The sequence below is a fragment of the Dryas octopetala genome, chromosome 3, assembly GCF_963921425.1.
Source record: "Dryas octopetala chromosome 3, drDryOcto1.1, whole genome shotgun sequence".
Lineage (NCBI taxonomy): Eukaryota > Viridiplantae > Streptophyta > Magnoliopsida > Rosales > Rosaceae > Dryas > Dryas octopetala.
Window position 1 is genome coordinate 24,589,120 of NC_141368.1, and position 72,089 is coordinate 24,661,208.

Below are 72,089 nucleotides of genomic sequence, written 5' to 3' on the forward strand. Positions count from 1 at the left end.
GACATTCAGGCTTGATTTTCAATTTTCTAATTTGAACTACAGGGCTGTAATTTATTTTTAAATTATGGAAAAAAAATTGGAAATTATATAGCAAAATATATGGACTAAATGTGTAATTTGACATTTACATTTTAACATTTTTCTACTCTTTTTCTCTCTTTGGGCCACGACACTAACCCTCCATGCTATATGTAAGTTATGTAACTAAAATATGTATTTGCATGTTTTAAATTTATGATATTTTAAAAATAAAATTTTGAATTTATGATATTTTAAAAAAGAATTTATGATATTTAATATATACATCCATCAAAACAATTTTTCTGAATTAATTGAATTATGTATATAATTGTATCTTGTTCACATATACTTTAAACTAGCAGGTACAATGCTTTTTGACATAATGCTTTGGATTCATAAATATTTGTCTTAAAAACTATTCATATATATATATATATATATATATATATATACACACACGTTCACTTGCTTGCATATGTGATTACATATTGGAATAACTCCTAAGGATCAAATGACTTCAAGTGCGGCAAATGTCAGTGAATCAAAAAAGCTAGTGTCAATGGCGGGATAAATGGATTTTCCAACTTAGACAGCGCTCAAATGGAAAATATGATAAGGTAATTCATTTGGCCCACGTACCTTGGATTATTGAAGTATAATATAAATTATGCTCTAAATTTGGATCTCAAATGATATATAGGTAGTATTCCATATATTTACATATGTGTCGACCTTGAGGTTTATTTATTGACAAGTAAACCACTGATACATATACTGCCATATCATTTGAGATCTAAATTTGCAACACAAGTTTAGATTGAAAAAAAGGAACTTATAGGATAAGACAAATTTGTCAAATGTATCAAGACATATGTTAACATTTGTGCCCAATTAAGAGCCCTTTATGTGTTGGAGTTGTCACATATTAAAACACAACTATTTGTGTCTATTAAAAAGTTTAAAAGTATAATCACTATTCTTGCTTATAATGAAATGATAGGAGAATTCTAGACATAACACAATATAAATAGGATACAATTGTAGGGACGCACACCATCATATGTGCCACAAAAGTGAAGAACACGTAATTACTTATATCTGTGCTCAATAATAAACATGTTGTCACAAAACTAGATTTGTGTCTACTTATTGCTTGTGCCTTATGAGCCTTTTTCTTGTAGTGCTATCCCCTAGCATTACCATTAGCTTCTTAATTAATGGTTATAGTTTTAGATAACTATTACATTGATATATGTACAAATACTAATTAAAAACAGTTTGGTTGCAGTACTATTACCACAAGGAAACAAACCTTATGTGCAGTTGTTGAAGTAGATAATTTTGAATTGAATGGGATTCTTCCGCCACATGCACGAAGAGGAAAGAACAAAAAAAGTTCAGCAGCAAACAAATTTATGGCAAGCACAACCCATGTCTACAAAGAAGAACCTCCGCAGTCAGTTGAAAAGTGGGGTTGTCATAGATAGATGTCAGATTCAAACACGAATATTTGTGCCTGTTAAAAAGTTTAAAGTATAATCACTATTCTTGCTTACATTGAAATGACAGGAGCAATATTCTAGGCATAACACAATATAAATTGGACACAATTGTAGTGACACTATCATATGTGCCATAAAACTGAAGAACACGTAATTACTTATATTTGTGCTCAATAATAAACATATATGTCACAAAACTATATTTGTGTCTTATTGCTTGTGCCTTATGAGCCTTTTTCTTGTAGTGATATTCCCAAGCATTACCATTAAATTCTTAATTAATGGTTATAGTTCTAGATAACTAGTACATTGATATATGTACAAATATTGATTAGAAACGGTTTGGTTGCAGTACTATTACCACAAGGAAACAAACCTCATGTGCCGTTCACTTGTTGAAGTAGATAAGTTCGAATTGAATGAGATTCTTCCACCACATGCACGAAGAGGAAAGAACAAAAAAAGTTCAGCAGCAAACGAATTTATGGCAAGCACAACCCATGTCTACAAAGAAGAACCTGTGCAGTCAGTTGAAAAGTTTTATCAAGATTTCTATAATAACCTCGTCAATGGCTCTAATTCAAATATGAATGAATCAAAAGAAGGTACATCACATGGCTGTATATACACTATATAAGCCTAATGTATAAGATACATTCATATATAGAGGTAGGACATATGCATATATGCTATATATTATTTATTTTTGTTTATATCAACCTAGCAAAATATATATATATATATATATTGTCTAGCAACTCATTAATTAATCAATAGTGTAATACTAGTGGTACTACATCTTTGGTACTATATGTACGTATATACTTAATAGATTGCTACACATGCATGTAGTGCAAACGAGTGTAGTATTCCTAGCATTTTTGTATCAATTTGAATTAATAATATTTTATTTCTCTTATATGATGATTTTGATGTGTGAAGGAAATAATGAGAAGAAGACTGTGAAGGAAAGCTCCAAACAAAGAGTAGAGAGTTCTGCTGCTGGCTTAGCTAACCAAAACAACCCTTCTGTGTGATCTGCGCACAACGGTTGAAATAAGAGGATTATGAAATTGTTAATTAAGGATATCTAACCTCTCTTGGTTAAGGTTGAGATGAACCCCCACAACTTGAGTGAATTGCTTGTTTGATTTTTTATCTGAATAAAATTCTTAATGTTTAAACAGCTTGTTTCTCTAATTTCTAATGAACAAAATTTTACCATATATGTTTTGCATTTGCTACTAGATTATTTTTATTAGTCAAGGTATATTATAAATTATCTGATAAAATTAAATCTTTCATTCTGCCTTGAAAAGACATGCATTGCTTTGGATATATTTAAACTTTTGTATTGAGTTCTTTGATGCTTCTTTTCTCATTATTATATGGTGTTGTGTTCTAAATATAGCAGACGCGGTTAGACAGATTCTAGTTTTGGTCTAGTTATTGTTTTGTCGTTGTGGACATCTACATGATAATATTTTTAAAGGGAAAGCAAAAGATCTTCAATGCCACCTGAAAATTTTGAGTATATATCATAAATCAATGTTACATTCCTGCAATGGTTTTGGACTTTTGGTGGTTCATTCAATGCCTTAATGCATACTTGAAATACTATTTTTCTGTATATGTTTAAGCATGTAACTGCTTTAGTTAATTTTATATGAGTCAATAGGGAGAGCCTTTAAACTTTTACGTTGTGTAAAGCTGGCTTCTATTTGGGTTGTGGTTGGAGAGGAAAACATATTTGAGGATCCAGAAGAGGAGTTGAATTTTTTAAAAGAATTAGATTTCTTGATTCCTTGTGGGTGTCTTGATCTAAGCACTTTCGGGATGTCCTGTTAGAATAATTCATCTTAATTTGTCTGGAGTTTTGTGTTCAGTCGGGCTTTGTTTATTTCGTGTTTTTAGTTGCTGTTGCCTTGGTGGACTGCTTGTCCATCTCCCTGTATCTATAGTCATTTTACCAATAAGTTTTGTTTCCTATAGGAAAAATATAAGCGCAATATTAGGTTTTTAAACGGGTGGAGCATTCTCTGTTTGAGATCAAAACCCATGTTCAAAGACTAATTTTTGTAGATGTTTAGCTTTACCCCCATGTCTTCTATGTTTGAATTTTACAGATTTTGGTTTTACATTTTTAATCTTTGTATACACTCCTTGTGCATAATGAGTTGCACCCTGTTGATGCTTTCTAATCAAATTTTTCTTATGCACTCCATATATATCGATCGGAGAAAAATTTAATCAGGAATTCAGGATATACACTCTTACTCCATATATAAGAAAAATCTTATCCACTCCATATATATATTGACGGGAGAAAAATTTGATTGTAATCAGGATATACACTCTTACTCCATATATAGGAAAAATCTTATCCACTCTATATATATATATATATATATATATCGATTGGAGAAAAATTTGGTTGTAATCAGGATATACACTCTTACTCTCACAATAAGTGGTCATATGAGACTAAGGGTGTAGAAACTAGTTACACTACTTGGCCAAAAAAAAAAAAAACTAGTTACACTAAGGGTGACAAATTTTGACGCGACACGATAACACGACTCGAACCCGACACAAAGTTAGCGGGTTTGGGTTGACCATTTCATGACACGAACACGAATAGTATACCAGTTAAGTTAGTGTAAAGTAGTGTAACACGATTGTAACAAGTTAAACATGTTTAACTAGTATTATACGAAGAAAAATAATAATTTTTCTCAATTTTTAATATGTATTATATGATCGATCTATTGTTGAATTATGACTAAATATGTTTATTATTATGATTAAATATGTTTTTTATGTTTTAAAGGTAATGCATGAGTAACTACTTTAGTTTAAAGTACAAGAAATTAAGTTTAAGTTTTAGTTCATAAGATATATGGGTCAACCCGATTGATAAGATTATAAACGGATTGCGTCATTCAACATAACTAATTAAACTTGTCAGATTAGTGTTGACTAGTATTTAACATTAATACGAATAATAAGATGTAGACTCGATTACAAGGAGATTCGCAGACAAAAGATTCATAAGCGAACTTGGACCCTTTTCTAACCACATCAATAGATCCCCCCTTGGAAGAGCAACATGGGCCAATTCATGAGAAACCCGGTTAACTTCTCGAGGGCAAAAAACAATCCGAGGATCGAAAATGTAAGTAAGAAAGCATACATTTGACATCTTCAACAATATTACCCAAATCAGCCAAACACACATCTGAGTCCTTAAGTAAGCGGCAAGCTTCGAAAGAGTCGGATTCAACCTCAGGAGGAAAAAGCCCAGCGTCCCATGCAAGCACCCAAATGTCACCTACAGAGTGCTTGGCAAGGGCCCCCATTAATTCAGCTTCTTCATTCCTAATAATGGAACCCACACCTCGATGACCCGAAGCAAGGTCACAGGCACCATCTACATTCATTTGATAATAGCCATGAGAAGGTTTTACCCAAGTTACTTGGAACGATCCACTACAATTCTAGGGACAGTCAACACCGATGTTTACCTTTACTGGCTTTACCTTTCCTGGCGGATGTGTAAGACACTATATTACTCTGTTTTGGCTATTTATCTTTCCCGGCGGATGTGTACGATACTTATTTTATTTTGGCGGATATATGTGACATTATTATATTTATTTTGGCAAATTTGTGTGACAATATTATATTTATTCTAACAGATAATTATTATTTTAAATTTAATGTGAATTTTATTAGTTTATTTTATATTTATATAAATTATTTCAAATATAATTTTTTTCAAATATTATATGATTATGGCAGTTATATCTACTAGGAATGAGAATTTTCAGATATTTTATTACTTTTTATGTAGATTCTGTCTGACACAAATAGTAAATGCGCTAGGGTTTATTCGACGCGAGAACTTTTCCTATTGGATTTAAATCCAGGACGTATTTAATTTCCTAACGGATTTAGTGACTTATCCGCCATGAATAGTTTTTTCCCTGCACTTTCAAACCCGTCGGACACCCTTTCAGCCAAGCTAAACAATCCTGGCAGATTTTGCAAATTTTTTGCGAGGAACCCCATTTTATTGACAAATTGGGACCACCGTAAATGAGTTATAATTCAATTCGATCCGTTCGTCTTAGTGCGATAAAATACAGTAGCATACAACAATACTAAGCATAATACAGTATATTACAATTCTGTATAGTCCAATACATTCTGATTGACATAAGACTAGGGCTGGGTCGGGTTGACCGAAAAACCGAGGCCGAGCCCGAAACCGGCTCAACCGATACCAAAAAAAACCATACCGAAATAAAACCGTACCAGAAGTTCGGTTTGACTACCGAACCGGGAGGTTTGGACTCGGATTCGGTTCCCATATCCTTAAACCGTCGGTAAACCGAACCGAACCGAATATACTTAACAAATCATTTACATAATTCATTTTTATACATTTCTAATACAATTCTTATACATTTCTAATAAATAATTTATAATTTTATATAATACATTTCTATAATTTATATAAAACATATATAAATTTATAAACCCCTATAATTTTAATTTATATGTTTTTAAATATATATATATAAACTAATTAAAAATACCCTAAACCATAATATTAATATATTATACTAAATTAGTGAATGGAGTCAAGGCCCAAAAATGTGGCCCAAAACATGGCCCAACATGTGTTCAGTCTAGGCCCATGACCGAGCCGAGCCGACCGGATTCTTCGGTTGACCAGACATCGATTTACCAGCTTGCCGGTCTCGATCTCGGTTGCCATGGAGGCTTACCGGAGGGGTTCAGTTCGGTCTTTGGTTTAGGGGTTTCGGTTCAGTTACCGATCCGAACCCAACCCTACATAAGACAGTCCCCTCCAGCATACCAAACAAGCCCTTAAACTTGCAACGCGCCAACACTCAATTATCGCTCTTTAATCAAATACAAAGATACAAAACTACAGTTTTGCTTTTGCAGACCCAGTTAAGGTGCTAGGTTCCTTTTTGTTTCTGGTCTGGTTATTAAAATTGTAGTTTACTTGCTGTACATCAGAAGCACAATTAAGGACTAAAATAAATAAAGGGAGAATATCATTCTAAACAAGTATTATTAGTTGACACATATTATGCCATGACCGTGGACCCAAGCTATTCCACTATTAACAAGTTATTTTTCATTAATCCCTCGCCAACTGTAGGAAATTCTGGTGAAAGCTTCCATTCTCCATCCACCAAGAACTTGATTTCATACCTTCAAATACAAAAATATGGGTAAGACTGAAGAAAGGGGAGAAGAAGAAGAGGAATAGCTGAGTGACTAGGTACCTTCCGGGTCTCAGCATTAATGTTGTCGAGAATGTAGTGAAAGAACTACTATACTCCGGTGATAAATGCTCTCCTTGACTCCAACCATCAAATGTGCCCATAACTTGCACACTCTGATACCATAACAAAGGCACATTCTTTTAAAAATATATGCCTCAAAATCTCATCTATAGAACTAAAACTTTAAAATTTCATTACAGAACTGTAATGTGCCTGATTTTCCCATTTTAGATCAGCCCAACAAGGACTAGATATTGGCACCATTCCATGATCATCAGAGTCGAATCACGAGCCTATCGGTAAAAAGTCACTTGCTATGACAATGGCAAAAAGTCACTTGCTATTACCACACCAAAAGGATTGACATAATGTAAGGTTGCATGTTTACCTCGGCCATGCCACACCAAAAAAGGGGAACCTCCTTGGATTGTGCAGCAACAACATCCTTTATCTGTTCCTTCAATTTTTCATGTACAGCTACACATACAGACACACACATGCAATAGTATTATTTGTTAGCACATGAAAATCTTAAAAACCTGGGAAACCAAATATTATCCCAACAACAACTTTCAGAAATTCCATAAGATGAGAAAACCCATGTATTTTCAAGGACATCATAAAGAACCTCTTGGCTCTCTCAACTCGAGAAAAGTAAAACACAACCTCTTCTCTACTCACCTTTTCCTAACTTCTACTACTGGATCCCCAAAGGATAACTCACTTGGCCGGATTGTCTCCGATGGAACACCTAAGTACCTCAAAGGCCACACACCTATCTCACATCCCAGGTCTCTAGCTAAAGACTCTAACCTCTTGATGAGCATATTATATCGAAATTATGTTTAGTCCTTTTTTTAATATTTTTTCTTCAAATAAAATGCTCTGAAGAACGAATTCAATTTTTAATCAATGCAATGATATTTTTATTATTATTATTATTATTATTTTTTTGAGAGGTTGAGGGGGGAAGAGGAATTTTCAGTTGAGAAATAAATTCACATCTCACAGCAGATACTTAAAATGTAACGGCTCAAAAATTAATCAACTGCAGGATATGCAAGGTTTAAATTTTGATTAACATACAACTTGGGCAGCCACTTCATTGATGAGGAGCATAGTGCCTATAGGAGAAAACTGTGAGATTAGAGAACTTTCGGTGTTGGGCCCACAACATTCATTATTAGAAGAGAGAGTAAATTGGCAAAATAAGAATGGTGTGGACCAATTTGGTTAAATTTCTGTCTGCAGCTAAAGGCTTAGTTCGTTGTGAAAGGACTTCTTGAGAGCAATTTAAAAAGAACCGGCATTTTGGGGGATGAAAATAGAAAATAAAAAATAAAAGTAAAATGGCATGAGCTAAGAGAAGGGAAACTGCATCAGCTAAAAAACGAAAAATTAGTAGAAGAGGACTTCGTGGAAGCTGCACCTTAGGAGGACCATCATGCTATAAAAAGAGATGAAATAACAGAATGGGAGGAATTGTGGAGACGAGAGCATTTCTGGGGAAGATTGAAGAAGCAATGTAAAGGAAAGGAAGAAAATTTGCTGCATAGTCAAAGGGACTTTCATTGTTATTATTTCTCTTTATTTTCTAATTTTTTATATTTTTTTTCTAATGTTGGGCTTTACTTTCGGTTATGAGATTGTTAATTAAGGATCTCTAAGCTCTCTTGGTTAAGGTTGAGATGAAGCCCCAAAACTTGAGTGAATTGTCTATTTGATTTTTTATCTGAATGAAATTCTTAATGTTTAAACAGCTTGTTTCTCTAATTTCTAATGAACAAAATTTTTACCTTACATGTTTTTGCATATGCAGGTAGCTTGATTATTTTTATTAGTCAAGGTATATTAATTATTTGTTAATATTAAATCTTTCATTTTGCCTTGTAAAGACATGCAATGCTCTGGATTTAACCTTTTGTACTGAGTTCTTTGATGTTTCTTATCTCATTATTATATGGTGAATTGTGTTCAAGATATAGCAGATGCTGTTAGATAGATTCTAGTTTTGGTCTGGTTATTGTTGTTTTGTGGTAGTGGACATCTTGTCCACAGATTGTATGTAGTCTATGGTTTATTCGCAATAAAAGTTGCGTTTTCTGTTCGACAAAGAAAAGGGAAAGCAAAAGATTTTCAGTGCCAGCTGAAAATTTTGAATGTAGATCATAAATCAATGTTACATTCCTGCAATGGTTTTGGTGGTGCATTCAATGCCTTAATGCATACTTGAAATTCTATTTTTCTCTATATGTTTAAGCATGTAACTGCTTTAGTTAAGTTTAGTTTTATTTAAATTCAATCAAGTGTAACTCGAAAATAGCGGTGAATTGACTGAAACATCTTACATTCTTCGTTCTCTTCACATTTCAGGTGTGAGTTGTTGCATTTATTTGGTTTGTAGTGGTTGTTCCAGGAGGCTGCTATTTTTTGTTGACTCAGGTCTTTCTAGGGGGTGGGAGTCAATAGGAGAGCCTTTAAACTTTGACATTGTGTAAAGCTGGCTTCTATTTGGGTTGTGGTTGGAGAGGAAAACATATTTGAGGATCCAGAAGAGGAGTTGAATTTTTTAAAAGAATTAGATTTCTTGCTTCCTTATAGGTGTCTTGATCTAAGCACTTTCGGGATGTTCCTTTTAGATTAATTCATCTTAATTAGTCTGGAGTTTTGTGTTCAGTGGGGCTTTGTTTATTGTGTTTTTAGTTGCTGTTACCTAGGTGGACTGCTTGTCCATCTCCCTGTTTCTGTAGTTATTTTACCAATAAAGTTTTGTTTCCTAAAGGAAAAATATAAGAGGAATATTAGGTTTTTGAACGGGTGGAGCATTCTCTGTTTGAGATCAAAACCCATGTTCAAAGACTAATTTTTGTAGATGTCTAGCTTTACCCCCATGTCTTCTATGTTTTAATTTTACAGATTTTGCTTGTACATTTTTAATCTTTGTATACTCTCCTTGTGCATAATCAGTTGCACCCCGTAGATGCTTTCTAATCAAATTTTTCTTACATCAGAAAGAGAAACAATTTTAGCAGCAGAAATTGACACGACTCAAAGAGGAATAAATAAGTCATTCTATAGCAAGTTACCTTCTATACGGGAAAGAAGGTGAGATTGAATGTATTTCCCATTAATCTTTCTTGAACCTTCTGGAATGACAGATTTAGTATTTTCTTCTGCCAATTTCACCAAAGCCTGCCCATTAGAACAACTAAAGGAATCATGACATCACAAGTCTTGGACCTTATTGAATAACGTGATGCATGAAAAAATAACCTTTAACATGAGTCATTTTCTCTAGAATGCATTTTATATGCAGGGGCATAAATTTAGTTTTTTGCAATCCCTCCACAATGTTTTACAATGAAAATCTTCGGGGAGTCAAACTTAGTCCTTCTGGGTCTATTTGGTTGACAAAAAAGGAAAGTGAAATATGGGAATGTAGGCCGACTTTGCAGATGCTGTGTCATTCTCACAACTTCCCTACAATATTTTTGTAAGTTGGTTTACCAAAAAGTTGTGGGACCACAGGGAAAGAGTCTTCAAACTTTCTTACAAATCTCATCCTCCAAATTAGACAGTACTGGTGGGACTGGAATAATCCAGAATCCTTGTAACTAACAAGAACTATGAAAATAAAAAATTATACACGTAACTAGTCAATAACTTCCCGGCATCTTTCTAGCTAACCAAACTACCCAGTTTAAAAATTTCAGGATTCCTTTTCCTTCTATCCAAACACAACCAAGAAAATTAATCTCCACTTCTTTTCTTATCATTCACATTTCTTAAGAAACATATCTTATCATAGCTTTCTAGACAACCAAGCACAGCCTATGTGTATATTAAGTTGTTATCATGATATAAAAAATTAAAAAATTCTTAAGAAATATTTCATCTGGTAACTTTTTATATTATGTTATTTGGTAGATGACAGTTATGCTCCTAGTTTTCTTTTTAAATAGTCATGTGTGAGTTTTTAAGTATTTCTGAAGGGCTAAGAAAAAACAGATATCAATTAAAGAAATCAAGAGCTAGAATACTAATAAGTACTCTCTTAAGAGACTTTGTATACACTCTTTGCAGAAACAATCAGATTGGAGAGTTTCTCATGGGTCTTGTCTAGAACTCACTTATTACATTCCAAAATTCATCCTATTGCTTTCTATCTCATTTTTTCTGTTGGTTTATTGTTGGACATCTCTTTTCTACTGTGCATTGCTACAGAAACCAGACAGCAGCTTAAACTTCTCTCCTACACTGCTTTAATACCTAAACACCTTTTCTCCATCAAACCAAATCATGGAACCTTCAGAATTTCTAATCCTAGCATGCCAAATAAGCTAACTTAAGCAACTTTCAAGCCTGTCCAGCATCTCTAAGCAGAGTTGCAGTGAGAGAAATAATCTGGTGCTGATGATAGAGGACACCTAGCATTCTTGTACTGTAATGGAAATGGAATGCTATTAGTAAATATTCGCTTCACCATACAAAAAATGGAATGGTATTAGTAGAGCAATGTAAATAGTGGGTAATTATTTATAATATATATATAGAGTCTACATTTGGAATTTTTTTTTTAAAAAAAATCCATTACTATTTTGGCAGAATCTAAGAAGGTTGGCTCTTGAAATCAAGCAATTATAGACATCTAACCAAATGTACTTGGCATAGGATATGAGTCCAACAATATATCAAAATCAAGACAGGAATTCTCCGCTCCTTCCAAAATGGTACTTAAACTACAGCCTACAAAAGGATTTTGTAGACATGTTAAAGAGGCCAAATATGGAAGCAAGAATGTCGATCTCTTGGGACTTACACTAGTCACGTGATAACAATGTTGATCTCTGGGGACTTAAATTAGTCACTTGTGATAACATTATGCTCATGCAAGAAGTGCAGACAACAACCAGTTGTAAAAAGTGTAACCTGAATTTCAAGTTCCATGACAGCAAGTTCACTTTTGAAGTTAACCAACGCATCCTCCTTTATCTGCAACTGTCCAGATAAGGGACCAAAATATGATGTCAGTCTGTAAACTTAATTCTAAATAATAAATATCCATAATGACTCTGCTGCTTAAAGCATATTCATTTTATCCTTGAAAATGAATAAATGCACCCTTTACTGTGCGTTTGGATGAAGTACAGTAGTTTGAAACTACTAAGAAATTTACAAATGATGGAATTTAAAATGAAGTGATTTAAAATTCTAGACTGTTTAAAATCTTTTGTTTGGCAAACATATAAACATAATGGAATTTAAATACGAAATTATACTAGTTTTATTTTTTGATGCATCAATTATAAATTAGTGATGGTGATGGTGGTAGGGATGATGGGCCACAAGCAGTGAGAAAAATGGTGGCAGCGAAAATTGGGGTGACAGCAACAGCGGTGGTAGCGATGGTGGTGGCGGCGGCGAAAATTGGGGTGACGGCAATAGCGGTGGTGGAGATGGTGGTGGCGGCGGCGGCAGTGGTGGAGATGGTGGTGGTGGCGGCGACAGCGACAATAGTGGTGGTGATGGTGGCGGCGACGGCGACAATGGTGGTGGTGATGGTGGTGGCAGCGGTGATGATAGTGGTGAGTGGTGGCGGCCGCGGCGACAGCATGGTGGTAGTGGTGGTTGTATTGTGATTAATTGGCAAGGTTATGGGTGGACACGACTTATTTTTCTTTCGTAAAAATTGGAATTTTGAAAATGACACTAATTTAAGTGAAATTTATAGCCCTCAAATCCCAAGTTTTTTTCCTCATAGAATTTAAAAATTCTGTGTTTATGGACCCAAACAAGAAAATTAGAACATGTAAATTCTTAGATGAAAAAATTCCAAATTTTTTTCTCCATTCAAACACACCATTAGTATCCTATAAGTTCCCCCATAGAAGTTTGACTTTGGCCTTATTAGACACAAAAAATTAAGAGTTCGTTAGACTGTCGGGTTCGACAAAAATTGTTGGTCTAAAGGACAACCAACCAAGTAAGTTGAGCTAAATGCCAAAATTCAAATAAGGGTCAACCCAATGCATTTGAAGAAGAAAAAAAAAATCAGTGCATCTGCAAAAATACAACAAGTGCATATGCGAAGTCAATGCATCTGCGCAAAAAAGACAGTGCATTTGTAAAAATACAATAAGTGCATCTGCGAAATCAATGCACCAATAAAAAAGCCAGTGCATCTGTAAAAAAATCAGAAACTATTCTTTACACCAACTTTAATAAGTTAAGGTTCTTTACACCAAGTTTATTAGTGGTTTGGTACTTGGAGCTAATTTACTAAAAAAATAATGTAGGGAGTAAAATGGGACAAATTAGAGTTCAGGTACTGAATTGTGATGTAGGTCAAAATTCAAGGACCAAAAGTGGGGAAAAAAAAAAGCCTTATATAATTGATATACTAAGGTGCTAAACAAGCCAACAAGCCAATTTGAATATTAATGCTTCGTCTCTCAGTTATGATTACTTTTCCACCTGTCATGATGAACTGTTTATTATGGAGTATTTATTCATACTCATGGACCACAATTGAAAATTACTGCACGTCTAAGGTATTTATCTACTTTTCTGTTGTGTGATAGTCTTTACTCTTCAGTCCTATGCTTTTTGCAAAAACACCATGCATTAACATGAACACATCCGCTTACCTTTTGGGTTTACTATCAATAGCATAGGCCAACCACGTGAAAATTCTTATAGTGGACAGTTATTGAGTCAAATCTACTAATATATTAACAAAGATGGCAACAATATAAAATGCGGGCCACTGCAATAAAATAATGAAGATGAATTTAAATTACATAGTAAATTAGGAGTTGTTTTATAAAGGACATATTGTATGAAATGCATGCAAACCTGCCGTTTGAGGAACCGGTTCTGTTGATTGGCTTCACTTAGTTTTTTAGTGAGCTTTGTTCTTTGAGAATCAGCAAGCAGTGACTTCAACTGATACAGAGTTGCAGCATAAGTTAGTTCTAGAGATCTAAAAATTAAGAACTAATATGTTTGTCCAACAGAAAATGTTGCACCAAAACCAATAAAAAATCGATGCCAGCAACAATCATTTAGTATTGGAGCTGCACCTAATTGGTCATTAATATATTACAAGTGATCTATTATTGCAGCATGTGGTTTACTCACATCTACTGAAACATCAGCAATTAAGACAAACTTTTGCAATACAAGAAAGAGGAAAATTCATCAATTTATTCAATAGTTCACATCCAAGAATTATTTAAGGGAGAAATTAAAAAATTAGAAAAAAAAAAAAAAAAAAGAGAGAGAAAAAAGAAGTTCTAGCAAATTCCCACTATTGTTTTATCCTTTATTCTACATTCATAATAGAGCCACAAATGAACATAGGAATTATAGAAAAGCAACAATCGTGAAAGCACAACTTAGACATGACTTAAAACTAAGAAACTCTCTTCAGACACAGATACACGTTATTGCTATGCACTTTTTTTTTTAATATAAGAAATATAATTTTATTAAAATCAAAACAATTACAATCTTTGAAGACAAGGTATCCAATAAATACAAAACAGCCAATGTAATAAAGGCTATAAAGCTCTAACTAACATACAACAAAAACCATAACATTTAGACAAGGACAGCTTTTCAATCTGCAAAAATAGGAAAAAATAAAAATAAAAAGAAGAAGTTCCTAAAACACTGAAGAAACCCAAGCCCAAAGTGAAGTCCAAAACCTTACTTACTCAATAAAACTTCTACCCCTTCACCTGTAAAATCTTCAAAAACGCTTAATTCCTTTCCCACCACACTGCCCACGTTATTGCTATGCACGAGGCAATGACCTTTTACTTAGCACCATTAGAATCATGGCAGATAATATTGTTAATACCTTATGTGCTAACTTTTGCCAGAACAATCTAACCATTTTATACTAAATTCCTTTGACCAGTTCGAAGACCCATTGCAATAGTTTATAGCCATTTCTACGTCTTATCTTCTTTTTTTTTAATAGGGACTTCTGGATTTTATCATTAAACCACAGTACCAAACAAAAAAATCATTTAAAAGATAAAGAAAAAGATAAATGGATTTGGACCACAAAGACTATAAACATGGAAATAAAGGGTGGCAACTTTTTATTTTACAATCCAATTTACTGTGTTCAACAGATTAGTGCATAAACTTACCTCATTACTTCTAAAAGGTTGAGCAAGAAGCTCTTCTTGTGAAACTTTAGGTGCATATTCATCATTGCTACAGTAATTTTCTGCCTGTACTGATGATGATTCCTCCAAACTAGTGGGAATCGAATGTCTTCTCTGGAAGACATGTTTCAGGGAATGCTTCCCAGTACAAACTTGAGAATCTATCAACCAGTGAAAGCCCAACTTTATTTTCCAAGTAGTCGCAATATATGGAAGTGGGTGGATACTTTTACAATCCAATTTTCTTGAATTTCTCCTTGACAACCATAGCACTTGTTTGTCAAGGCAACACCTGTCCAGATTATAAAAATACAGATATAAGAATGAAATTGATAAATGCTTAACTACATCATCAATGCAATGAGTATGAAAGACTCAAATGGAGATTAGGTTACTATTGTCAGCAATGCTAAATTACGTACAGTGCAAGAGTAAATCATGAAGAACTTATGTTTTTGATAACTGTAAAGCCAAAGTGAAGTGATTAGATATTTACTAAAGGTGAAGAAATCTGACCTCACAGTACCTATCTCCATGTTCATAGGTTACTCCTGTCAAATCGTTAGACCAAAAAGATGATCACGTTCTAGTTTGGTGCAGAAATATGCTGAGACCTGTGCTATGTCTTGAAACAATTCTCTGAAATCAAGATGACGATTATGAATCGAAAAAGGACTAAAGAGAGCAAGATAACAATTTGACGATTTCAGAGTATGAGATAGAGCTAAGGAACTTCCAAATTGCAGTTCAAGTTGCTTTCAGTGAACAAAAGGGTCTGGTATGATCTCACATCACCCAATACACACACACACAGTTACTCTGCCATTAAGTTAAATGGAGCATCATCATTCATCATTGACAAACCAGAACTTATGAAACCTCCATTATTGATGATTTTTCGGAGGAATTTGTAGATTTTGAACCTCTGTTCATCAAATAGAAACACTGATGGTAATTCAGGAGCAACTGTTTAACTTTGACAGAAAAGTTCAATGAAATCAAGCCAGGGTGGCAAAGTAACAGTATTTAAACCATATGGTTGCAAAATCAGGCCATAGCACACAGCCCCCAACACCCATAGAAACACACACTATTGTAATCCAAAGAAAAATGCTATAAATACAAGATAACCCCTTCTCATAAATTAACAAAGCATTACATTACTCAGTAACCCCATTCTTTTTCTTCCTTATTGATGGTCACCCAGAGACGAAATATGGTTTATTTTCAATTTTTCATAAATCGAGAGTAAACCCAACAACTGAACCATGGAACTTCAACCATTCTTGCATATAAGTGAGGTGTCTAACATTTCAACTCTGAAAGAAAAAACAATTATGAAAATTCTGGAAAGAAAACTTACTGAAAGATGGTGCGTAGCAGGTCGGGATAGCACTTAGGGAGAGAGATGGTGCGAGGAGAGGGGATGGTTGGAGGAGGAGAGCTAAATTAACGGAGAAAGAAAGGGGTTAGAACTTGGAGCTTAGCAGCCGTTAGATATGATCCTACACGTGTAGTGCAGTGGAGGATAACACAAAATGAAAGATTTTGTTTTTTTTTCTTGGTCGGATAAATGAGACATATCTAACCAATAAAATTAGGCCACATATATACTATTTTTTTTTTTTATGGACAAAATGCAATTTAGTACATCAAGTATACTGTATTGCAAGTTAGTACCCCCAGTTCAATTTTCAACGATTCAATATCTCAACTTCAATTTTTTGACAAACACATATGCAACATCTTGAATTTTTGGTTTATGATAATATTGTTACTTAAATCTTTTAACTTTGTTCTTAAGGTTTGGTTAAAAAAATTAGAATTTTTTTTAACTTTATTTTAACTAACTAATACATTTGGTTGTGGTTTTAAAATTTAGTTGTGTGGAAGTGAATTTTGGAAAAAGAAATTCAAAAGTTTGGTAATTATTTTATTTATTTTTATTTTTCATAATTAAATTATGAGATGAGAAATTTTTATAATCTTTTTGGAAGTGATTTAACTATTTTGAGGTTATAAGAAAGGCTTAATTGTGTTTTTACCACCCAAAGTTTACACTGATTCCCATTTTACCACCCAGAACTTTATTTGTCTCACTTTACCACCCAAAGTTTACATTGATTCTCACTTTACCACCCAGAAATTTATTTGTCCCACTTTACCACCCAAAGTTTACATTGATTCCCACTTTACCACCCAAAACTATTTTTCGTGTCCCAGTTAACCTTTTTCCGTCTATTCTGTCACTCTAGATTCAGGGGGTAAAGTAGGAATCAATGTAAACTTTGGGTGGTAAAGTGAGAATCAATGTAAACTTTGGGTGGTAAAGTGAGACAAATAAAGTTCTGGGTGGTAAAGTGGGAATCACCCCAAACTTTGGGTGGTAAAAACACAATTAAGCCTATAGGAAATTGATACGAGTTTATTTTCGGAAAATTATTTGGAGTCCCAAGCTATTTTTGGTGAATTTACGAAGTTTGAAAAAAAATAGAAAATAGGAAAAAGGGGAATTAAAAAGAAAAAAGCTGACTGGGCCGACAGCACGCCATGTGACGTGCTGCCAGTGGCACAGACACACTGACAAAGCAGCAAAAGAGAAGAAAATTCTCATAGTTTAAAAGGTTTTCTTTAGAGAGCTTGTCAAGGAGAACGAGTCCCTAGGAGTGGAGTCTAGCTTTGGAGGTCTATAGTATTTTATTATTTCTGCTTTATTAGACTTTAATATTAGATAACATGTTTAGATTAATTCAATAGGATTTATTTATTAATTAAGCATGTCTAGGTTTATTTTGGAGATTTAATTGCATAATTTATTTGCTTAATTAAGCATGATTAGTTGTAACCTTAATTTGAAGATTTAATTTAAGACTATAACTTGTTAGGCTTAGCATAACCCTATGGTAGAGATTAAGTTGGATTTAAGCTATTATTCGAGCTTAATTAATTAGTGAAATATTTTGGAGAAATAATAATTAATTAAGAGCAAATTACAATTTAGTACCTCAACTTTACATGTTGTTTCAACTTAGTACCCCAACTTTGAAAACTTGCAAAAAAGTATCTCAACTTTCATTTTGTATCAACTTAGTACCCCAACTTTGAAAACTTGCAAAAAAGTACCTCAACTTTCATTTTGTGTCAAAATAGTACCTCCGTTAGTTTTTCTGTCAAAGTGGCAGGGGTATTTTCGTCTTTTCCTTAAATTTAAAAAATAATAATTTTTTTTTATAAAAAAATTTCTTAAAATAAAAAAAAAATTTATGAAATTTTTTTTATGAAATTTTAAGAAATTTTTTTAAATTTAATTTTACGAAAAAATTTCATAAAATAAAAAAAAAAATTTTATGAAAATTTTTTTTTATTTTAAGAAATTTTTTTATTACAAAAAATTATTATTTTTTAAATTTAATGAAAAGACGAAAATACCCCTGCCACTTTGACAGAAAAACTAACGGAGTACTATTTTGACACAAAATGAAAGTTGAGGTACTTTTTTGCAAGTTTTTAAAGTTGGGGTACTAAGTTGATACAAAATGAAAGTTGAGGTACTTTTTTGCAAGTTTTCAAAGTTGGGGTACTAAGTTGAAACAACATGTAAAGTTGAGGTACTAAATTGTAATTTGCTCATTAATTAATTACTTGGATAGTACTTAGGTTTGATTTATTTTAACTGAAATTAATTTGTGGAATTGATTTGAACTAAAGCAATTAGTCAAGTGATTTGACTTTAAGATAAAACTTGAAAATTAAAAACCCTAAAGAATAAAGTTTAGTCTACTTAGGACTAGAGTCTTTAGGAACGTGTGACCTAAAAAGATGAGTTATAATGTGTTTGTGTTGAACTTAACTTTTGACTAAGTTGTCGTATTGTCGGACACTAGGAACACCAGTTACTAAAGAATTTCTTTGTGACGTAACAAGAAGGCGATTGATTCGAGATGGATGAGGATGCATAGGTTATGTAAGAGAACATGTGAAGAGCATTGGATTCCAGGTAGGGGATTTATCCTACTTTCCTGACTATGGACCTTGTGTGTGTGTTTGTGTTTTTAAATTATTATAACATGCTATTATAAATATGTTTGTTGGTCTGAGAGTAAGGGAAGCGTTGTTCGTGACCTTGGATTCAAACTCCTAAACCTTCAAGAAGAATTAATCACTTATATTATGGGGAGCCTAGCCAAGCTAATACGTGTGACATATACTTGTGCGAAGCCAGAGCTCATAACTGATCCAGTGGCAGGTGATATGGTTTCTCAATTGCGAGTTCTTATTTCTGTTTACTAGGGCACTCTCACTCTGGATGCTATTTCTTTTAATAACTGGGCATAGTTGTACCATTGTATATTGACCATCAGGTATGAATGAATTTTTGTGAATTTACATGTTTATAATTATATTGTTGTACAGTCGAGTAATAAATGTTTTGAAAATGATGGAACGACCCGACCCCAATGTGACCCTTTGAAGTCTAAGTTTAAGTTATTCGTGGGTTTTTATTTAAATTTTTATTAAGGGTAATTTTTAGGATTTTAAGCAAAGAGTTAGTTTGACCCAATTTTTGACTTTTAAATTTTTTGGGTTTTTGGTTGCATGTTTGGTCTCGTTAGATAAGTGTTGAACCCACGAACTCGTAGACACGAACTTTGCGTCCATTGGAGTTTCGGATTAAGAATTATGGACGTTTGAAGTAAAGGGTATTTTAGACTTTTACTATTTAGGGCGTTTCTAGAAAGTCCCAAGTTTTCTTTTAAATTTCAAATTTTTCTTCTTCTTTCTCTCTCTCCCCGTGTTCTCTCTTTGCCCTATTTCTGTGGGTAGCACCGGCCATCAACACCGGCCCCTCCTCGCAGTCTCCAATCTCTAGTGACCTCCTGTGACGCCCCGAAACTGGGAACACCACAGCGGCACCCGTCTTAAAGATCCTGAGACTATAATACCCCTTACCCCGAGTATTATATTCCCAAGCTCTCTAAAACGAGTTAAGCCCTTTTTATTGAAGAACCCGGGTTGGATCAGAGTAGTAAAAATACAACGGAAGAAATTACTGAAAATGCCTCATATTATAAATAACAGTAAAGAGTACCAACCCGTGAGGGTTATATGTTTCAAATACACTAACCCTAATGCTACATAAATAAACAGTAGATAAACAGATATGTCAGGATAGTCCAACCCACGCCAGAGTGATTCAGTCTTCAACAAAGTGGTGCAACAAATTGGACTCATGGATAGCCATTGGGATATGCCACCTACGAGGATGAAAGAGAAACACCACCACAGATCCAAAGAAAGGATCTAAACCAGATAGCAAGACTGAAACTGACAAGCTGCAAGTGCCACACCCACGACCTCAATCTTGGTCTCCAACAACTGGATTATCTGCACTCACAAGAGTACAGTAGGGGGTAAGCGTCACATACGTTCATCGCTTCCCCTCGAGGGAAAATCCTGGTTAGGTTTGAAAGCAATACTCGAAGATATAGGATTTCAAGGAAAACAGTTTAAAAGCAATGCACACCCAAAAACAGGGTATCAATATCAATAATATTGTAACCAAAGCCAGTAATGATAAAGATAATTATGCCAATAATCAGTGAGTAAAGCCTTTGCATGCTCATACATCTTTTTCAGTGAAAATCCTTCATGTCACGTGACATAGTTCAGAAACATACCTGCGACCGATCACATACAGGCCAACCACCAGTATCGGAAATTCAACCACCACCTCGATACTGTGGTGAGAGTATCCATTTACCTGGTAATACCACATTGGTTAGCCTCCCCAGAAGGACATTCGACTAACCAGTCCGTACTTACCCCTCCGGAGGTTTAGGGGATCGAAACCCAAGGTCACAACACGTGCCCGTTACTCTCAGGTCGTCCAAGGTATCACACAGAAAATCACACAAATATGCCATACAAAAATCATGCACATTCTCTGTGAAAGACATTTTCATATACATATAGTACGAAAATAGGCAGGAAATCCATTAACCGGGATATGGTACCTTCCCCCTACCTGTTTTACCAAAGTGTGTCCCTTGCCTGATCCCTTTCCTGTGTCTGGGTCCCACTTGTACCTGTTGGGAAACTGGAGATCCGAATCCGACGACAGCTATTAGGAACGTACTAAACGTACTCTCGGCCTTGTCTATTAAGACCAGGTAAAATTTAGAGGTTTGGCACTAGCGTAACTTGCTAGGCTTCTCTAAATTCTTGATCCGGCATGACCCTGCTCCCCGAGGCAGACAGTCATGTCAGACCGTGTGGTTTCTAAGTTTATTTTAATTTATTGTCGAGGAGGTTGATCAGATATGAACCTTACAACGTGACCAGGTCAGTGCATGGGGAAACTGAGGGAGCTCTGGCTCAGTACCCAACGCATGTATGCTCATGGACTGACCTTAGTCATCACGTTATTTGGTTACCACTGATATGGCCTCAATATTTATTAAGTTCATTTAATAACAACAGTTAAACGGTGTTTCGTCTATAACCACCACTTAAACAACAGCAAATCAAATAAGCTGGGTTAAGGGTATACCTGTTGAAGACTTCCCACGAGCAGAGTCTCGGTACTACTAGACTTGCTAAATAATAAGATTAAAATAGCCTAATTAACAAGAGATTTATTTAACAAAATTTTAGCAGAAATTCGACAGGGATCAAGAAATTACCTATGGAGCTCAGAAATGATTTTTTTTAAAACTTCACCAAAACATAGCCTTCACACTACTAGAATTGAAGAGCTCGTCGCCACGATCGCGTAGGCGAAATCGGATCGTCGATCGGAGCTCCAGAACTCAAGATAAACTCAAAACAAAATTGAAGAAGAGAGAGAAAGGAGGAGAGAGGAGAGAGAAGCTCTCTCTTGGGAAGCGTGCGGCTGAAATGAATGAAGAACCAGCTGAGTTCACGCCACTATTTATAGGAAGAGTGAGTGAGTCAACTCGGTTGACTCATCCGAGTTGACTGGGTTGACTCAAGTCAACCGTCATAACTTTGACCAATGAGAACTTGACACGTGGCGAAGGCTTTGACACTTGGCTGCACATGCAGCCATCAGATCTTGCTGCCATGCATCGTTGGACGCTCCAGATCGTGCCACGTGGCGCGATCTGGTGTTTTTCCTATTTTATTTTTCTTTTTCCTATATTTCTTAACTTCAAAAATTAATTAAAAATAGCTCGGGACTCGGAAAAATACCCCGAAAAATACTACGGACTCGTATCGACTAGTACTAATTAACTATGAGGTCAAATTACCAATTTGCCCTTTAGAAAAATTTTGAAAATTTCAAGCTCCACAAACTAAGATAAAATGCTTTTAAAAATGAAATTTTGGGAAATTCATAAAATAATCTCCCGGACTCGGAATAATACGAGACTTGCTCCGTTGGGTTCGTGAGTAAAAGTACCACCTTCTAAAGGTCTAACTTGGGTCAAAACTCTAGTCAAAGTTGGTCAAACAATTAAAGCTTAAGGGAAAAATACGATTTTCCGCCAAACAAATTTCTAGAAAAATTCTAGAAATTAAAGAAAAATTCCAAAATAAATTTGGAAAATTTTGGGTCTCACATCCTCCCCTACTTAAAAAAAATCTCGTCCTCGAGATTACCTGAGTTCACTGAAGAGATGCGGGTATCTCTTCCTCATGTCGGATTCCAGTTCCCATGTCGCTTCCTCGACTCCATGGCGCTGCCACTGAACTTTTACAAGTGGTACCTTCCTATTCCTGAGTTGTTTCGTCTCGTAAGCTAAAATAGAAACAGGTCCTTCCACATAAGACACGTTTGGTTCGAGCGGTAGACCAATCCAAGGCATCACTTGAGGGATGTCAGGCACACTCTTTTTCAACTGGGACACATGGAATACGTTATGTATGTATGCTAACTGAGGCGGCAACTCCAACCTGTAAGCAACTTTCCCGACACGTTCCAAAACCTTGAACGGTCCAATATACCTGGGTGCCAACTTGCCTCGCATACCAAACCGAAATGTACCCTTCAAAGGACTAACTTTTAGAAACACCAAGTCCTCAACTTGAAATTCCAAAGGCTTCCTCCTTCGATCAGCGTACGATTTCTGCCTACTCTGGGCGGTTTCTAGTCGTTTCTTGACTATCTTGACCTTTTCGGTCGTTTCTTTAATCACTTCAGGACCTAGAACAACTCGGTCCTCAACATCGGCCCAACAGAGTGGCGAACGACATGGCCTTCCGTAAAGTGCTTCGTACGGTGCCATCTTGAGACTGCTTTGATAACTATTGTTATATACGAACTCGGCGAGCGGTAAGTACTCACTCCACTTACCCCTGAAATCTAGAACACAAGCTCGCAACATATCTTCCAGTATCTGAATAACTCTTTCAGATTGCCCATCCGTCTGCGGATGATAGGCACTGCTAAGATTCAATTGAGTGCCTAATTCAGATTGTAACTTCCGCCACAATCGAGATGTAAATCGGGGATCTCGATCGGAAACAATCGTCTTCGGGATACCATGCAATCGAACAATCCATTCGATATAGAGATCAGCAAAATAATCAACAGGTGAGTTCATCTTGACCGGCAAGAAATGAGCTGACTTCGTGAGTCTGTCCACGATAACCCAAATACCATTGTGCCCTTTTGTATTTCTCGGCAGATCTGTGATGAAATCCATAGTAACACAATCCCACTTCCACTCTGGAGTAGGTAACGGTTGCAACAATCCAGACGGCTTCTGGTGTTCGGCTTTCACTTGTTGGCAGGTCACACAGTGATTAACAAAATCAGCCACGTCTCTTTTCATACCTTTCCACCAGTATCTTCGTTTCAAATCTTGATACATTTTCGTTCCTCCAGGGTGCATAGCAAAACTGGTAGAATGAGCTTCGTTCAGAATCCGTTGTCTTGTTTCTTTCCTGTTTGGCACAACTATTCGGCCTCTGTATCTCAAACTTCCATCAGAATGTACCTTCCATTCCCCAGGTGCATCTCCTGAGTATACCTCTTTCTTTTTCTGTTGTATCTCTAGATCCTCTTCTTGTTCTTGAACTAATTCTTGCTCCAATTGGGGCTCAATCTGCATACTTGCAATCCTTCCATCATGGCGTACGTTGACTTTGTACTGATCCAAAGTCTGTAGGATCTCCCGTTCAGCCATCAATAAACTGGCTAGAGTGTTTTTCTTCCTGCTCAGTGCATCAGCTACTTTGTTGGCTTTTCCTGGATGATACTGTAATTCAAAATCATAATCTTTAAGATACTCCATCCAGCGTCGTTGTCGCAAATTCAGATCTCTCTGAGTGAATATATGCTTGAGGCTCTTGTGATCTGAGAAAACAGTGAATCGGCCTCCATACAAGTAGCATCTCCAGATTTTTAGAGCGTGTACAACAGCGGCTAACTCCAAATCATGAGTTGGATAATTCTTTTCATATTCCTTCAACTGTCTTGAGGCATAGGCTATCACTCGCCCATTCTGCATCAGTACACATCCGACTCCTATTATGGACGCGTCGGTGTAGACTTCATAAGGATCTTCATTGTTGGGTAAGACTAACACTGGGGCAGTTGTCAGTCGTTTCTTGAGCTCTTGGAATGCTTCTTCACACTTCTCGTTCCATTCAAACTTGAATCCTTTTCTGAGTAGTCGAGTCATCGGGGTAGCAATCTTGGAAAAACCTTCTACAAACCTTCTGTAATAACCTGCTAATCCAAGAAAACTACGGACTTCTGTCATGCTCTTCGGTTGTTCCCAATTCAGAACTGCTTCGATCTTCTTGGGATCAGGAGATAATCCTTTTTCTGAGATGATGTGGCCAAGGAACTGTACCTCTTTCAGCCAAAATTCACATTTTGACTTCTTGGCGTAAAGTTGCTTTTGAAGTAATGTCTGTAGAACAATTCTCAGATGCTCTTCATGCTCTTCCTTACTCTTGGAGTAAATCAGGATGTCGTCGATGAAGACAATAACAAATTTGTCCAAGTATGGACGGAATGCTCGGTTCATCAGGTCCATGAATGCGGCAGGTGCATTTGTCAATCCAAACGGCATCACAACGAACTCATAATGTCCGTATCTGGTACGAAAAGCAGTCTTTGGGACGTCTTCGTCTCGAACTCTGAGTTGATGGTAGCCGGATCTGAGATCAATCTTTGAGAAGTACTTCGCTCCACTAAGTTGATCAAATAGCTCGTCAATTCTAGGCAATGGATACTTGTTCTTTATTGTGACTTGGTTCAGCTTCCGGTAGTCTATGCAGAGTCGCAATGTTCCATCATGCTTTTTGGCGAATAGAACAGGGGCTCCCCATGGTGATATACTTTCTCTGATAAAGCCCTTCTCCTTCAAGTCGTCTAATTGCTTCTTCAGCTCCACCATCTCAGCTGGTGCCATGCGGTAGGGCGGGATTGAAATAGGTTGAGTGCCTGGTACAAGTTCAATCTTGAATTCTACTTCTCTTGTTGGTGGGATTCCGGGCAGATCTTCTGGAAAAACGTCTGGGTATTCGTCTACCACTGGTATTGGTTTATCTTTCTTCTGCTTGGCTTGTGTGGAAATGATGAGTGAATAGCATAGCATAGCTCTCTTGCTTTTGAAACAAACTCTCAGCAATGGGTTGATGGGTTGTAGCGGTTTGTGCAATCGAATGATCACCTCTTCTCTGTTACTCGTGACTACCTTCACTTTTCTTTTCTCACAATCGATCTGTGCCTGATTTTCTTGTAACCAATCCATTCCTAGAATAAGGTCGTAGTAATCCATGTTCAAAGGGTATAGGTTTGCTGTCAAGACTCGGTCTTGGACTACTAGTTGGCAAGATTGGTAAATTCTATCTACCTCGGTTGTTGTTCCAATGGGTGTACTCATGTGGATGGTTTCAGCTAAAGGTTCAGCATGCAATCCTAATTTCTCAGTAAAGCTAACAGAGACAAATGAGTGTGAAGCACCCGTATCAAACAAAATTCTAACTTCAGTATTAAAGAGCAGTATAGTACCGTCAAGTGGGGCTTCTTCCTGGTTAGCTCTTACTGCAAAAACTCGTCCTCCTCTAGCTGGTTGTGGTCTTCCTCCGCCACCTCTTCCTTGTCCTCCACGATTGTTGGGTTGTGGTGGTGCATGTTGCAATGGTTGAGCTCTAAATGGTTGTGGTACAGCCTGTATCTGTGGTTGTGGCCTGGGGGCATTCTGCTGTGTTCTAGTAGGACAATCATTTCTGTAGTGGCCTTCACCTCCACACTGGAAACAAATTTGAAGTCTAGTCTTCTTCCAGTTTCTTTGGTTTCGGGAGGGTCCCCCCCTCTGAAAATTTCTTCTTTTTCCTAGTCTTGTTCCCTCAGACCTCGCAATTTCCCCTTTCTGTCTAGTTGCAAGGAAATCCTGCTCCTGAGCATAAGCAGCATTGACCACATCTTTGAAAACTGTAAACCTTTGACTTGCCAAGTATTGGCGAATCCCGTTCTTCAGACCTTGCAGAAATCTGACAGTCTTTGCCTTCTCATCATTCATGGTAGATGGGACGAAACGTCCAAGTTCAGTAAACTTTCCCACGTATTCAGAAACAGTCATGTTTCCCTGCTCTAGATCCATGAATTCCTTCATCTTTGTCATCTGCAGTGGCTCGGGAAAATATCTGTCGTAGAACAATTCCCTAAATCCTTCCCAAGTCATAGTGTTAATATTTTCTCGGTGCCTAATGCATCTCCACCATCCGTCAGCTTCGCCTTCAAACACATGTGTAGCTAGCCAGATCTTGTACTCATCTGGTGCGTTAATCGACTCGAGCTTCTTCTCGATGTGCGTAACCCAATTCTCAGCTAAATCGGGTTCAGAACTTCCGTGAAACTTCATCGGCTTAGTCCTAAGGAAACGATCTAAGTACTCGCCTCGTCGCTTATCTTCACGTTCAGCGGGAGTGAGACGGTTACCAGATTGTTGAGCAAAGAAAGCCTGCATAAATTCAGCCATTTGCTGTGGGTCGAACCGATTATTGGCATTACTGTTAGTTCGATCGAAACGGGGTGGCATCTTGTCAGCAAGACTGAAAACAAATAAGGGAATGATTGACACAAATGATACAAGGAACAAAAGTGTTTCAAGGGAAAGACTTATCGAAGAATGTGTTTGGTTGGAAACTTTGAAGGAATCTGCTGAATCGGCTCTGGGTTGGCATATCCTGCATATTAGTAAAAATAATCTACTAACAATCTTACAAAGTTATTTATTTATTTATTTATTATTATTATATAGGTCGTACCGCTCTGATACCATTTTTTTCTGTGACGCCCCGAAACTGGGAACACCACAGCGGCACCCGTCTTAAAGATCCTGAGACTATAATACCCCTTACCCCGAGTATTATATTCCCAAGCTCTCTAAAACGAGTTAAGCCCTTTTTATTGAAGAACCCGGGTTGGATCAGAGTAGTAAAAATACAACGGAAGAAATTACTGAAAATGCCTCATATTATAAATAACAGTAAAGAGTACCAACCCGTGAGGGTTATATGTTTCAAATACACTAACCCTAATGCTACATAAATAAACAGTAGATAAACAGATATGTCAGGATAGTCCAACCCACGCCAGAGTGATTCAGTCTTCAACAAAGTGGTGCAACAAATTGGACTCATGGATAGCCATTGGGATATGCCACCTACGAGGATGAAAGAGAAACACCACCACAGATCCAAAGAAAGGATCTAAACCAGATAGCAAGACTGAAACTGACAAGCTGCAAGTGCCACACCCACGACCTCAATCTTGGTCTCCAACAACTGGATTATCTGCACTCACAAGAGTACAGTAGGGGGTAAGCGTCACATACGTTCATCGCTTCCCCTCGAGGGAAAATCCTGGTTAGGTTTGAAAGCAATACTCGAAGATATAGGATTTCAAGGAAAACAGTTTAAAAGCAATGCACACCCAAAAACAGGGTATCAATATCAATAATATTGTAACCAAAGCCAGTAATGATAAAGATAATTATGCCAATAATCAGTGAGTAAAGCCTTTGCATGCTCATACATCTTTTTCAGTGAAAATCCTTCATGTCACGTGACATAGTTCAGAAACATACCTGCGACCGATCACATACAGGCCAACCACCAGTATCGGAAATTCAACCACCACCTCGATACTGTGGTGAGAGTATCCATTTACCTGGTAATACCACATTGGTTAGCCTCCCCAGAAGGACATTCGACTAACCAGTCCGTACTTACCCCTCCGGAGGTTTAGGGGATCGAAACCCAAGGTCACAACACGTGCCCGTTACTCTCAGGTCGTCCAAGGTATCACACAGAAAATCACACAAATATGCCATACAAAAATCATGCACATTCTCTGTGAAAGACATTTTCATATACATATAGTACGAAAATAGGCAGGAAATCCATTAACCGGGATATGGTACCTTCCCCCTACCTGTTTTACCAAAGTGTGTCCCTTGCCTGATCCCTTTCCTGTGTCTGGGTCCCACTTGTACCTGTTGGGAAACTGGAGATCCGAATCCGACGACAGCTATTAGGAACGTACTAAACGTACTCTCGGCCTTGTCTATTAAGACCAGGTAAAATTTAGAGGTTTGGCACTAGCGTAACTTGCTAGGCTTCTCTAAATTCTTGATCCGGCATGACCCTGCTCCCCGAGGCAGACAGTCATGTCAGACCGTGTGGTTTCTAAGTTTATTTTAATTTATTGTCGAGGAGGTTGATCAGATATGAACCTTACAACGTGACCAGGTCAGTGCATGGGGAAACTGAGGGAGCTCTGGCTCAGTACCCAACGCATGTATGCTCATGGACTGACCTTAGTCATCACGTTATTTGGTTACCACTGATATGGCCTCAATATTTATTAAGTTCATTTAATAACAACAGTTAAACGGTGTTTCGTCTATAACCACCACTTAAACAACAGCAAATCAAATAAGCTGGGTTAAGGGTATACCTGTTGAAGACTTCCCACGAGCAGAGTCTCGGTACTACTAGACTTGCTAAATAATAAGATTAAAATAGCCTAATTAACAAGAGATTTATTTAACAAAATTTTAGCAGAAATTCGACAGGGATCAAGAAATTACCTATGGAGCTCAGAAATGATTTTTTTTAAAACTTCACCAAAACATAGCCTTCACACTACTAGAATTGAAGAGCTCGTCGCCACGATCGCGTAGGCGAAATCGGATCGTCGATCGGAGCTCCAGAACTCAAGATAAACTCAAAACAAAATTGAAGAAGAGAGAGAAAGGAGGAGAGAGGAGAGAGAAGCTCTCTCTTGGGAAGCGTGCGGCTGAAATGAATGAAGAACCAGCTGAGTTCACGCCACTATTTATAGGAAGAGTGAGTGAGTCAACTCGGTTGACTCATCCGAGTTGACTGGGTTGACTCAAGTCAACCGTCATAACTTTGACCAATGAGAACTTGACACGTGGCGAAGGCTTTGACACTTGGCTGCACATGCAGCCATCAGATCTTGCTGCCATGCATCGTTGGACGCTCCAGATCGTGCCACGTGGCGCGATCTGGTGTTTTTCCTATTTTATTTTTCTTTTTCCTATATTTCTTAACTTCAAAAATTAATTAAAAATAGCTCGGGACTCGGAAAAATACCCCGAAAAATACTACGGACTCGTATCGACTAGTACTAATTAACTATGAGGTCAAATTACCAATTTGCCCTTTAGAAAAATTTTGAAAATTTCAAGCTCCACAAACTAAGATAAAATGCTTTTAAAAATGAAATTTTGGGAAATTCATAAAATAATCTCCCGGACTCGGAATAATACGAGACTTGCTCCGTTGGGTTCGTGAGTAAAAGTACCACCTTCTAAAGGTCTAACTTGGGTCAAAACTCTAGTCAAAGTTGGTCAAACAATTAAAGCTTAAGGGAAAAATACGATTTTCCGCCAAACAAATTTCTAGAAAAATTCTAGAAATTAAAGAAAAATTCCAAAATAAATTTGGAAAATTTTGGGTCTCACACCTCCCCTCAGGCCGGTCGACACCCCAACCCTACTCCTTCGCCGAGCAGCTCCCCTGGGTCGTGGAAATAACTCAAGAACCACCTCAAACAGAAAATTTTCGAGAGTTTAAGTGGGTTTTTCTCCTTGAGGTACGAGCTTCCATTTCCCAGTGATTTGAGTGTTTTATTTTAAGTAATTGTGGAGAATTGAAATTGGGGATTTAGAACCCATTTTGGGTTTCTCTTGAGAATTTCGAAATTGGATGATGTTAATATAATTTTGGACAATTTTCACTCCTTAAAACCTTTAATTGAAGTTTAGAATTGAAAAGTTTGAGGAATTCGGAGAAATTTGTGAAATTTAGTTTTGATGCCGCCACTTTGAACGGCGACAGCGGGGGTTCTAACCACCCAGCTGCCACGTAAATTGTCTAACGCTTTGTTGAGTATCAAAACTGAGTTGGTTGATGATTTTGGATAGGTGGATGCGACTTGAGCGACGAAATTATTCTTTTTGCTTGAGAATCGGACACCTTGCGGGTACTGTTTAATCTTCGGACCACTCCCAAGTAGGTTTGGCCACATGCAGTTCCTTTTTAATTTATGGTTTAACATGAGTTAGTATGAGTTGTGGTTTGGAGCCGGGACGGTTTAGGAATAGGTTTGAGAGTGTATAGTTTTGAGAAAAATGATTTCTAACCGTTACGTTGAGCGTGAGTTTAGCGGGACGTTAGGATTAACTCACACACACAAAATTTAATGTATTGGAGTTGAGACTAATTGCATATTTTATTGTTTATGGTATAGGCAAGACGATCAGAGCTCGTGACGATATGGCGGATGATCGAAGTTAGATTTTCTCACTGTGAGTGGACCTTGGTTTCCTTAAATGATTATGAAATTTGTGTTTTATTTTGGTTATTCGAGATTTGATTGGAAAGTGTTAGATGTGAGTGAACTTTTACTTTTCAATGAATGTTATGAAATGCCTTTAATTTAATTATGTTAAGTATCTTGAATTGATTTTGGGATTTAATAAATAAGGTTGGACTTCGGGTTTTCAAATACATTTTCTTATATAAGTTCAAAAACCTGATTTTCTTAATGGATCGTTTAAATTGATGGATCTCTTTTGGGGAAGGATTCTAGTTTCTTAATTTCTCCTTATAGCTTATTTATTTCTTCGGTTTTTAATTGAAACTAATTGGTTGGATTTATACTTATTGAATTTAAAATAGATATGCTTTACATTTATAGATTTTAAAGTCTCTTTTTTGGGAAGTACATTAAGATATTTCTATCGGTGGAAAAAGAAATTTTGATTTGGTTATGGGAAATAGTTTCAAACCACCTTTTCAGTACCCTCTAGATTATCGGATTGGATAGGTCTTTAGGACCCATTACGGCACACACTTAGGCTTTAGGCCGTGTGTCGTGATGCTTAGCTCTTTGGGGGTGGCTCTTCGTGCACGTAAGACAGGATTTCTGACTCTGCATGTGTATGACAGATTCTTAGTTCTGCGTATATATGACAGGTTCTATGAGTACCTGACTTGATATGTTTTATTATAATTGTACTATACGGTTTTATTGCGATCGTTTATTTTAAATTTATAAGTTATTCAAAATTTTAATGTTTTAATTTTATTTGATAAATGGTTTATGCTTTGGTTTGGTTTATTAAATTTTGATAGCAACTTTGAACGTGTTTCTAAAAGCGTTTTAAAATTGGGGGATTTCAAGGAGCGACGTGAGGTCTTAAAGTTTAAATTTGACTTTTAATGATTCCTGAAAAGTTAAGCGATAATTATTTTCCATACTTATAAAGTTGTCCACTCATTGAGTTTATCTCACAATTTTTTTGTTTTGTCTTAAATTGTCCCCCAGGCAATAGCAGTGGTGGAGATCGCGCCAATCACGTCGAGGCATAGTGTCCATTTCCTCTACTCGGATTTTGTAGGCATCGCTTCCATAAAAAAAAAAATTGTTGTAATAGGAGTAGTGGCTCTAATAACCATACTTAAATTATAAGATTATTTTGTATTTGTAGGGTCTGAAACCTTTTTTGGTTGTGGTAGAGGCTACTGATGTGTTTAGAAGTGCTTTTACAGGTTTTATAAATTTTGGGTTAGTCCATTTTCAGGGGAGGTTCTACCGAATTTTCGGTAGGATTTTCCTTAATTTTGGATCCTACAGGACCTCTTCGAGTTTCAGGGTGGAATCTAGGGGCGGTCCTGTCAACTTGGTATCAAAGCATTAGGTTTTAGATTCCTTAACTCAACACTAAATGTGCATCCTTATTATTGATAAGTGTCTGGCTTTCATATAGGTATTATGCCTCCTCGACGTGGCCGACCGCCGGGGACCCACCGTAGGGTTGCAAAAGGTGTCGATAAGACGGCACAAGGTTTCGAACAGTCTATCGATAGGCTAGCTGAGGCAGTGACTACTGTTGTTCGCACTAGAGTATTTCCTAAGGGGGAATACAGCATTGAGCGTGCCCGTAAGCTTGGGGCCTCAAATTTTTCGGGTACTTCAGATCGCAGCGTGGCTAACGAGTGGATGATACAACTCGAGAGGATCTTTGAGGTTATGGGATGCCACGATGACCGAAAGTTGGTCTTGGTTACTTTCCTGCTAGTGGGTGATGCTTATCACTGGTGGGACTCCGAGTGTTTGGGACTCGTGGCAGCCGAGATCACTTGGGACAGATTCAGAATTCTATGAGAAGTATTATCCCCGAGTTTATTGTGATGAGAAGAGGGCTGAGTTCCTAAGGCTTAGACATGGGTCTATGTCAGTAGCAGAGTATGAGAGAAAGTTTATTGAGCTTTCCAGGTTTTGCCCAGCACTTGTGGCAGACGAGGCAGATCGATGCTCGAGATTTGAGGAGGGTCTGAGAGATTCTATTCGCACGGTGGTTACGCAGCAAACCACTCTACCTTTAGTTCTTTGAGGGATGCTGCCATGAGGGTTGAGAGATCTTTACCGGAGCAGAGCCGAAGTGAGGCGAGACGTCGCCCTCACCAGAGTACTTTTATGGGTGGCCCTAGTCAAGGACCATCCCAGAGAGGCAGCTTCAGCTCTAGTTCTTCTGGTTGTGGGGGATTCATAGGTTAAAGACAAAGTTCTGGTGGCAGTGGAGGATTTGGGTACAGTCAGAGTTCGAGTCATCCTTCAGGGGGTAGCTTAGTCCGAAACAGGGAACACTCGGGTAAACAACAGAGTCAGACTAGTGGAGTTCACATGCTCCATGTTGCGGTTGTGGTATATTTCATAGTGGGCTTTGTCAAAAGGGTAGTACTGGTTGTTATCAGTGCGGACAAATGTGCCACATTCGGAGGAATTGTCCAATGTTGCGAAAGAGCGATGGAAGAGCTTCAGGGTCAGCCATTCATCAGGGACAGACTTTTGGGGCACAAAGTCAGGGTCAGGGAGCCTTACAGACTGGGGGTACCACATCTAGTAGTGGCGCATAGTCTAGTCATGCTGGTAGAGGTGGAGGATAGCAGAGGGGTCAACTAGGACGCCCAAGAGCTTAGGGTAGAGTCTTTGCCATGACGTTGCATGACGCTTTAGCTTCGTCGAACGTCATTATGGGTACGATTTCTATTTTTGGACAAAATGCACGTATCTTGATGGACCCTAGTGCCACACACTTTTTTGTTGCACGTAGACTTGCTTTTTCCGCCGATAGGGTGTCGACTCCGTTGAAATCTGAGTTAGTTATAGCTACATCAGCCGAGGTTTCACTCTTAGCTTGTGAAGTTTTTAAAGGTTGCCCCATCTTAATTGACGATCATGAACTTGAGGCAGATTTGATTCCCTTGGACATTTTTTACGTCGACCTTATTTTGGGTATGGATTGGCTTGCTACTCACCATGCCTTTGTTGATTGTTTTCGGAAGATAGTGACTTTCAGACCTCCAGGGCGACCAAAGATTGTTTTTCATGGTGAGCGTATAATACTTTCATCTTGTATGATTTCAGCCCTTACTGCTAGACATCTGTTACGGAAGGGTTGTACAGGGTACTTAGCCCACATCATTGATAGTCGAGTTAGTGAGGTGAGACTTGAGGATATACATGTGGTACAAGACTTTCCGGACGTATTTCCAGACGACCTTCCGGGTTTGCCTCCTGAGAGGGTGATTGACTTTGCCATTGACTTGGTTCCTGGTACATCACCCATTTCCTTAGCACCGTATAGAATGGCTCCAGTTGAATTAAAGGAGTTGAAAACTCAATTACAGGAATTGATCGAGAAGGGGTTCATCCGACTTAGTGTTTCTCCTTGGGGCGCACCAGTGTTGTTTGTGAAGAAGAAGGATGAAACTATAAGGATGTGTATTGATTACAGACAACTTAATAAGGCCACAGTGTGGAATCGATATCTCTTGCCTCGTATTGATGACTTGTTTGATCAATTGCAAGGCGCTAAGGTATTCTCTAAGTTTGATTTGAGATCGGGCTATCATCAATTACGAATTAGAGAGACCGACGTACCCAAGACTGCCTTTCGTACTCAATATGGACATTATGAGTTCTTAGTCATGCCATTTAGGCTGACTAATGCCCCAACAGCCTTCATGGACCTCATGAATCGGGTTTTTCATTCTTACTTGGATTGATTCGTCATTGTATTTATTGACGACATATTAGTGTATTCTCGGAGTGACAGAGATCATGTGGAGCACTTAAAGACGGGAAGACTTTGAGAGAGCATCAGTTGTATGCCAAGTTCAGCAAGTGCCAATTTTGGTTGGATAGAGTGGGATTCTTGGGGCATGTGATTTCAGCTAAGGGTGTTTTTGTCGATCCACAGAAGATTAAGGTAGTTATGAATTGGGAGCGACTTACTAGTGTAACTGAGATGAGGAGTTTCCTTGGTTTGGCGGGTTATTACCGTCGTTTTGTAGAAGGGTTTTCTAAGATAGCAACTCCTCTTACATGGTAGACCGGGAAAGGAGTGAAGTATGTGTGGACCGATGAGTGTGGGAGAGTTTCCAAGAGCTTAAGAATCGATTGACTTCTGCCCCTATTTTGACACTTCCTGATGGTAGCAGTGGATTTGTGATTTACAGCGATGCTTCATGCCAAGGCCTAGGTTGTGTGTTGATGCAGCATGGTAAGGCGGTTGCTTATGCTTCTAGGCAACTCAAAAAGCATGAGTTGAACTATCCGACCCACAATCTAGAACTTGCAGCAATCGTGTTTGCTCTTAAGATTTGGAGACATTATTTATATGGAGTGACTTGTCAGATCTTCACTGATCATAAGAGCCTCAAGTACTTATTCACTCAAAAAGAATTGAACTTGAGACAAAGAAGGTGGCTAGAGTTGATCAAGGATTATGATTGCACTATTGAGTATCACCTTGAAAAAGCTAATGTGGTGGCATATGCTCTTAGTAGGAAGACTTCAGGCTCTTTGGCACATCTTAAGGCGATATGCCTGCCTTTATTAGTTGAGTTGAGGACTTCAGGAGCTACCTTGGATGTAGATCGTTCTGGAGCCTTGTTAGCTAGCTTTCGAGTAAGACCAGTGTTGATTGATAAGGTACGAGAGGCACAGCTTCAGGATTCTGTGTTGATGAAGCTAAGGGATGAAGCGGGAAGTAGGTTGAGAGCCGATTATACAGTCAGAGATGACGGAGTTTTGGTCATGGGTACGAGGTTATGTGTGCCGGCAGATGAGGCGCTCAAGAGGGAGATCTTGGAGGAGGCTCACAGTTCAGTTTATGCCATGCATCTGGGTAGCACCAAAATGTACCGTACCCTCAGAGAACATTACTGGTGGCCAGGAATGAAAAAGAAATAGCAGAATTTGTTGCAAGATGTCTAATTTGTCAACAAGTAAAAGTGGAATGCCATAAGCCTTCAGAACTCATGCAGCCACTTCCGATTCCTGAGTAGAAGTGGGAGCACATCACCATGGACTTTCTATACAAACTTCCACGTACTCAGAGTGGGCACGATAGTATTTGGGTGATTGTTGATCGACCCACGAACTCTGCACATTTCCTACATGTTCGTGAGACTCACCCTTTGGACAAACTGGCGAAATTATTTGTGGATGAGATTGTGAGATTGCATGGTGCCCTCGTGCCTATTGTGTCGGATAGAGACTCACGGTTTACTTCTCGATTTTGGGAGAGCTTACAACAGGCTTTGGGTACAAAGTTACATTTTAGTACTGCCTTCCACCCACAGACCGATGGACAATCAGAGAGAACTATACAGACCTTGGAGGACATGTTGAGGTCTTGTGTACTACAGTTAAGGGCAATTAGGATTCTCATCTACCATTGATGGAGTTTGCTTATAACAACAGTTATCACTCGAGTATTGGTATGGCACCTTATAAGCTAGGCCTTGTATGGGTGACAGTGTAGGACACCTATCTGTTGGGACGAAGTTGGTGAGAGGAAACTTATTGGGCCGGAATTTGTACAGATGACATCAGAGAAAGTACAAGTTATTAGGAGCAGGTTGAAGGCGGCTCAAGATCGACAAAAGAGCTATGCGGATACACGCACGAAGGATCTTGAGTTTGAGGTGGGTGATCGAGTTTTCCTAAAGTTATCACCCTGGAAGGGTGTAGTGCATTTTGGGAAGCATGGAAAGTTAAGTTCTCGTTTCATTGGACCTTCTAAGATTAAGGAGCGAATTGGCCCAGTTGCCTATAGACTTGCTTTACCTATGGAGTTGTCTCGGATTCACGATGTGTTCCATGTATCTTTGTTGCTTAAGTATAGACCGGATCCTTCTCATATTTTGGAGACCCAACCCGTTGAGTTGAGAGAGGATTTGTCTTATGAGGAGCAGCTCGTTGAGATTTTAGATCGTAGAGATCAGGTACTTCATACTAAGATCATTCCCCTGTTTAAAGTTTTATGGAAAAACCACACCGTGAAAGAGGCGACGTGGGAACCAGAGGAACAAATGAGAGCTCAGTATCCGCATCTCTTCACATGACAGGTACAAATTTCGAGGACGAGATTTTCTTAACGGGGGGAGGTTGTAACGACCCAACCCCAATGTAACCTTTGAAGTCTAAGTTTAAGTTATTTGTGGGTTTTTATTTAAATTTTTATTAAGTGTATTTTTAGGATTTTAAGCAAAGAGTTAGTTTGACCGAATTTTTGACTTTTTAATCTTTTGGGTTTTTGGTTGCGTGTTTGGTCTCGTCAGATAAGTGTTGAACCCACAAACTTGTAGACACGAACTATGTGTCCATCGGAGTTTCGGAATAAGAATTATGGACGTTTGAAGTAAAGGGTATTTTAGACTTTTACATTTTTTAGGGCGTTTCCAGAAAGTCGAAAGTTTTCTTTTAAATTTTAGATTTTTCTTCTTCTTTCTTTCTCACTCTCTCTTTCTTTAATTATCTCTTTCCCCGTGTTCTCTCTCTGCCATTTCTCTGTGCGTAGCACCGGCCTCTCCTCGTAGTCGCCAATCTCTGGTGACCTCCCCTCAAGCCAGTCGGCACCCCAGCCCTCCTCCTTCGCCGAGCAGCTCCCTTGGGTCGTGGAAATAATTCAAGAACCACCTCAAACCGCCAGCCTCATCCTCCAATTTCCAACCATATTTCACCACAAATTTTCGAGGATTTAAGTGGGTTTTTCTCCTTGAGGTATGAGATTTCATTTCCTAGTGATTTTGGTGTTTTATTTTGAATAATTGTGGAGAATTGAAATTGGGGATTTAGAACCCATTTCGGGTTTCTCTTGAGAATTTCGAAATTGGGATGATGTTAATGTAATTTTGGACAATTTTCACTCCTTAGAACCTTCAATTGAAGTTCCGAATTGAAAAGTTTGAGGAATTTAGAGACATTTGTGAAATTTAGTTTTGGTGCCGCCACTTTGAGCGGTGACAGCAGGGGTTCTGACCACCCAGCTGCCACGTAAATTGTCTAATGATTTGTTGAGTATCAAAATTGAGTTGGTTGATGATTTTGGATAGGTGGATGTGACTTAAGTGACGAAATTATTCTTTTGGCTCGAGAATCAGACACCTTGCGGGTATCGTTTTAATCTTCGAACCACTCCCAAGTAGGGTAGGCCACATGAGTTGGTAGGAGTTGTGGTTTGGAGCCGGGACGGTTTAGGAATAGGTTTGAGAGTGTATAATTTTGAGAAAAATGATTTCTAACCGTTACGTTGAGCGGGACATTAGGATTAACACACACACACACACACACACACAAAATTTAATGTATTGGAGTTGAGATTAATTGCATATTTTATTGTTTATGATATAGGCGAGACGCCCGGGGCTCATGACGATCCGGCGGAGGATTGAAGTTAGATTTTCTCACTGTGAGTGGACCTTGGTTTCCTTAAATGATTATGAAATTTGTGTTTTATTTTGGTTAGTCGAGATTTGATTGGGAAGTGTTAGATGTGAGTGAACTTTTACTTTTCAATGAATGTTATGAAATGCCTTTAATTTAATTATGTTAAGTATCTTGAATTGATTTTGGGATTTGATAATAAGGTTGGACTTCAGGTTTTCCAACCTTCTTATATAAGTTCAAAAACCTAATTTTCTTAATGGATCGTTTAAATTGATGGATCTCTTTTGGGGAAGGATTCTAGTTTCTTAATTTCTCCTTATAGCTTATTTATTTCTTCAGTTTTTAATTGAAAAGAATTGGTTGGATTTATACTTATTGAATTTAAAATAGATATGCTTTACATTTATAGATTTTAAAGTCTTTTTTTTTTTTTTTTGAAGTACATTAAGATATTTCTATCGGTGGAAAAAGAAATTTTGATTTAGTTATGGGAAATAGTTTCAGACCACCTGTTCAGTATCCTCTAGATTATCGGATTGGATAGGTCTTTGGGACCCATTACAGCACACACTTAGGCTTTGGGCTGTGTGTCGTAATGCTTAGCCCTTTGTGGCTCTTCGTGCATGTAAGACAACATTTCTGGCTCTGCATGCGTAGGACAGATTCTCGGCTCTGCGTATGTACGACAGGTTCTATTGGTAACTGACTTGGTGTATTTTATTATAAATGTACTATACGGTTTTATTGCGATCGTTTATTTTAAATTTATAAGAATATCATAAGTCGACTTTACACATGTTATGATAAAATATTCTTATAATATCACAAGTCTATTTAATTCTTTGTGTCCAACACATGTTATTTCCATCTAACCTAAGACTTCTATAAATGTAGATGATAATTTAGATTTTAGAAGTTTGCTAGAAGTAGTGAAATACATTTTGACTCTTTGCGGATTGCTTAATTCCACATAGTTGCTTGCTGGTCCACTAAATTATTTGATAATGTAGATTGCATAATAGTTGTTGTTTTTTACATTTTATCAATTTTCTGTGTTTTCTTTCTTTGTAGTAATAATAGATTTTTTTAATAGTAGTGGTTCATATTTTTTCATTGAAGTGCTCCTAATTTTGTTTGAAAGTAATTAATCTATTGTTGTTTATTGTTAAGCATAATGCATTAGGTCCACTTTGCAGACCTTGACACTCAACCATCTCAAGACCAAGCCACTCAATCATCACTTATTGTACATGAGTTGCATGAGTCGGATGATGAGCTTTTATTTAGTGACTTTAATCTAGATGACTTCATTAATGTCACTGTTGGGGAGGCTTCTGTAGGTGGTGAGCATGAGTATACAAGAGAGGCGAATGATGGGGATGGTGATGGTGATTCAGATTCCGAGTTTTATGATGAGGACAATGATGTGGCTATTGATGATGATCACCTATTTGACATTGATATAGAAATAGAAGGTTTGGGGAAAATGGCAACTGGGGACACTAGCGAGCAACTGTTCTTTGTGCCTGAAGATTTTGTTAATATGGAAGAAGTTGAAGCAAATTCAGACGAGTTACACACACCCCAAACTCATCTGATGAAGAGGGTGCAAAGATGCTAAGATATCCTGAGTTTAATGCAACAGCTAACACGAAGGATCCACACTTCACTCTTGGGCAGACCTATGGTACATTAGACCATTTGAAGAAAGCAATAAGGGAGTATAGTGCCAAGCATGGGTATAACACTTTATTTACCAAGAATGATAAAGTCAGAGTGACAACTGTATGTGAAGAGGGTAGCAGTTGGACCCTCCATGCCGTCAAAGTCCAAGGAGAAAGCACATTCCAGATTACAAAGTTGTTCAATGAGCACGAATGTGGTAGGGGTTACAAAAATAGAAATGTGAATGCTACGTTTGTCGGAAATAAGTACCTTGATAGGATAAAATTAAGTTGATCCGAAGATGAAGTTAACCACATTGCAGGCCCAAGTGAAGAGAGATTATGCGATTACATTAACCTTTAGTCAGAGTTATAGGGATGAGGTAATGTGCAAAGGTGAAGGCTAGGGCTATGATTGAGGGGACTTACAAGGAGCAATATGCAAAGTTGTGGGAATATTGTGTCATAATGTTGACCAATCCCGGAAGCACAATGCTTATGAAGCTTCAAGTTCCATTTTTTCAAAGTTTATATGTATGTTTGGATGCTTTGAAGAATGGATTTGTAACTGGATGTAGGCCACTAATTGGTGTTGATGGATGCCACTTGAAAGGAGCATTACAAGGTACACGATTTTCATCAGTTTGTAATTTAAGTGAATTGTATTTGAATTAACTTCTATGGGATTTTATTGATGTTTGTTGTGCATTTGTTACAGGGCAACTGCTGGCTATAGTTGGTGTTGATGCCAATGACAATGTGTATCCAATTGCATATGCAGTGGTGGAGATAGAAAACAAGGATATATACTTGGTGTTGGTTTATGTAATTTCTTATTGAAGATCTTGGTTCTGTGGAGGACAAGACCCTTGTTTATTTCAACATTAAACTTATTTATTTTACAGTTCCCTTCTACAATTATGGACAAGACCACATGTACGATTGAAGTGGCCACCCCCAAACCTACATGTATATTTTTTAAAAAAAATTATGGCATTCAAATTTTTTGACAAAAAGTTATATTAGAAATTCTAAATGTACTTCTTGGATTTGCCCTTTGTGCAGTTGTGATTTAGAGTCTGGGGATATGTGTGTGTGTGTGTGTGCGCATGCAAGTCCGTATGTGTGTTATATACAAGGAATACAATTTCGTTTTTCGAGGTATGAAAATTTAAACATGTATTTGTCAAGATTTCGTAAAAATTTCATAAATTTCGCCGAAATTTGCCAAAATTTGTTGAAATTTTGAAAATTTCGCTCACTTAATTGCACAAACCCAGCAATTTTTTCTCTCTCACCACTTTTCTCTTTGGCTTCTCCTTCTCTATCCAAAGTTCAAACCAAGCAAAATTGTAAAAAAACAGTTCAAACCCAGCCAACGGGGATGGAGGGAGAAGATATCGGGAGGAGAAGAGGAAGAGAGGGAGATCGGGGAGAGAGAGGAAAATGAGGAAGGAGAAAGGAGGAAGAGATGCGATCGGGCTGGGAGAGAGAAATGAGAGGGAAGAAGATAGAGTCACAGGAAGGAAAAAGAAGGGAAAATGAAGGAAAGAAAAAGAAGAAAAAAAAAAAGTTAAGGGTTAATTGGAATTCGGGGCCTTTTGACAATTGGAAAGAAGAAAAAATGATTTAAGATTTCGTTTAGTTGTTTTTAAATCCTATACTCTAATACATTTCTATATAAAAAATAATTAAAAATACCCTAAAAGGCCTAAACTCTAATATCTTATACCATATGATAAACAATATATAATATATAGAGTTTAATATATAAATTATAGAGTATAAAGAGTATTAGAGTATATAGAATATATAGAAAATTAGGAATAAATACCAAATCACAATAATTTTTTGGTATAGCATGAAGACCATATAATATTTCAATTGAACTACTAAATTTAAATGTAGTTTTTTTAGATTAGGTCACAAATATGTTGGCCCCTTTGATTTGAGTCTTTTCCATTTGACATTTTTGTCCTTTGGCCCACATATAATGAGTGTTAGTTAAAATTTATAATGTTTTGAAAAAATTTCCCTTGAGGCTTTTATATTATCTTGAAAATTTGCTAATGTAGTCAATGTAGTCTCAACTTCACATTTAGTTGTGACTATACGACACTCACAACTTCAAATTTAGTTGTGATTGAACGACACTCACATCTAAGTTGTGAGAAAGTCACAGTTAAGTTATGACTTAATTGAATTATTTTTAGAGAAATTATACTACAATATAGTATAAATAGAGGTCAAAACAATACTTTTACTCAAAATAATATATAGTATAGTGGTGTAAGTTGTCTCTTTAAATTTACCAAGACAGTCACAGTTAAGTTGTGACTAAATTGATTTTTTTTTTAATACAATATAGTATAAATTAATGTAATATTTGTGATGTAATATTTATAAATTTTAATACATTTTACTTTATTATTTTATTTGACTTTTCAACTAATACCTAATCTAAAATGCTATACCTAAACTAAAAAGTTATTGAAATTTAGTAATTAAAATCAATGTATCTTAGAATATATAAAATTTAATATATAAATTATAAAGTATAAAGAATATATTAATTCTATTTATTTATTATACTAATTTTCTTTAACAGTATTTTTCTCTGCTGCGCATTATTTTCATCTTATATAACATAAAACTACTGTATAATTAAATTTCTTTAATTATTTTTCATTAATATAATAGATAATATATTAAAAAAAACATAATGTGAATTTTATTTAAAAATTTTGTATTTATACAACAATTTTCATCGTTTTTGTCTAATTTTTATTGAAATTTAAAATTTCTCGAAATCCAAAATTTTAGTCCGTGGTTATATAAGGCTTAATAATTTTAAGCCAGCGCAAAAGGTAATTACTGCACAATCCTTGCTACAATCCTTGGATTGGAAGGATTGCAAAAGTATAATATTAACGTAGGGGAACCAGTTTTCATTTGTATCCTGCCCATAAAATTTTCAGCTTTGGTGAGAAAACGAACCAATTCCCTCTCATAGCAATGCATCCACACCAACCAATGAAACTCATTAAAGCATATCACATGCACATGCATTTAACATCTTCCAAATACAAAAGAGCTTTTCATGAAACTTGTTAAATCAAATCCTGTGTCATTACCGCAATCAAATCTTCCAAATAAAAAAGGGCTTTCCATTGAACACTAAACATACAATCATATGTACGTTTCTTAGATCAAATTGTGATTTGAATTAATATGAGAGAGAGGGTGAGAGAGAGAGAGAGAGAGTAGTTGAGGTCACGGTATAACAATGAACACTTTGTACATGAAACACCCGTGAACTGTTTTTGCACAAAGGGGTTGGTACCACATACGAACACCAGTAGACCACACACTTCCTAGAGGAAGGATCAACTGTCTATATATAAATCTCATGCAGATTTTTCTGTGACATACTGAATTTTCTCAAGTTCAGACAGTCAAAAGGTACATTACACGCACGCACGCGCACACACACACACACACACACATACACACATACACAGGTGAAGCCATGTCAGTTGAAGCTTTAGCAATGGCAGGTGTAGACTATAACAAGTGTTATATCAACATCGAAGAGATGGAAGGTAGAGACAAGGACTATACACCACAGTATCTTCTGTCTGAGCAAAAACCAAACAATGAAAGTGAAAGGAATGAGAAGAACGAGTTGATCGTAGAAAAACCGCAGGTGAAGGCAAAGATGGAAGCATGGGCTACAGTTCCTCAATTTTTGCCACCTGAAATTTCTGTGGTTAAACAAGATTGTCGGGAAGTCATTTGATGAAGTTGAGCATCAGCATTATTGTGAGACATGTTTTGTGAAGTACGCCTAATTAGACATTAATTTCAGATTAAGCATGTTATATTTATAAATCTTATGTGAAGTTTGACCTCCTACATCTTTCAGTCCCCCTATATTTTTCCAGTACAGCCATAAAATTGAGCTAACTGCTTCTACTGATGACTGGAACAGAACTAAATTATCTAAAGATTTCACTTCCTAACAAAAATTAGAAATGGTAGACACTCTTACACTGTAAAATAACAAAACTCTTAGGCATATACCATATAGCATGGACATAATAAAATGATGGCCATCCTTTTCTTTTTGCTGCAACAGCCAACAGCATTTTATTGAATCATAATGGTGGCTATGCTTTCAGATAAATATTAAAATCAAAGCAATGTTTCATTATACAATATGCTAGGTTTATATTCCATAGTATGGCCTCAGCAACAAAAACATGCATCTGCAATATATATACAAGAAAGGGCACACAAAAAAAAAAAAAAAAACTTGGGCCAGCAAAGCATCAAAACTGAAAAATCAAGTCATGATATTGTAAATTGGGAATACAGGTATGCTCTATTCTGGGTTTAATCAATCTAACCTACCAAAAAGGATATTACATGCTTATGGTGTAAGAGGAAATGAGTTCAAACTAATTCATTACCTCATCGTCCACCAGATAATTCAATAGCATCCTGGTTATAAACTGAATCTTCTCCCCAGTCAAATCTCCTCTGTAGTCTTTCATACTCTTGCCTACGAGTAACCTCAACATGTTGCCATTCTTCCCACCGCTCAGCCAGACCCTCTCCTTCTAACATCCGTACAACCTCCGACATTAATGGGCGATCTTCGGGGGATCCTTGGGTACAAAGCAATGCAACTTTGATCATCATTTCTACTTCTTGGCTGTTGTAATTTTGATTGAGATTGCTATCTACAATAGCATCCAGTCTTTTTTCCCTTTCCAGCTTCTTGACCTTCAGGAGCAGATAAAGAAAGAAGTTAGCACAGTGAGTACAAACTCAAGGGAACATATGTATACAGTGTGAAAGTCAACACATTTTCTTCTATAATAGTGACATTATTTAGTGTTAAGCAGAAGTTATTCGCATCTTGCCATAACAAACCTACTTAGGATTGGCGTAGTCTTTTGACCATACAATGACAAATCCATTTCAAAAGAAATCCCAAACATGCAACCATGCAAAACTCCCAATACAACTCAAAAATTTATTAAATGATCTGAAAAACACACACATCTGTTGAGAAAATTATTGATGTGCCTGCTATTAGGAAGACTTGAAATGGAAATGCAATATCAATAAGATGCATAAAAGATATGCTGATACACCAAATTTTCAAATTAGGGAGACTTGAAATGGAAATGGAATATCAAAAAATATAAAAGACATGCTGATATGCCAAATCTTGAACATTTCAAAAATGATATTGCTGGCATTCATCAATAATGTATATTATAGACACACAGGTGTGCACATCTATTCATAAAATATTGTTAAATCGACCATTAGTCATAAGGTAATTCTTAAATCCCTTCCTATAAAATTATAGTTCTTTTCTACAATAGGATGGGCATGTCTTAACATCTGACATCTATTTAATATGCATCAATCAAGTATGTAAGAAGTATCACTTACATTTCCAAATTTAAAAATTATATTTCCAAGATTTTGGATAACATTAAGTAAAATCCAAAATACCAGTATCCAAAATCGAGATGTTACTAGCAACCATGTGGCAACCATTTGTTCTAGATTGCTCTAGTTGTAAAATATGGTATGTAGTGGGAGGCATGTTCGACTTATATCTTCAACCCAAACATATTAGTCATATAAATGCACACTCAGAGGACAAGGTGGGAGGGAGGGAGGGAGGGAGGGAGGGAGGGAGGGAGGGAGAGAGAGAGAGAGAGAGAGAGAGAGAGAGAGAGAGAGAGAGAGAGAGAGAGATGCAAATGAAAAACAAGGTTATCTTACATGGTCAAGCAACAAAATGTCGCAAATGAAAAACAAGGTTATCTTACATGGTCAAGCAACAAAACGTCATCTTCTTCTTCCAATCGTGAAAAATCAATCGCCCGCTGTCCTGTTACAAGCTCTAAAAGCATAATCCCATATCCAAAAACATCTGTCCTTTCTGATGACTTCCCAGTTGACAAGTATTCAGGTGCTATGTGGCCCATTGTCCCGCGAACTTGAGTTGTCACATTAGTCTTTCTAACATCCACCAACTTTGCCAAGCCAAAGTCACCAACAACTGCTTCAAAATCTTCATCAAGTAATACATTAGCAGCCTTAACATCTCGATGAATGATCTTAGGATTACAATGTTCATGTAGGTACTCTAGCCCACGGGCTGTGCCTAAAGCCACTCGCTTTCTATTAGGCCAATCCAAAACAGCCTCCCCAGGTTTAATCTCTGCAATATTTTTTTGATCAAAGACAGATAAATATCACTGCAAAGGCCAGTAGGAATAATGAATGAACTCCACTTCAAACAAAAAGTATAGCCCAATCTGTGACCTAAAGATGACTTTAAATGCTATCTAATGCAACAAGAATCAACATAAATTGTTTGTAACTATTATATTAATCAACTGGAGATATTATAATCAACTCAGAAAACCATGAATTCCCCTCCTAAAGTGACTTTAATTTTTGACTGGTACGAGAAAGGAAAAGGAAAGGAAAGGAGAGTGTATAGACATAATTTTACCAATATATCCTAATTAAAACGGTTTTATAAGTCCAAAAAAGGAGATACTTGCTAGAAAAATCATTCAGACAATAGAACTTTTATGCATACTAACTGAAACAGGTAGGAAATGTCCAAATAACTGGAGAATGTACATGTGCTTATGTGCATGCACACGCGCATGTGTGTGTGCACACATGAGCATGAGAGAGATCAAAACTTGTACACATTGACCTTGTAAACAAACATGGATAGACCTTGATGTTTAAAGGTTCTAATGCAACGGTTCTCTCCCCCACTTTGAAAAAAAAAAAATTATACAAGAATAACACTAAGGATGAAGCTATGGTATTTTACTTCATCGAAAAAGAAATACCTTATCCAGAAACAAACCTGGGATAACCATAAAATGCATGTAGAAATATATTGTCCAAAGATTACTCCCCACCACCCAAAAGATAAAACAAAATAAACGGCAGCTAATTAACCCCAATTGTAACACACATTAGCAGCTCCTATTCACATATGACTTGAAGGGGCTATACCTCGTAAACGATAGGCAACACTTAAATTCTGCATAAAGGGATACACCAATAGGCGTTCTGTTGGAGTTGTGCAATATCCAATCAATCGCAATAAATTCCGGTGAACAGCTACACTTATCATCTCAACTTCACGCCGGAAAGCTGCATCTCCCCCAGGACTCTCATAGTCAGTTAGCCGTTTCACAGCAATTTTTGTGTTATCAGATAGCACTCCTTTATAGACTTTTCCAAAACCTCCCTGTCCTAGAACACTTTTTTCACTGAAGTTGTCTGTAGCCAGCTGCAATTCCCTCCATGAAAATCTTCTTAATTGACCAAATGCAATCCTTCGGTCAACTTCACCTGGTCAGAAGTTAAAAATGGTTTTAAAATCAGATTGTGAACGGGCTCAACTTTGCATGAAATGCGCAACTTCAACTTCAATTATACAAGAACGTTATATGATTCAAAGTATTACAAAGACTAAAGCATGTTTAGATCATATAAAAGAAACAAATGGAAACTAAATGTAGTAGAGTAAGCATCCTTGACATCAACTTGACGATCTAATTGACTTAATTTTGGGTGGTGGGAGAAGGGGTTTGAATAAAATGCATTTCTTTTGGATTGGCTACTTAATTTCTCAAAATTCATAGTCAATTATGCATACGAGAAAATAGGCCTAGAAAATGGGTCACCCCACCCCAAGCCCTGCCCTGGGCCATTTTGTTTAGTCATGAATAAGGTTTAAAAACATATAATAAGAAAGAAAAATAAATATGAAACTATATAAAGTTAACTTAATTAAATTGTAAATTATAATAGATAAATTAAACACTTAAACATTTAAAACATTATAAAAAAAACCATTGAAAAAAAATATAAACTTAAATTTCAGATTCAAATTTAACGATAAATTAAACTGTAAAACTTTAGGCTAAAGCTAACCCAATTAAATTTTATAAATTCAAAATGAAATTAAATGGAAAAAATGACTAAACTAATGTGAATAATTGAATTGATAATTTTCAGAAACAAAAGAAACTACGAAAATGATAAGATTAAAATGAACTTTGATTATAAAATTGTAATGATAACAATTATGTTAACAATAAAAATAATATATATAATTTTACATGACGCATGCCATTCTCTAGAATGATTATTTCTTTTGGTCTGGGATTTATTGAATACATATTGCAATCATTACAATTTTACATGAGACACGTGTCAATCTCTGATTAATTGTGGAAAAATATATACCACACACACTTCATATATTTTTATGCATATATATTCCCTCATTCAGCAACTTGTGTATTCAAATGGAGAAATTTATTAATTAGAGAGTGAGTTCTTGGATTTGATTCAAATTTCATGCAAATGAAGTTAACATCACATTCCCTTGTTAATTACTACTTTCCCTATATTACTTTCTTTCTTTCCATAAAATTTTAATACTTCCTTCTCAAAAATTAATTTTAATGCTAAACATGATTTTAATTTAATGATTCTCTATTTATATGTTTTATTATATAGAGGGTAGAGACTGAATTTTTCTGGGTGGGGGAGTTTAGAATAGAGATTGAGTTTGACTCGCACTTAGATAGTTTAAATTTGGAAGATTTTTGTGTGGGGAATTGGAAGAAAATGAGTCCATTTGCAATTTCCTTGATGTTTTATTGGTCTTTTATTTTATTTTTATTATTTTTTTTACAACAATCAGGATAGCCTTCTGTTAAGTTATTTGAACAACAGTTGACCAGTGTAGGATGCTGAAACAGTACAGCCCATGAGGATCGGACCATTTTTACAGGCCTATGAGAAACAATAGGCTTCAATTCTTCTTGGACAATTTAAAAGCCACAAAGAAGATGAGTAAAAATAATAAATCAACTAATAAATTGTATTTCCCTCAAACGAAAAAAAAAAAAAAAAAGATATTTGAGAACTACTAGCTATGTAGACAAGATATGATATACTTAGGCTTACTAGACCAGCTTCAAAGAAATCACAGCAAGTCTGAAGAGCAAAAGACCTTCAACTTATGAGCAGCCAAACACCTCCCTTGCTATCGTCATCCCAAGGGGATTGGCTAAATTACTACTCGAACTCATAGTTGTAACTAAACTATTTTAATTGGGTAAAAAAAATACAGGCAAAAACAGACACATACATATTCGTGGCTTTTTTTTTTTTTTTTTTTCTAATGGAACCACTGTTGTGTTTTTTGTCTCGTCGGAAATTTCTGGAGGAAGCTACAGGTCTGGCCGAGAGCAATATGGAGACTGGGCAGTGGGCTAGTTTGGTGTTTTCCTAGTGTGGGAAGAAGTTCTAAAGGGTTTTCCTTGTGTACAAGGGAATAGAATTAGCTAATAGGTAGATTACCTAATTCTATTAGGATTAGGAATCCATATTGTAATTGGTAAGTCTATGCTATATAAATAGGCTGCTGCAAATCTCATAGAAAATATAAGTATAGCTAGAGACTTCTAGGGAAGAAACTCAAAAGGAGACTCGGGTTAGAGACTCAAGGGTGAGTGACTTCAAGGGAAGGGTTTTTCAAGAGGGAAAAACACAAGAGAGCTATTTGTGCAAGAGAGAAGAGAGCGGCTGCGAGTTGGGTAGTCTAGGGTTTCAATAAATTCTTGTACTTTTATTCTATACATAGTGCAGCTGTGATTCTCTAAGGATCACACGGGGACGTAGGCAAAGTTCGCCGAACCTCAATAACAAAAATTGGTGTTCTTTGTGTTTACTTTTGCTGCCATATTGTGTGTTGTTTGCTATATCTGTTTTAACTCTAGAATACATCAAGGACAAGATCACAGGGGGTGTTAATTCACTACAACCACCAAGATGCTGATCCAAAGAGTTGGCAACCACCCACCACCCCCAACCTGACGTAATGCCCAAGGGCGTAAAGTAAGATGAATGTGTGACTTTGAGGTATTTACCCTAAAGCCGAATGCACCCTAATTTGATGTCAGTTACAACTATGAGTTAAACAATTAATAACCATTATTTGTATGACAAAAAGGAAATCTTATTGAGTCAATTATAGATATGGCTGTGCCATTAGTGTGCTGATTTCTTAAAATTCAAATCAATGTCTATTTGCTCAATAAATTCACCTATATCTTTGTTTGTCCACTACCACTACTTACATAATAAATCTAAAAAAGGTTATGATAAACCTAGAAAAAAAAGATTAAAACTAAGAATAAGAATTCTTGACGAACGGGATCAAGAATCATTATTAATTTGACACAAGAAAGGGTTGTGGAAAATTCCTTTTCTTGTGTCAAGGACTACGAGACGAGTAACCCCCCCCCCCCCCCCTAAAATACTTTGTTCCTCTCATTTATACTTTGGTTTATAGGTGCTTAACCAGAATTATGAGGTTAACTATAAAATTTTCAGTGTTTACGTAATTGTAGGTTTTTAGGATCAAAATACTGCAAACAGCAATACCAAACAAAGAAAACTACATGAAAACTTATAGCTGGAGATATAGCTACAAAAACAGCATGTTTTGGCACTGAAAAAGAAAGAAAAAAAAAATATATATATCTATATAAGTTGAGAGAGAGAGAGAGAGAGAGAGAGAGAGAGAGAGCAAATTTTCCCCCTTTTTGAGAAAGTTTTATGCAATTTCTATAACCAATGGAAGCCACTCAAATTTTAAGCACTTCTATAACAAGAAAGCAACACAGACCTGCAACATCTACAAAAACTTCACGCTTGTAGCCTTTGTGCCTACGCTTGCACATAAAGTAAAGCAGGCCTCCAAGTGAAAGTAAAATGATAAGCCCTCCAACAGCTCCAACTATTATTCCAAGCTTTGGCTTGTTTGAAGAGCCTGTCAAGAGTGGGAGAACCTCAGCAGTTTATCTCATTAAAGGAAAAGGTAAACAGAACAATTCAATTACCAATAAGATTAATATGACCCGTTAACCTGAATCGTCAATAGCAGATGTGCAATGGTGAGGGAGATTTATGCCACAGTTCAAGTGGTTTCCTGTAAAACTGCAACAATCAACAAACATCAATTCGGAATCATGCTGAAAAACATGTGGAATATGTGTAAGCGTGTGTAGACAGAGAGAGAGAATGGCAAGTAGTCAGATATTGTCAGGAATTGATATGATAACATTAAAAAGTTGTTCATACTTGAATTTTGAAACACGAAATAACTGCTCGGGTATTTGACCACTGAGAGCATTGGAGGCAAGCTGACTGCAAAGACAGTTTCAGGTATGCCATCAAATACTGAAGAGATGGGCCTAAGCATACATCTTCAAACATAGATAAGTTTCAAAACTCCAAAAGCTGGAGAACAAATTAATACTTTTAGTATAACTTGAATGGGTAAATACTGCTTCTCATCCAATGTGTATTGTACAAGATATGATAACATACAGATTAATCAAAGTTGAAAGACTTGAAAGTGACTCTGGGATCGTCCCGCTCAGATTATTTTGACTCAAAGTCCTGTTTGCACAATCAAGAAGAACTGTCAACGAAAAAATTAAGGAAGAAGCACAGAGTCATTAAATATTACTGAAAACTTAAAATAACGCAGATGTAACAACTTACAAGAATTGAAGCTTTTTCAGATTACCAAGGGTAGATGGTATTTCACCAGTTAAATTATTATTTTCTAAATTCAAGGTAGCCAAACTTGTCAGATTTCCAAACTCTTTTGGTATATCACCAGTTATGCCATTTCCTTGCAATGTACTGCAAGATTAATAGACCTTATATATATCAGAATTATAAGTATATGGCCACCACAACTACAGTTAGTAGAGAGGGCAAAAAAACACAGGCAAATGAGAGTTCTTGTCGAAGCTTAACGCAACTTAATGGATTTAATTATCTTGGTATCTAATGCGCAAGCTTTTGAATTCACTGACCAAAGTATTAGTGGAGCTTTCAAGCGCTCCCATCATTTTCTAAGTAATTAATCTTCCACATGCAGATGAACTTTGTGCCTTAATACTCTTGAGGCTGGGTTTGACTTATATGCATCAAAGGACAAGAGAGCAATAACAAGAAGACATGATTTAAAGGAAGTTGAGGGCATCATAAGGATAAGAGGAATGGTGACAAGAATTGAAAAAAGTATGCATCATGGAACACATTTCAACAAAACAAGCCCATGGCCAACTTGAATGGATTGTGCAAAAGAGTGAAATGATCCAAGCAGAAGACGTGAAAATTACTAAGGGAGGCCAAAATGAACATGGATAGATTGAGATGTGAGGAATATGATCTTTCTTATTTGATGTAATAGATAGACAAAGGATGATCATCGAAGATGTAACAGAAAATATGCCTTAGGTAAGGGGTCAAGTGGAAACTAAAGTCACATGTAGCTAACTGAATTAGCGGCAACCAGTAACAAAGATTTTGTTAAAACCTCAATTAATTTTTAAGATCAGTTGATTTCACTTTATGACTTAAAATCACATAAATCTTGACACTGTCATACTCAAGAAAACCATAATTCCAACCATACTCTGTTAACAATTACCTTACTCATAAAACATGTGATTTAGAAATTCTGAAGACTAATCTAAGAAAACAAATTGACTTCAATAAACTCAACTAAGGTCACTGTCAATGCATTATGCATCCAAAGATACACTGACATTATTCTTAAGTTGCCCTTAAATTGCATGAAACATATTGTTAAAAGCAACAAATTTATAGTTGAGCACATATTACTGAATAATATATTTCTTAAAAGATAAAATAGCAAACTATAGATGTTAAGTTTCCATTTTCTTGAGAAATGACTACAGAAGATCAAGAAAATGGAAAATAGGATGATATAAACAGCACTAAAATATTGTCCTTACAGTGTTTGAAGATTTTTCAAGGCTCCTACTTTAGGGGACAAGGTTCCAGAAAATCCAATATTTGACAATGTTCTGCAAACAATGACAAAACTAAGCATAGACCAGTAATAGGGCATTAATATGCAAGTTACATAATAAATTTTGCATTCCAAAGTCATAGAAATAGTGATTTGTTGGAAATATGCATCACCATAAACAACGAATGTCTTACACAGAAATGACATTATTGTTAGGGTCGCAATTAACATTGGACCATGTGCATGGATTAACTTGGTTGGGGTTCCAGTCGCGGAGCTTATTGGGTGAACTAGCCAATGAAGTCTTCAATGCATAGAGTGCATCGCCTGAAACAGAAAAAAAAAAAAAAACCAATATTCATCATCCAATCAAGCAAATGTGGCAACAGAAATGCACCACTACATTACACACACACACTGTAAAAACAGAGACAACCAAAGAAAGTAAATGAAACTAAACACATTCCACCATACCAACCCTCAAAACAATCCACTAACTCTCTGATTTACCTTTCAACAATTTCCCACAAAGTGAGAGAGAGAGATTAAGAGATTTTAGTTGCATTGGATGTCACAATATTGTATAACAATAATATTGCAAAACACAATGGAATACTCATTTATCTTAGTCTTGTTTATGATGATGAGTAAACAAAAATTGAAGAAAAATGGGAATATCGTTGTGCAAAGCATAGCCCATTCAGAATAAATTTAATGTAACATAACCACAAAATTGTACCTTGTGAATCAGGCAAGACAAAGGAATGTAAACAAGCCAATGTCAAAACTGCAAAGATAAGCTCCATCTTCAACATCAACATTACCAGAGATCAATGCAATGCCATATCTGCCAACAAAAGAATAATATATCATTGAGTTGTTGAGCTACGAATATTCAGATTTCAGATAAACATTAAAAACTAAAATAGATAACAAATTTGAGGCAAACTGATGTTGAAGATCTTTTATGGTTTTTCAATTTCCATCCTACCAAAGTAGTTCAGTCCAGAAGAAGGCAATACAAGAATGAACAATTTAATGGCCGTCACTATGTTACAATTTTCTTGGGAGCGATAGGTTAGTCAATGACTCAATAATGAAGCACAAATTTTTCTCACCAATCTTATACCATGTGTTGGTATAGATATTTGTCTATACCTGGACATATAAAAAGTCAAACGGGAGGAAACAAATTCCCTGCCTAGTTCAAGTTTGGGTCCTCAACTGCAATATTTTCAGGTTATTTAATGAGCAGACTTTTCTTAATGATCAAGGTTTAATATGAAAATTAGTTTCATTCTCAGGCAAAAATGGGCAACCTTCATCCTTCGGCAGTTTTAAGTACCCAATGTGAGAACATTGAATTGTGATATGCTTCGGCCTTTCTTGGGATCTCCTTGTTTAACTAACCACATCAAGTTAGATATAGTTTTCCCAACTACAACCCGTAGTGTTCAAAATATCGGCCAACATTCCGAAATGTTGACCGAAATATCGGTTTCTGGACTGGGCGATATCGTTAGGGGGCTGAAGCAAAATCTTCACCCGTACCCCCGATATTTTCTACAAATTTCCCCGATATCGCTGATTTTTTCTACAAATTTCGGATATCACCAACATTCTACCGATATTCACCGATATTCAGAGAAAAAAAAAAGGAAAAAAAGGGGAGGATGAGAATTAATCCAAATAAACCCTAATTTTCCATACCCATGAACTAATTCAGAAACCTGGTCAATGAATTAACATAAAATTATCAAAACCCAATAACTGAAAAAGAAGAATCTGACATACCTTTAGCCTTTACATCCCATCTACATCTACATACTGTTGAGTCTGTGATCATGCCCATATTGTGGAGTCTGTGAATACACAGTCTACCGAAATCCCAAAAGGAATCCCATCTATCATTCTACCCCAAACTTAAACTCTCTATAAATTGCTGCAATTTATGAGAGTGTCGGCACCCACTGTTTGAGTAGGAACCTTCGATCAGCAGCTGTGAGCTTGTGACTGTGTGTCTTCTCCTCTCTCTCACTCTCTCTCTTCTCTCTATCGCGCACGTCTGGTCTCCGTGCCAAATAGCAGCCACGATGTTTTTTTTTTTGTTATGGGCAAAAGTGCAAAACGTCTTATTTGGCAGGCAGGGGATTGGGTTGGACTCTATTAAAAATTACTATAGCTTTACTCTATTAAAAAAAAAAAAAATTTTACTCTAGAGTCTAGGCATCAAATATCTCTATAAAAAATAAAGGGCAATTATTTTCGCACTTCATTTTTTTTATTTGCACTCCTCTTAATTTTTTAATATTTTATTTTATATTTTAATTGTTTGTATTCCAAATCTACTACCCTTTTATGACTTTTGACTTTCAATGTATACTCCATTTAGGCTCCTTGCGTGTGGATCATGGTTCTCTAATGCGATATGCAAAATGGAACTTGTATATGGAATGAGAGAATCCAACCTTTGGACGGTCTGGAATTTAAATAAAATAACTTATTTCCAAACTCAAATGACTCAAAGTCTTTAGATCAAAATAAGAAAAAGAAAGAGCAGAAATTTGAATAACAAAAGGAACATGGATTTGGTTTGCAGATGAAGACTGTAGGGAAGTGAAGAAGAAGGAAAATAATTTTCAATTGGGTTCTAGGAGGAGATGCAAAGGATCGATGGAGAAGTTGAGAGTATCTTCTATTGAATTGCCGATTCAACTCGTTTCAGTTTCTGAGTTTTCGACAGAGGTGAAGCGCTTGGAGGAGGAAGTGGCAGTACATGTTGCTGAAGTGGCTGAGACTTGCAAGAAGATAGATAAAGCTTTGGAGCCTTGAATTCACCAAACCATAAAGATTGTTTCTGCAATATATTTCATCTTTCAAGAAAAATGAATTAGGCGAACCAATGATTCTTTCATTCTCTTTTTTTACCTAGCTATTACCCAGTTCAGTCTTTTCCCTTACTTGATTCTTTCTGTTTGGCTATAGCTTATCATGTATGGACTAGCCCTTTGTGCAATATACTTCAAGATGGGAAGAACCCATAACCTTTTTTTTCTCCATGACACAATCAAATAGAAGAGGACTATTGGGACAATGCCAAGCAAGCAAACCATCTTTTTTTTTTTCTTTTGGCCATCCAAGCAAACCATCTTCAAAGAAGAGCGATATGGATTTGATTAGATGGCTTCTTGTTCAAGAATTTCATCTGATAACTGTCATGTACCAATTATCTTCTTCGAACAATAAAAGGCTCAACAATCATAGGATAATGTAGAATATTTTGAAAGAAAAAATGACGGTAGATTTGAAAATAAAATAACAAAAATATATATAAAAACATTATAAATTAAAAAGGAGTGTAAATAAAATAAAAAAAAGTGCAAATATGGCCTTCCAAAAATAAATGGTTAAAAGTTCAACTATCCTAGTTATTATTAGTCAACTATAAGATGATGATTCAAGAGTTGGGTCAAGAGTGCTAAAAAGCAGTGGAGCATGCGTGCTAGCTTGTCACTGAAATTTTTTGGCTAGCCAACGTCTATAGGTGGCTATTCTTTGACTCATGTATAATATAAGCCTACATAATTCAAGGACTTATATATCATTTGCATTAATGCCAAAAAGTGGTATATAATATAATTGTAGAGTTGGACATTATCTTTATGAATTACATGCTTGATTTGCTTTGTCATTCTCACTTTTGAGTCCCGAGACCATAGCCTCCAGTCCACTCTCCACTAGTCAAATTCATTAATTAGGATATATATTAAGGTTCAAAAGACAATGCCTTTTGTGCCACACTTTCCACCAAGCTACTCCAAGTCAAGGCGACAAGTTCGACTGTTCGAGTGTGCCTCCATCTCACAATTAATTAATTTGACCATTTTTACATCATAATTGATTTTAATGCAATTTTTCTATTTCCCAATTGTAGGACCCTCCAACAAGACAAAGTTAAAGACCTTTTCAATTCCTTTAAACAAGAACAAAGTTGAAAAGCTTAAGCAATAAAATTATCATAAACTGAAAAGTCGGAGTACGACAATAGTTGATATCATAAATCATTAAATTTGGATAACTTGGAATTTTGAACCTTGATAGCAATTTTGATGAGGAGGAAGTAGGGGTCACCAAAAAGCCCAAGGCCCGAAACCCGACCCAAAACTCATTTACACACAATATATCTTCAATAAGAAAATATAGGATTTTGGTTATGTTCTGAATCAAACATGAGACCTCATGGAACAAACTTCAACTCTCAACCAACTGAGCTGACTAGTTTATTTGTCTAATTGGTGAATCGTAACATATTTAATAGGTTTTTCATTTGTATATTCTAATAAATTATTAATATGCGGGATTAATACCATTTTGCTCCCCAGACTATTACACTTGTATCAGTTTGCTCCCCAAGACTTCTAATTTGGAAAATTAAGGACTCTGACTTTTTCAATTTTGCCAATTGAGGTTCTTCCGTCAATTTACACATTTTTCATCCAAATCTTTGAGGGCAAAATGGTTCCTTCCATTTAGATCTTATCATTTTTTCCTCATTTATCATTTTTCCATCTTTTATTTCTTGCTGAATTTTGGTTGATCATCCCGACATTTTAGATGAAAAATGTGTAAATTGATGGAAAAACCTCAATTGGCAAAATTGAAAAAGTCAGAGTCCTTAATTTTCTAAATTAGAAGTCTGGGGAGCAAACTGATACATGTGTAATAGTCTGGGGAGTAAAATGGCATTAATCCCTTAATATGCTTATTAAGTTATTATATGATACTATAATCATATAATGTTAGTAAATAGTAATAGTGTAAACTATGTAATATCATAAATAATAAACTTTTAAACTTATATACAACATTACAAATTTACAACTATAGTTATTAAAGTTATTATAATAAACTTTTATAATACAATTATAATTAAAGTTATTAAACCATGATCGTTCATTAATTCAACGATCTGAACCGTTCATTATTTATGTTGATAGTCAAAGATCATCCTTACAAAAAATCGGCCAAATAGGAATTCATCTATCCGTTCGAATGTTCGATTATCATTAGAAAAACCACGATCATTCATTAATTCGACCACTGTTACGTCACTCTTACATCTCCGATTGAGCTAATTTTTTGCAAAAATTCTCTTTGAGTGGGGAACTAAAGTTTGAACGGTTCAGATCGTTGAAAACACGATCGATATGTGAGCTTCTACATATGAATACACTTGAAAAGTATAATTCTAATAACTTTCCCGTTGAAACATTGTTATTTCAATAATTATGAAGACACAACGTGATTTCAACAATCTGACCCGTTCATTTTCTATATTCATAGTCAAAGATCATCCTTACAAAAAATCGGTCAAATCAAAATTCATCTATTATCATTAGAAAAACCACAATCGCTCATTAATTCGACCACCGTTATGTCACTTTTACATCTCCGATTGAGCTCATTTTTTGCACGAATTATCTTTGAGTGAGGAATTAAAATTTGAACGGTTCGGATCGTTGAAAAACAATTGCATCGTTTGTTTATAAAAATATGTAATAAAATATATAATAAAATATATTATTTATGTTTTATTATAGTTGTAATGTTGTATATAATTTTAAAAGTTTATTATTTATGGTATTACAGTATTACTAACATAATAGTATTATATAATAACTTAATAAGCATATTAATAATTTATTGAAGTAAACAAACATAAGAGCTATTAAATATGTTAAAATTCACAAACTTAACAAATAAACTAGTCAGCTCAGTTGGTTGAGAGTTGAAGCTTGTTATGTGAGATCTCATAATCAAATCACAACATAGCCAAAATTCTATATTTTTTTTTGAAGATATATATATATGTGTCTAAGCAGGATTTGGCCCCATTTTGGGCCGCCTGTTTGGGCCTAGCCCGGCCCGGCCCGACCCTCCAAGCCTGCAATCCAAAGCCGGATGGGCGGGCCTTGGGCTTGTGTATTAAAGCCCAAGCCCAGCCTTGCCCGGCCCGAAAGCCCTATTGGGCTCCTATAATTCAAGCTCGAGCCCGGCCCTAACCCGAAAAATTTGCCCATTGCCGACCCCTAGGAGGAAGTAGTAGTTCAAGGTGTCCAAAAGCCCTAAAAGCTAACCATAAAAACTTCTCTTCCCTATTCACGGCTCTCTTGCATCTTTCAAAAAAAAAAAAAAAGAATAAAAAAAGAATTGGTATCAGAGCCATTTTTCCTGAAATTTGGCCATTATAAGGGTGAGTTAGTAGGTTATCATTGTAAGGGTGAATTGGTCATAGGCAAAGAGAGCCGTGAGTGACATGGAAGTAACCTTGTGGTTATCTAACAAACCTTATTTTATGGCTGGACTTTTAGGGCTTTTAGGGCTGTGAGCCTGTGAAAAAAAATGCAGACCTGTATTCACCACTTCGAAGTTTATTCTGTAAGTCCTATGTTTAATGTAATCCTAGTATATGTTTGCATCTTTCAGTTTTTGTTGTTATGCTTGTTTATTGCTTATATTTTAATCATACCAGTTCCTAAGTTAAAGAAAGATTAATCTCTTGTTGAAATTTTCTGGTTTTACAAAAGTTTTTACTGCTTTGTATTTCTACTTTCTACTTCTCCCTGCGTTTTCAATTTTATTTGTCCTGGGATAGAATTGGTATCAGAGCCATTTTTCCTGAAATTTGGCCATTATAAGGGTGAGTTAGTAGGTTACCACTGTAAAGGTGAATTGGTCATAGGCAAAGAGAGCCGTGAGTGACATCGAAGTAACCTTGTGGTTATCTAACAAACCTGATTTTATGGCTGGACTTTTTAGATCAATGTCTCACAGGTCTAACAGTTCGAGGGCAATGAGACTGAATAGCACAGAAGAAGTAGTCATCGGAGACTATGAGAAGCAACTTCAAAACTGGAGTATCCTAGCTTTTCCAACAAAGGAGATTTACCAAAAAGGAACATTCGAATGGAGAAGTGACTATGTGATAAAAACCTGCGAAAGAACAGTGTCTATCTCCAACCAAGATGATAACATCCAGCTTTTTACTCCAAGCATGCTTAACCAGCATGTAAACAAGAAATACAACTACCTAGATTAGGGGTTGTGCAGGTAGCAGTCAAGCCTTTGGTAAGAATGGGCTTGAACACTTCAGTTTTGGTTTGTGTTAGGGATTGTAGACACAATAAGTTTGCTGATTCTTTGTTAGGAGTTGTAGAATCATCCCTGAGCGAAGGGCCAATATTCCTTAACTGCTTCCCTAATTTTTCAGTAGCCCTTGCAGACAAAGGAGTGCTAAAAGCGCTTACACTGAATATTAGGTCTCAAGGATTTGACATGATCCCTGGATCCCAGAATATGGCTGTAGTAAATCGAATATACTACAAGACAATGACAACCTTATGCCCAGGTGCCAAAGACCTTCACGAGGAAGGAAAGACGATCATGTTTCAGGCTGATGCTAGAAGAGCAAACGTGGCGGTCCCCAGAACCATTTCATGGGATCAGGTAAGGTTACCTAGGGAATGGACTTTAGTCCAAGAGACTCCCCAAAGACCACTCGAAAATACCCAGATTGACCAAATTGTGGAATATGAGGGAGGAGAAGTTGAAATTAAATTCTTTAGTTCTAGATCTACTAGAATTGGCAGCTCTAGCAGTAGACCTACCAGATTTGATTGTCACAGACCATCTGTAACAATTAAGTCTGAAGATCCCTGTCTGTCTAGACAATACTTTTCAGCTAAACCATCCAGAAGAATGGAGGATGATCCTGTGATCCTAGGAACAGAAAGGCTAGGGAACATAAACAGGCTAGTCTACATAGACCACGCCGAGCCTAGTACTATAAATGGACCAACCTTCTCAGATATTGAGGGCCCAACTTATACTGGACCCCATATCAATGTCATAAAAGCCTAAAGTCCTAAAGGTTCTAGGTTTAAGCTTGATAAGAATCTGCTAAAAGCAGACTTTATGAGTAGTAAGAACCTTCTTAAGAGAAGATGGATGATAGAAAACTTAGATAAAGAACAAAGGTTCTAATCTCACTACCAATGGACAGAATGGATGCAGGAAAATAAGAAAATGGTGCCATTTTTTGATTGGTTTTATGAAAACATCCAAGGAACCATGTTCGAAGATGCCATAAATGTCATTTCCAGTCCGTTCAAAACATATTTCCCCAAAACTGGAGATCCTATAAAAGCTATCCACCCCCTATGTTGTGTTCTAACCTTTGCAGGAGCAGTAGCAGCACCATTTAAAGCAAGTCCTAAAACGGACTTAGAGTCAAAGGTAAATTCAACACACATAGATACGATTATCCAGCAGAATAATTTCTCTAATCTATGTTTGCAGACAATTGGAGAACAAACATCTAGGATTGAAGAGGCCCTTACAGAAGCATTTCCTAAAAAGGAAACAATAAAAATAGGAACTTCAACAGAGCAGCTTATGTTTAAACCACCCCCAGAAATGGGTGAAACTTTTACACTGAAAGGATCTAATGATGATCTTATAGATCAAATTTCTAACAGGTTGGCAGGAATCAGAATCAAAGAAAAATGAGTTGTTCCTACATCCAGAAATAGCCAAAAGGAAGACAGCCCAAGAGCGGGACCCTCCATTAATGTCTTGGCCCATGGAGGAGATTCTGAAATAGAAGAGATAGAAGAGGCTTTTAGATTCCCAGTCAAGAGGCCCAGGCCCAAGTTAACAAGATTCAATTTGGAGCAACCCAAGTTAGAACAGCTCCAACAAGAAACTACTATCACAGGCCCACGCCTGTTGATATGCAGTTTGAAGAAAACTGGATAAATGATCCAGTAAGGTTTGATAGCTCTTCCATTGTAGAATGAAACATCGATGGAAAAACTGAATATCAAATCATTGATACATTTAGGCAAATGATGATGTTGGCCACAGCCCTAAAAGCTAACCATAAAAATAGCACAGATAGAAATTTTGCTGTTGCTATAATTTCTGGTTTTGCAGGTCAGCTTAGAGGATGGTGGGATTTCTTGAGCCAAGAACAAAGAGATTCAATCCTAAGCGCCAAGAAGATGGTAGTCAAAAGAGAAGGAGGAATGGAAAGGGAAGAGGAAGAAAGTGATGCGGTTAATACTTTAATTTTCACTTTAACTCTTCATTTTGTAGGATCTACCCAGCTCATACAGGATAGGTCTAGAGAGGTTCTCATGAACCTAAAGTGTTCTAGTCTGTCTCAGTATAGATGGTACAAGGATGTGTTCATGGCGAAAGTCTTCACTCGTGCAGATTGCCATGCAGAATTTTGGAAAGAGAAGTTCATATCCGGACTCCCAGCTCTATTTGCAGAAAAAGTAAAGAACAAGTTGAGGACAAAATATGGAGGACAGATTCCCTTCCATATCTGTACCTTTGGGGAACTTAATGGGGAAATCTGTGCGGAAGGACTAGCCCTGTGTACTGATATGAAGTTAAAGAGACAACTAGAGAAAGAAAGGATGCTCAAAGGAAAGGAGCTTGGAGATTTTTGTGAACAGTTTGGTTTCACAAAAGATGCCTCATCAACTAAAAGAAATAAAGTAGCTAGAAGAAAGATTCCTAAACAGGAATATTATGCAAAAAGAAAACCATTTTTCCAGAGGAAACAACAATTCAGAAAGCCAACTGGTAAGTACTCCGGACCTAAACAGGTATCAGGTAAGAAGAATCCTACTTGTTATAAATGTGGAAAAATAGGACATTTTCAAAGAGACTGTAGAATGAAAGATAAAATTAACTCTTTAGATATTAGTGATAGGTTAAAAGAGCAATTATCGCTATTATTTTTGAATTCTGATGACTCAGAGAGTGAAGAGGTTGCAGGATTAGAAGATGAAAGTACTGAGGAATAATCTTTAGACCAGTCTGGAGATGAGGAGTGCAACTGCCAAGTAAATGTCATTTCTTTGGAAGATAATATGATACTTGACTTGGTAGACAGGATCCAGGATCCAATTCAAAAGAGGGAAGCTCTAGAAAAGTTACTAGAAAATGCTACAAAGAGCAATGAAGAAAAGCAGGATAGGATTAAACAGGAAGCTAAGTTTGAGAGACTTCCAGAGCATTATCAACAGGATCCATCAGCAGAAACCTAAAAGGGAGGTTACTATAGCAGACCTAAAAACAGAGGTAAATCAAGTTAAAGAAGAACTTAAAGTTCTTAAAGAACATATGTTAAGGATGGAAGCTCAAATAGTGGATGGAGAAATACAAGAAAAAGAATTCGAAGAATTCTTCCCTGATGAACAAGCTGAGGTTTCATGAATAATGGAGCAATCAATCAATTTAATTGACAAGGTAAGATACCATAAATGGTATACCCAGGTGAAGGTAATAGTAGATATTAATGATAAGACATTCCAATTTTCTGCTATTGCTTTAATTGATTCAGGTGCAGACTTGAATTGTCTAAGAGAAGGACTGGTGCCATCTAAATATTTTAGCAAAACAAGCCAGGTCCTTAGAACTGCTAATGGTAAGAAACTTGGTATAGAGTTTAAACTTTCTAACTGCCATTTGCAACAATGGGGTTTGTTTACCTGTGCAATTTATCCTAGTAAAAGATCTAAATCAAGCCTGTATTTTAGGAAATCCTTTCCTAAGCGAACTTTACTAGTTTAACAGTATGCAGGTTAACCAGGATGGGATCGTTAGCCAAGTTCAAGGTGTCCAAATCTAGTTCAAGTTTGTCCAAGAACCTTTGGTCCAACAAGTTGATATCATTGCAGACCAAGTCCAAAGAAAAGAAAAGTTTTTGTTATCTCTTAAAGAAGAGATACAATACAAAAGGACTGAAGAAGTTCTAAAAGAACCTCATGTTCAAGCCAAGGTAAGGAATCTAAAAGAATCCTTGATTAAAAATGTCTGTTCTGACCTACCCTCAGCCTTTTGGAATAGGAAGAAACACGTGGTAAAATTACCATATGAACCAGACTTTAAGGAGTCCATGATCCCCACAAAGGCCCGGCCCATTCAAATGAACAAAAGACATTTAGAATTATGTCAACAGGAAATTAAAGACTTATTGAGTAAAGGCCTTATCAGGCCCAACAAGTCCCTATGGAGTTGCCCTGCTTTTTATGTAGAGAAAGCAGCTGAGATTGAAAGAGGGGTTCCTAGGTTGGTTATTAATTATAAGGCCCTAAACCAGGCCCTGAGATGGATTAGATACCCGATCCCCAATAAAAGGGATCTTCTGAATAGACTTTACCCGGCCACAATCTTTTCCAAATTTGATATGAAGTCTGGGTACTGGCAGGTCCAAATAGCTGAAGAAGAAAGGTATAAAACAGCATTTACTGTTCCATTCTGTCATTATGAATGGAATGTAATGCCTTTTGGATTAAAGAATGCACCTTCAGAATTCCAAAATATTATTAATGATATCTTTAATCCATACTCATCCTTCACTATAACATACATTGATGATGTGCTTGTTTACTCTTCTTCAGTAGACCAACATATTAAGCATCTTAAGATCTTTTTGCAAATAGTGATGAATGCAGGTCTTGTGGTCTCATCTAAAAAGATGGAGGTATTTCAAACAAAGGTAAGATTCTTAGGGCATTATATCTATCAAGAAACAATCATCCCTATTGACAGAGCAATTACTTTTGCAGATAAATTTCCAGATGAAATCAAGGATAAGACGCAATTACAAAGATTCCTAGGGAGTCTTAATTACATTGCTGATTTTTACAGGAATTTGGCTAAGGATAGCAAACCTCTTTAGGAGAGGTTAAAGAAAAACTCTCCACCATGGAGTCACAGGCACACTAAAGCAGTGGTGACCTTGAAAGCAAGAGCTAAAGAGCTCCCATGCTTAAGCATTCCTAAACCAGGATTGTTTAAAATAGTTGAAACAGATGCCTCTGAACAGGGGTATGGTGGGATCCTAAAACAAAAGGATCCAAATTCTAAAAAAGAATTTCTTGTAAGGTTTACCTCAGGAGTATGGAATTTTGCCCAGCAAAATTATGCCACGATTAAAAAAGAGATTCTTGCAATTGTTTTAACTGTTACAAAATTTGAAAGTGATTTATTAAATCAAGAATTTCTCATTCGTGTTGATTGCAAAGCAGCAAAAGATGTTTTGAAAAAGGATGTTAAAAACTTGGCTTCAAAACAAATTTTTGCTAGATGGCAAGCAATTCTTTCTGCATTTGATTTCCAAATTGAGTATATTAAAGGGGAAAGTAACTCACTCCCTGATTTTCTAACCCGTGAGTTTTTACATGGCAAGGATTATGAGGAGAAGCCAGTACATGCAGAGGAGTCCCAGAAAGGTGTCTCAAAGGCATCTAGAAAATGCTCAACAGCACACCCAGAAGCTTAAGCAGCCTTTGGGTGAAGGTCCTAAAAGGACTCCTTATTACCCAACTCTAGAAGTTGGAGTCTCTATAATTGAAGATTACGAATTGGCTAAAGAGCCAAGAGAAGTAGCTAAAAGCTACCTTAATAACCATTGTGATCCTAAACTAGGATAAAAGAACCAGCAATGGTTTGAATCTATCCTTGTTGAAACTGGCTCGGCCAGAATTACTCATAACTACAGATCTAAGGGTGTGATTGGATATTCCCAATTATTTATCTTAGACATCATCCCTGTTAAAGAGTGGGGAATTTCCCAGTTTTCTAAAAGAAAGTTTATTAAGTTCGAAGGCCAATATCCTGCCTGGTTCGGTTATTTTGATTATAAGAAGGCATGGGAAATATGTCTATTCTTACAGAACGACTTATTTTCTCACTCCTGGTTCTTTCAATTCCAATTAAAGGCTAAAAAGCCTATTCCCAATTGGTTCCGTGGTTGGTTCGCAGTCTGGGGTCCTGGTCCTGATCTTCTTCCCCCTGAAGTCTTTGAAAGTCTAAGGTTGTTTGGTCTAGCTAATACTAATGAAGTCTCACCATGGGACATTGGTATGTGGTTCTTTGCCCTTTATAACTTATGCTGGATTCTAAAGTGGGATTGCTGTTTTTCTCCTGAAGATGAAGATGAAGGGATTTATATCCCCAATCTCAGAAGATCTATCTGCACTAAATGGTGGCATAACTTTAATCACAGTCATGTTGTTCCTCCTATTTTCAAGGTTAAGTTGGTAAAGGATCTCATTCCTGGGTTTACTACAAAAGAATCTTCTCCTGGTTCTCCCCAAGCATTCAACTTAAAAAGCCAGATTGCTAAGCTAAATGAAGATAACAAGTCCATCCCCAAAAAAGACCTAAAGAAGGCCTTAGAAGAAGAGTTTGGTGTTGATTCTGTGAGCCAATTTGAAGATTCAAATGAAGATGATTGCTTTAGGATTCTCACTCCCATCAGAAGATAAGGCTCTAACTAAGCCTGCCGTGTCGTTTTGCTAAAAGCAAAAGTTGCTCTCAATAATGCTATCCCACTTTGTCAAAAAACTAAAGTAATCTTGTCAGTTTGCTAAAAGCAAGATGCTTTTATCAATAATGCTTCACTAAAGTCTAAAGAGACCTTATCCTTCAAAAGGAATCTACTTTATTGTGTCGGCCATATTGTTAGGCCTTTTCAGCTTCACATGGCTACAGTTTTAGCCAAGAAGTCTATTTAAAGAGTCTCCCTCCTTTGTTTAGAGGCAGAACTCAAGTTAGGTTTTAAGTTTCAGTTTGTAAGAGTGTTTGTGTGTTTTGTAATCAAGAAGTGTGAGTGGTTCCGGTATTCACCACTTCGAAGTTTATTCTGTAAGTCCTATGTTTAATGTAATCCTAGTATATGTTTGCATCTTTCAGTTTTTGTTGTTATGCTTGTTTATTGCTTATATTTTAACCATACAAGTTCCTAAGTTAAAGAAAGATTAATCTCTTCTTGTTGAAATTTTCTGGTTTTACAAAAGTTTTTACTGCTTTGTATTTCTGCTTTCTACTTCTCTCTGCGTTATTGACAGAGCAATTACTTTTGCAGATAAATTCTCAGATGAAATCAAGGATAAGACGCTATTACAAAGATTCCTAGGGAGTCTTAATTACATTGCTGATTCTTACAGGGATTTGGCTAAGGATAGCAAACCTCTTTATGAGAGGTTAAAGAAAAACCCTCCACCATGGAGTCACAGGCACACTAAAGCAGTGGTGACCTTGAAAGCAAGAGCTAAAGAGCTCCCATGCTTAAGCATTCCTAAACCAGGATTGTTTAAAATAGTTGAAACAGATGCCTCTGAACAGGGGTATGGTGGGATCCTAAAACAAAAGGATCCAAATTCTAAAAAAGAATTTCTTGTAAGGTTTACCTCAGGAGTATGGAATTCTGCCCAGCAAAATTATGCCACGATTAAAAAAGAGATTCTTGCAATCACTACAAGAAAAATGCCTTTTGACAACATGCATTTAACAACGTGCGGCTGATGCACGTTGCGAAATAAGGTATTTTACAACGCGCCTTTAATGCACGTTGTCATCAGTGTTATGTAAAAGTATTTGACAACATGCGTGTTTTGCACGCTGTTAAAAGATTGTATTGCAACATACTTATGCACGTTGTGAAATTTATTAAGTATTTGACAACATGCGTGTTTTGCACGTTGCTAAAAGATTATACTGCAACATACTCGTGCACGTTGTAGAATTTATTAAATATAACAACGTGCATTGTGTATTGTTAAAATGAAACTCAATAATATTAATATAGATCGACTAAAATTTTATGCAGGAATTCTCCCTCTCCTTTTTATCACTAAAAAATTGAAACCCCTTTTTCACAAAAAAAAAAAACAAAAAACAAAAAAATATATTCCCATTCTTCCAAACCCATTCTTCCAAACTCATTATGCCAGTCCTTCTCTCCCCCAAGCTTTGACGGGTCAGCCATAGCCGTATCCATTAACAACCAAGAAAGCAACGGCCTTCTCACATTCTCTCTAACAACCAAGAAAGCCGGTTCCTGAGCAACGGGGGTCAAGCTCGGACATTTTGGACACCAATTTCATCACTGAGGCCTGAACTCGCATCGGCGTGTTGCTGAGAACAGAGACAATAATCGGAACTCCCATCGATTATGTCCTAGCTTAGTTTCAGTGCTCTCTCCCCCATCGATTGTGTCTTAGCTAAAGCCATCCATCCATTGATTCAGTCCTCCCCCAACTTCTTCCTCAAGTTGCAGATTGAGAACACGCTTGAGGCGCGCGCTAATCAAGTTCGCCGACGACGTCGTCAACGGTAAGGTCAGATTTGCATTTCAATTTCTCCATTTGGTGTTGAATTGATTTGTTGTTGTTCAATTTCCATTTGTGTATTTGATAGAGGAAATGAGTTTGTTTGAAACTTGCAGATTAAGCCGTCGTCTTCTCCAGCGGGTCGGTTTACTCAGGTGCTTTCAGTTGGTATTGGAGGTTCAGCACTTGGGCCACAGTTTGTTGCTGAGGCATTGGCTCCTGATAATCCTCCTCTTAAGGTACGTTAATAAGCTTGTAATACAACATGCATTGCTAGTTCCCATTAAACTAAGAGTGCTCTACAATTTTATATGCTGAAAGTATGCCCAAGTTTCAGTTTTTGAAAAGGATGTGTGGGCCACAAGATAGAGGAAGACCTTTTCTAATGATGATGAATTGTGAAACTAAAATCATGAAGACATAATGTAAAAATAAGAATAAATGAAGAAATGTATGAAGTGTAAAATGGTATGGTAATGTGCCTACATTTATAGATAAGACAGAAAAATTTCTCTCCTTGAGAACTAAGAAGCTTCTCTACCCACCTAGTACCAATACTGAATGTTTCTTTTGTATCACTAGAGTTGTATATTGATGCATGACTCAAAAGAGGAAACAATAAAACACAATTTATCCAGCTTCCATACTCCTAAAAAGGAGAGAAAAAAGTTATAAAAGAAAACTGTGATGCTAAGAAATTTAACTTACTGCTATGCATAATCTAATGCAGATAAATTGATGTTGTGTACCTTCCTCTACTGCTGTGCAGAAATTTAACTTACTGCTATAAAAGAGTGTCTAGCAGATAAATTGATGTTGTGTACCTTCCTCTACTGCTATGCATAATCTAATGCAATTGATAATACTAAGGATGCATTAAGGTCCAATAGTGCTGCAAGAAATTGATGTTGTTGTTAGCCTCCTGGTATATATTGAATTTTTACTGCTGAACCTGATCATAACAGCCTCTCTTTGTTTTTTCTTTTCTTATAAACTTAACTCTTTACATCTGGTTTTGGGTTTGTCCTATTTCTGTGGAAAGGCATACTTGTATCATGTATTCTATATACCAATATATTTGTTAAACTTCCACTGCCAAGTAACAATTGTGGACCAATTCGACTGTAGGGGTCTTATTGGCAATATCTATACATGTATCAGTATCATTATCTAAAACTTTCTTAGCTTACAAAAGAGAGAAATTATATTGTGACGTCACATTTCTTTGTAATCAATGAGGTTATTGTAGTATAAATTTTTCCTGGTAGTTCAAAGAAATCTTGTAACAAAATATTGTAATGTTTCTTTTCAAAAAAAAAAAAAAAAAAAACTTCGTAATTTCTGGGTCTTTGTGTGTGTGTGTGTGTATTGGTGGAGAAGTGTTCCTAAATTCTAAACATGTCACAAGGACTGCACAATGAGATAAATAAGGTTACCTTTTGCCTAAAAAAAAAAAAAAAAGCAACCCCTCATTTAATCAAGCAACACATCAACAGGCCTCTTTATAGGAGGAGAAGAAAACAGTCATAAAAAAGCAATAGAAGTTACCTTGCTTTTGGGGTCTGCATAATTTAGGTGCCTTTTCTAGCAACGAAGTTAAGCTGGAACTGATTTATGCTTCACTACTTGAATGCCTTCCGACCCACAAGACCTGCAAACAGCTCAGATAAAATCACAAGCTGGGATAAGGGATCCAATGCTTTAATGTTAATGCACAAGAAATAATAATGGATGCGTTTAAATGCAAATCATTATATCCCCTCCTACTTTGATTAGCTAAGCTAGCCTAACCTCTTTAGACTATACTAGCATAATTACCAGGACCACATGTTATGTATATGCCAATGCTGGGTTGTTCTGAGGTTGCTTTCAAGGAGCTAGGAGACACTACTAGAATACCATAGAACTACAACTGCTATTGGCTAACTGATATAGCTCAATCAGCTTAATTTTGTCATTTGGGACTCTTAAATGTGTAGGTCTGTTTTGGCTGTTATAATGACTAACCCTCAGCCACTATCCATAATTATAGCTTTGTTCATTATTAATATTCAATATGGTGGCTGTACAGTAATTCCTATGATCAATTTATGTATATAATTCATCACCATATGTACAGTAATTCCTATAATCAATTTATGTATATAACATTATAACTCATCAATCTCAAACACCCCTCTCCCTCTGCTCTAGATAACTATGGAAACAATAAAAGGGGTGAATAATGTATATGAGTGTACCATATTTTAGAGTGCGGTGGGTGCATAATGGAAGTGTACAATAAAACCCGAGTGTTCTATCTAGCATCTACCAGTTCAATTAGCGTTAGAAAAACTACGATCGTTCATAAGTTCGACTATCGTTACCTAACTTCTACATCTCCGAGTGGACTAATTTTTTGCAGGGTTGATCTTTGAGTGGGGAAATAAAAAATGAATTGTTTGGATAGTTGGAAACACGATCTAGATGTAAACTTCTACATATAAATACACTTGAAGAGTATAATTCTATTACATTTTTCTTTTAAACTTTGTCGATTCAACAATTGTGAAGACCAAAATGTGATTCCAACAATCAGAGCCATTCATTTTCTTCGTTTATACTCAAAGATCATCCCTGCAAAAAATCGGCCAAATCAGAATTCATCTACTTGTTCGATTACTATTAGAAAATTCATGAACATTCATAAGTTCGATCACCATTACCTTACCTTCTACATCTCTGATTAAGTTAATTTTTTGCAGAGAGGATTTTTGAGTGGGGAATACAAAAATGAACGGTTCGGATTGTTGGAAACAGGATCTCATCGTATGCTATTACATACATAAAAATATACACATAAAATGGTACTAGGACTTTGGGCGACTGATATGATGTTTCGTCACCCAAACCTACTTTAGGCGACAAAAATAGGATTTCATCGCTGAAGGAAGCTTTAGGGGATGAAATTTTTCATCGCCCAAAGTCTTAGGCGGCGAATCCAAAATTGCATCGCCTAAAGTCACGCACCAAATTGATTAGAAGACCATACTTTAGGCGACAAATGTTAAGATTCGTCTCCCAAAGCTGCCTTATGCGACGAGGTCTTAGGTTCGTCACCTTAGGCAGCTTTAGGTGACGAATCTTAACATTGATCACCTAAAGTATGGTCTTCTAATCAGTTTGGCGCGTGACTTTACGTGACAAAATGTTTCGTCACCCAACTCTTTAGGCGATTGAAAATTTCGTCGCCTAAACATGTATGGTTTAGGCGACTAAGATTCAAATTCGTCGCTTGAAGTGTTTTTAGGCAGTTCATCACCTAACATGTTTTTTTATGTAGTGAGGGGCCTTCTAATGAAGGATCCCCTTGTGGGGCTCATACGAATCATTTTGTGTCAATCTGAATCATTTATTTTTTTACATTATATATATATATATATACAGGGGTCTTCTAATGAGAGATCCCTCACTTAGTGTTAAATGAGAGATCTCCTTGTGGGGCCCACACGAATCGTTTTGTGTCAATCCGAATTATTCATTTTTTATATCTTCATTGATAGATTATATATCTTTACAAAAAATTAGTCTAATCGAAAATCATTTACTTATTTAACTTTAATCAAACACATAGACGGTTTCTTCAAAAATATTTAGTTCGTCTATTTGTTTGATTAAAGTTAGATAGACAAGTGATTATGATTTGGCTAATTTGACCACTTGCTTGGCACGTGTGATTGTTTTCTAGCATCAAATTAGGACAAAGAGGGCAATTGAGTAATGTGACATCAAATTGGGTACTGTTGGAAAGGTCTCGGACACACGAACACGTGGGTGCAAACGGTTCGTCGAGTGGATCTACGGTTTGAGAGAAACAGACGAGCGAAGCCCTAGGGGCAGTGTTGACATTTCACAGCCATGAGTTTAAAACCCAAAAATATCAGATTTTAATCATTTTTTAAACACTCTCTGAAAGTTTGTATTGGGTGATCTATTCACTTAATAAACTTGATTAATTTCACTTTCAGTGATCG

The 72,089-nt window shown here is 36.5% G+C and overlaps 2 protein-coding genes, 2 long non-coding RNA genes, 1 other non-coding gene and 1 pseudogene across 11 annotated transcripts; 1 reads left to right on the top strand and 5 right to left on the bottom strand.

Annotated features, from left to right (window-relative positions):
- Positions 1-6,438: 6,438 nt before the first annotated feature.
- LOC147291957 (PROTEIN TARGETING TO STARCH (PTST)) lies at positions 6,439-16,524 on the bottom strand. Of its 4 annotated transcripts, XM_086236950.1 has the most exons (10): positions 16,391-16,434; positions 15,846-15,952; positions 15,544-15,666; positions 15,010-15,319; positions 13,703-13,792; positions 11,777-11,845; positions 9,934-10,039; positions 7,236-7,324; positions 6,848-6,960; positions 6,439-6,773 (listed from the first exon to the last, which is right to left on the bottom strand). In XM_086236950.1, the coding sequence occupies exons 3-10, from the start codon at positions 15,567-15,569 to the stop codon at positions 6,671-6,673; spliced, it is 906 nt and encodes a 301-aa protein (XP_086093076.1). In that variant the 5' UTR covers positions 15,570-15,666; positions 15,846-15,952; positions 16,391-16,434; the 3' UTR covers positions 6,439-6,670. The 4 variants fall into 4 exon arrangements, 3 of the variants coding, with proteins under 3 accessions (XP_086093076.1, XP_086093077.1, XP_086093075.1); XM_086236951.1 differs by lacking the exon at positions 15,846-15,952 and having other exon boundaries at positions 11,777-11,839; positions 16,391-16,524; XM_086236949.1 differs by lacking the exon at positions 15,846-15,952 and having other exon boundaries at positions 16,391-16,524.
- Positions 16,525-20,196: 3,672 nt separating this feature from the next.
- LOC147291958 (uncharacterized) lies at positions 20,197-21,838 on the bottom strand. The gene is made up of 4 exons (XR_015121516.1): positions 21,711-21,838; positions 21,578-21,623; positions 21,053-21,124; positions 20,197-20,412 (listed from the first exon to the last, which is right to left on the bottom strand). It is a non-coding gene; the product is annotated as an uncharacterized LOC147291958 (long non-coding RNA).
- Positions 21,839-27,588: 5,750 nt separating this feature from the next.
- LOC147291959 (uncharacterized) lies at positions 27,589-29,230 on the bottom strand. Its single transcript, XR_015121515.1, has 4 exons — positions 29,103-29,230; positions 28,970-29,015; positions 28,445-28,516; positions 27,589-27,804 (listed from the first exon to the last, which is right to left on the bottom strand). It is a non-coding gene; the product is annotated as an uncharacterized LOC147291959 (long non-coding RNA).
- A 3,087-nt stretch (positions 29,231-32,317) lies between these two features.
- LOC147291960 (uncharacterized) lies at positions 32,318-35,803 on the top strand (annotated as a pseudogene).
- A 7,289-nt stretch (positions 35,804-43,092) lies between these two features.
- Positions 43,093-54,957, bottom strand: LOC147291961 (leucine-rich repeat transmembrane protein kinase family protein). Of its 4 annotated transcripts, none has more exons than XM_086238607.1 (13): positions 54,677-54,953; positions 53,622-53,729; positions 53,077-53,209; positions 52,866-52,937; positions 51,598-51,741; positions 51,421-51,492; positions 51,172-51,237; positions 50,957-51,027; positions 50,717-50,860; positions 47,020-47,361; positions 45,804-46,198; positions 44,421-44,736; positions 43,093-43,703 (listed from the first exon to the last, which is right to left on the bottom strand). In XM_086238607.1, the coding sequence occupies exons 2-12, from the start codon at positions 53,701-53,703 to the stop codon at positions 44,422-44,424; spliced, it is 1,836 nt and encodes a 611-aa protein (XP_086094733.1). In that variant the 5' UTR covers positions 53,704-53,729; positions 54,677-54,953; the 3' UTR covers positions 43,093-43,703; position 44,421. The 4 variants fall into 4 exon arrangements, with proteins under 4 accessions (XP_086094733.1, XP_086094732.1, XP_086094734.1 ...); XM_086238606.1 differs by having other exon boundaries at positions 43,093-43,712; XM_086238608.1 differs by lacking the exon at positions 51,598-51,741 and having other exon boundaries at positions 43,093-43,712.
- On the bottom strand, positions 48,974-49,095 carry LOC147291962 (small nucleolar RNA snoR77). The gene has a single exon (XR_015121569.1). It is a non-coding gene; the product is annotated as a small nucleolar RNA snoR77 (small nucleolar RNA).
- Positions 54,958-72,089: the final 17,132 nt, after the last annotated feature.

Coding starts and splice junctions, on each gene's coding strand:
- LOC147291957 (XM_086236949.1), bottom strand. CDS start 15,569: ATGAACATGGAGATAGGTACTGTGAG. Junction 10,040..11,776: donor TCATGGAACTTGAAATTCAG/GTTACACTTTTT, acceptor TCTAATGGGCAG/GCTTTGGTGAAATTGGCAGA. Junction 6,961..7,235: donor TTTGGTGTGGCATGGCCGAG/GTAAACATGCAA, acceptor TTATGGTATCAG/AGTGTGCAAGTTATGGGCAC.
- LOC147291961 (XM_086238607.1), bottom strand. CDS start 53,703: ATGTTGATGTTGAAGATGGAGCTTATCTTTGCAGTTTTGACATTGGCT. Junction 51,238..51,420: donor CTTTCAACTTTGATTAATCT/GTATGTTATCAT, acceptor CTGTCTTTGCAG/TCAGCTTGCCTCCAATGCTC. Junction 50,861..50,956: donor ATCTGCTATTGACGATTCAG/GTTAACGGGTCA, acceptor CACTCTTGACAG/GCTCTTCAAACAAGCCAAAG.